This window comes from Motacilla alba, chromosome 2 (assembly GCF_015832195.1).
Source record: "Motacilla alba alba isolate MOTALB_02 chromosome 2, Motacilla_alba_V1.0_pri, whole genome shotgun sequence".
Classification (NCBI taxonomy): domain Eukaryota; kingdom Metazoa; phylum Chordata; class Aves; order Passeriformes; family Motacillidae; genus Motacilla; species Motacilla alba.
The window spans coordinates 150,278,561-150,347,433 of NC_052017.1; the positions used below are offsets into that span (position 1 = coordinate 150,278,561).

Consider the following 68,873-nt stretch of genomic DNA (forward strand, 5'->3'; position numbering starts at 1 on the left):
ATGGAATGAAATTATGGCAGTAGCCATCCAGTGGAGGGTCCCAAAGGCAAAGGAAGAGAAACCAAATTTAAAAAAAAAGGGATCGTGCCAAATTCCTGGGCTTGGAAGAGCAGCCAGACCTTCTGGGTCCAGTTTATCTCCCCTCACCACCTCCAACTCCCAGCCCCAGCAGCAGCAGAATTTGCTTTGAGGATATTTGAGTTTATTCCATGCCTGTTTTTGCCAGAAATCCAGTGTTGAATCCAGGGATGCATGGGAGAGGGGTGGAGGTGGAGATTGAAGCCCTCCAGGTGTTCCCTCCAACTGAAGTGCTGCTCCCTGCACCAGGAATGAACTGTGGGAAAGTCAGAATCTGTTTCTGCCTGGGGGACAGCCCAGACTGGAACAGGAGCCCCAATTAAGGCTGCTTGAGTTAATTGCCACCCCATTCTCCTCCACTTCGGCAAATCCAGTAGAAAATCCCAACAAAACCTTGAGAAAGAGATGGAAGAGATTCCACAGAATGAGCTCACTCAACTCCCAGTGACCCTGGGAAGGGATTGGAGACTTCCTTGTTGCCCCATCCCGCCAGGAAAATCGTCTGCCACGTTTCCAAGAGGAAGGGAAGCCTGGATGCCACCCACCCACCTGGAAACTCTGCATTTTTTGGGAACGGATCACTTGTCTGCCTCCTGCAACACAGGGCAATCCCAGGGAACCTCTGGATGTTCCTACAGTCTGGAGAGACATCACGTCACTTGGAAGAGGCACTTTTTACACTAGGACAGGGGGAGTGACTTCCCACTCCCACAGGGCAGGGTCAGATGGGATATTGGAAAAGAATTCTTCCCTGTGAAGGTGGTGAGGCCCTGGAATGGAATTCCCAGATAAGCTGTGGCTGCACCCACCCCTGGAAGTGTTGGATGGGGCTTGGAGCAAGCCCCTTCATGGCAGGGGGGTGGAATTCCATGATCTTGAAGGTCCTTTCCAACACAAACCAATCCATGATTCCATGATCCCTCTTCCTTCCAGGCTCGCAGCAGCAGAAGGAATTTAGGAGCCTCCCTGAAGCTGGGAGAGCCTTTATCCCAAAGCTTATTCCTGAGCCAAGCCAATCAAATCATAATTGCAGCTTAATCCCAACTTGGATTAAAAATATTAACAAAGTAATTTATTTGGATTTCTCCTGCCCCAGCCTGCAATGGCTCAGGAATAAAGTCTGGAGAAGCCAAGCTCAGGGCTTGGGACAACTCAGCTGAGCTTTTCCTGATTCTCTATTTTGTTTTGAGTAACAGAGGTGTCCACTGGCCAAAAATAGGGATAGGAAGAACCAGGCTGGATATTATCCACTCATTCCTAGAGGGAAACCCAGGATGTACAGCCATCCTCACCCCAGAGCCAGGGTCAGCTCTTTAAACGGGTAAAAACCTCCTGAGGTCCTGGAGTTTCACCCTTCCTTGGAAGACTTTCCTCTGCTCTTTATTACCCAGTCCTTCAGCTTATCCCACGGATCCGATTTCTCCCAGGCTGCTTTCCTTGCAGCCACTTTCCTTGGTATCAGCGCTTCCAAACACGTGGCCCGGGATAATGGCTCTGCAATTCGGGCTGATTTTCCATCCATCTGAGCCTGGCTGAGTGTGAAGGGACAGAAATCCAGGGAGCTCTTTCAGCACATGTTTTATTTATGCCAAACCACAGCCACACTCTCTTGTCTCCCACTGAAAAAGGTTGGAAAAGGAAATGTCTCCATTCACTGAGCTCAGAGACAGCGTCTGAATCACAGCAGCCACAGCCTCAAATGTCCCTCCCTTTCCTCTTAAACTGACAAAACATTCCCTTCAAAGTTTCTGTTCTGTATTTCCCTTTTTTTTTTTTTATCCTCCTCATTTTTGCAACATCAGACCTTATGGGGAGAAGGGCAGGGAGGAAAAACCCTCTGGAAATCCTTCACCTTTCTCTTCCTAAAAATCCCAGCGGGGTTTCCCACCTTTCACGAGTCTGCCAGGCTGCAGGTGGGTGGTTTTCCCCTCATCCCATCACTTCCAGGGACTGGATGCAAGGGAGAAGCAGCAGCAGAGCAGCAACTGCTCCCTCGCCTCCCCTTCCCTCTCAGCACTAATTAAGATAAATCAGCCGAAATTCCACCTCTCCTCAAGTCTGAAGGCCCCATCATTAAGCAGATGAGAGAGCAGCCAAGCAGAGCTGATGAGTTCCCTTCCCCAAAGTGCCTGAGTCACCATTCCTGGAGGGATGTAAAAGACGTGGAAATGTGGCACTTGGGCACGTTGTCTTGTGGTGAAGGCAGCAATTAACAGCTGCACTTGATGAACTTAAAGGGCTTTTCCAGCCTAAACGATTCCATGATTTAGATCATCTGATGGGCCAAGGGAGGGGGGGAGCCCTGCCAACCTGAAAGTATGGAATGTCACTCTGGGGAAAAAAAACAGGAGGCTGATGAGGTTTTTTCATCTGTGAGGACCAATAATCAGTTGGACACGGAGCAAGATTCTGACTCATCCCTCTGAGAGAGACGTGGGAAGGTTTGTGATGTGCACAGCTCTGGCCAAGGGATTTATGTTTCCAAACCTCCAGGATGCTGATGCAGAAGCAACGGGCAGGGATGGACCCCACTGGAGCTTCCAGCTGCTCAAACAGCTTCTGTGGGAAGAGGAATGGCTTGTAGAGCCATCCACAGATTGGGGGCACCAGAGCTGAAGCACTGAATCGAATTCTGGGATCATCAGCACAAGGATGTGGAGCTGCTGGAGCAAGTCCACAGGAGGCCATGGAGATGCTCTGAGGGATGGAGCCCCTCTGCTCTGGAGCCAGGCTGGGAGAGCTGGGAATGTCCAGCCTGGAGAAGGCTCCATGGAGACCTCAGAGCCCCTTCCAGTGCCTGAAGGGGCTCCAGGAGAGCTGGAGAGGGACTAAGGAAAAAGGATGGAGGAGCAGGACACAGGGAATGGCTTCCCACTGCCAGAGGGCAGGGATAGATGGGATATTGGGAAGGAATTATTCCCTGTGAGCATGGTGAGGCCCTGGCAGAGGTTTCCCAGAGAAGCTGTGGCTGCTTCATCCCTGGATGTCTCCAAGGCCAGGCTGCACAGGGCTTGGAGCAGCCTGGGATAGTGGAAGGTGTCCCTGCCCATGGTAGAGGGTGGAATTCCGTGATCTTTAGGGTCTCTTCCAACCCAAACCCTTCCATGATTCTTTAAGTTCCAAGTCCCACAGTCTGGGGCTAAGTGATCCCATGGAACAGGACAGGCTGAGGAGGGATGGAGTTGCTGCCTTTAACAGAGACAATTATGGAGCTGATGTCCAAGGATAATCGGCTCTGGCTCTGCACAAAGGACAAGCAGCTGCTTCCAAGACTCACCAAGGGAAACTCCAACCAGACCTAGGGAAGGAGAAGCTTTGCCAGGGCAGTGATTCATTTCCAAAACAGCAAGAGATGGTGGAATCTCCCTCCACAGAAATACTGAAATTAAGTTTGAGAAAACACAGAACAACCCAGCCAGAGCTGACTCTCCTTTGAGGAGAAGGTTGAACTCGAGCCCTCCGGAGATCCTCCCAACCCTGGATTTCTGGGAAGAGTTTGGACAGGGGCAGCAGATACCAAAGCAACACAAGAGGAACTACTCATCACCTCCTCCCACCCCTAAATTTATCTTCTCCAACAGCTCCTCTATCCACACTGCCCCAGGCCTTCAGTGTCGGACATCCCCAGGCTGCAGGAAGGGTACAAACTTCCCAACCCTCACATGGTTTTTGGGGATTTTTTCATTTGTTTGGGGTTTTTTTTGGCTTTTTTTTTTGTTTGTTTGTTTTTCTTTTTGTTTATTAAAGCTCCATTATGTACCTAGAACAGCCCTAAGCTCCAGTACCAGCCTGAGCAGTCAACCTCATCTCTCTGGTAGATTTTGGGTGAGGTCTCCTCCCACCCAAAGTGAAAAAGAAAGCTTCTATGAAAACAAGATTAGGCAACCAGAAATCACAGGGGAGGGTGTCATTTCTGGTTTTGTCACAAGCCATAACTTCCCTTTTTTAAATAAAAAGAGGAAGTATCCCAACAGAAAAATGCTCAAATTTTGACTTTGAATTTTACCAAATGCTGTCACGACCTTAGATCACAAAAAAAAAAAAAAAAAAACAACACAGGTTTTCCTCTGCCTACAACATCACAGAAAGTGGGAAAATACTTTTAGGATCATCAAGTCCAACCACCATGTTCACCACAAAATCATATCCTCAAGTGCCATTTCCAGAGGTTTTTTTGAGCACTTCCAGGGATGGAGACTTCAGGAAAACATTGGAAAAACAGAGCTGAAACCATGCCTGGAAGAGCCAAAGTGAGGAGGGGTCATCTGAGCACATCAGCATTGCTTGAAGCCACCAAATAACCCCAAATTATTGGGGTGGGAGGGGGATCCTCCAGTCTGGGATAGGAACATGATCCTGCTCCACAGGGTTCTCAGCAGTAGGAAAAGCTCCTGGGCATTAGGCCATGGGAAAGGTCTATGGAATATTGCCAGAATCACATGGAGGACTCCAGGAAAAACAGGGTGAGGATGGACAGGACCATTTGGGACAGCAACAACTCAGCCTTTCTGGAATTACTCCTTTCATAGAATCCCAGAATGGTTTGGATTGAAAGGAACCTTGAAGCTCATCCACTGGCAGGGACACCTTCCACTATCCCAGGTTGCTCCAAGCCTCATCCAGCATGGCTTTGGACACTTCCAGGGATGGAACACCCATGGAATGAGTTGCAAAAAGCCTCCAGTCACAGATACTCGGAAAACAAAAAAATCACTCCTGATTTTAATGAAATGCATTCCAAGACCTCCATTTCCAACCAAAACAGCAACAATTTCAAATGGGAATGAGTGGAAATAAACACATGGGAAGCACCAGGAGCTTTGGAATACAGAGCCCTGGATGTGCCAGAAGGTTTTGCAAGACTTTGTTCACACCTGGGATTCACTGGGATGGGAATTCTGCCAGGAATGCACTGATACTTCCTTCCTTTTTTGAGGGTGTGGAAAGCAGCCCATTAAGCAGCAAACACAACCAGTTTATGCTGTTGATCCCTGCCTGCTCCATGCCCAGCTGGAGTGGGAATTTGGCATGATCCCAACACAGGAACAGCTCCAGGAATATTGGTCCCACTCCCCACCACGCATCCCACAGAGCCTGGCCCAGCATTATCCTAGTTCCTAGGAAATTCCCCATTTCCTGAGCCTCTGTCTGGACAGAGCAATCCTGCTCTGGATACATGAGCTGAGCCAGAGACAAGTGAATAATAAACATGGCCTCAAGTGAGATGTGTTCTCCCAGACAAAACTTTACCCACATGGGGGTGCTTAAAATGCACTCTGTTCGTGGCCAAGGTGAATTTTTACCCCCTGCAATGTGAAACTGCTTTTAAATCCAACATCTTCCCTTCCACCTTCTCCTGACATGACACAAATTCCCTCCCGTGGTTTTTCCATCTAATATCCCTGCAATTGCACAACTTTCTCCTCTCCTGGAGGTGAAAGAGCACAAACTCCCTGGAAATGTAAAACCTTGAGATTTTTCCTTTGCCCCCAGTGCATCCATAACCCAGTCCTGGGTTATATACTGCAGTTCCTGTTTTCCTGCTGTCATCACCTCGTGTTTCCCCATCCATCCCACTCAGTCTGGAAAGGGCAGCACAGCTCCACCACACCAAGGAGACAGCATTAGACCTGATTTTGTTGATCAGCACAATTAAGGCTCTTATTTAATCTCCTTCCAGGACTCCAGAGGAAGAAAGAAAAGATCCCAGGTACTTGGCAACTCTGAAGAGGAATTAAGAGTTCCCAAAGTCCAAAATCCCAATCAGCAATACCTGCTTCAACTGGAAATCCAGGTGCTTGCTTTTCCATACAAAAAAAAAAAAGGCACCAAACTCAGACAACCCTCAGCTGCCAGGAACAGCAAATTAAAAAAATTTAAGAAAAAGCTTTCTAACAGCACCAAAAGAGCAGGATTTGGGATTTAACATGGAAGGCACCGGCTCAGAATTCAAAGTCCTCGCCAGCCAAGTCGATGGCCCAGGCAAACTTCTCCCTCTGGGTCTTGTTGTAGATCCTCTCGATGGGAATCCCAAACTTCTTGCACCTGTGCAGACCACAAGACACCAGTGGGGACCAGTTACCCAGCAGTGTCCCCTCCACTGCATCCCTGGAAGTCTCCAAGGCCAGGTAGGATGGGGCTTGGAGCAACCTGGAACAGTGGAAGGTGTCTCTGCCCATTGAACACCACAAATTTTAAGGTGTTTCCAACCCAAACCATTCCATGATTTTACACCCAAGACTTACCAAGCCACGGTAATCCTGGGATCCAGGTAATTCAGCTTGGACGTGCCCAGAGCTATTTGCTTGTTCTCCTCCTTGTCCGTGGCCTGGATGTTCATCCTGGCCAACTGCTCCTCCAGCCTCTTCAACAGCTTCTTCTTCTTCTCCACATTGCTGAGGGCAGAGAAGGAACAACACAGAATGTCCCAAAGCCCAGAAATTCTCTGGAATGGCAGGGTCAAAGGTGCTATTCAGCACTAACCTATTTCTCAAGGGTTTGGATCTGGCAAGATGCTTTTTTAATATTAAAAATTAACAATTAAAAAAAAAAAGGTAATTTCCACCACCAAAGGTGGGCAAACAAAATCCAGCATCCTGGAATGGGTTGCCTAGAGAAGCTGAGACTGCTCCATCCTTGGAAGTGTCCAAGGCTAGGTCGGACAGAGCTTGGAGCAACCTGGGAGAGTGGAAGGTGTTCTTGAAGGGAACCCATCCACAAGATCTTAACCATCTTCCAAATTTCCATGAGACAAGAAGGACCCAATCCCAAACATGGGCATTTTTGTTCTGATGGGGTGTTGGGACACATCAGCCCCATCCACAGGCCCTTTAGATCCCTCTGCAAGAGAGGATTCCAAGCAAAAGCCACTCACGCTTCTGCTTTGGCATCTTTTGTGTCCTTAAACTCATCTTCAGCTTTTTTCACTTCTTCCTGGGCTTCCTCCACTTGTTTCTTCTTGGCGTCGATCTGTGAAGGTGAAAATGTCAGACAATACTTCCAACCTCCCTGAAGGTTTCAGCTTCCTCCCTCTTTCCCTTCCTTCCTTTACACCATTCCTCAATTTCTTACCGACCCTACTTCCCAATTTGTCCCTGCAGCATTTTCTGGGCTCAAGCATTTTTTAGCATCTTCTAAAATATCATCCCAGCCCAGATGCCACAAACACTTGGAGCTCCTAAATCTGTCCAACTTCTGCACCTGCCTGAGACTGAGGGACTTGTGACAGCACCAGAGCCCTCAGAGAAGTCCCAGCCCTTCAGTGGGGTGTGAGCAAAAACTGAGGACAATTAAAAGTGGTAATTAAAGTTATTTTCAAGCTGCTCCTCCTGCAAAAAGACCGGAAAACCAATTTCCCTCATCTTGATCCAACTGGGCCAGAGCTGCCATCACAAAAGGCCCCCAGCTTGGTTTGAAGACAGAGTGATGAAAAATGCCACAAACTCATAAAAACTCACCCAAATTCTGTGCCTAGTCGCTTCCCCCAGTATCCCCCACCACATCCCTCTCCACCCCTGGATTGCAATCCACTACTCCCTGGACATTCCTTAATTTTCTTGACCAAGGTGATTCCTCCAGACATCACCCCAACCCAAAAATAAAATTAAGAGGCCGGGTTAGGTCTGGGATCTCTCAGCTGGGTCTGTCTCACCTTTTCCTGGAGGACTTGCATGGACCTGGCAAAGGTTTTTGGTATAGACCTCTGATGGTTGCACAGGATGGCCACAGCCCTGTTGGCTCGGTTGTAGGACAGGAGCTTTCCTGCAACGTTGTCTTCAGCTGGAAAGAAATGAAAACATCGCTCTTGACTGTGTTCCAGGAGTTGGGAAAAGCAGGGAATACAGCAGAAGGAAAGGCAATCAAGTTGCTGTCGCATTCTCCCTCCAGGGAGAGCAAGAATGGTTGTGGGAATTGGGGAAGGACAATTGAGCATCACAATCTGGTGCTGTGACTCAGCCTTCATGTACCCAAGGAGGCAGAAATAGTGCAACCAACCAGCAACACAAGAAAAAGAGGGAAAAATATTCCCATCCTGGCCATCAGTTAGTCAGAGTTAGTCAGAGTATCCCCAAGTGCACCACTTCTCACTTACCGACATCCCTGGCTTGCTGCTCACCCCCATATGTCACTCCCACCCCACTATGTGGAGCATCACCTGCCCAGGTGGGACATGGGCAGTTTTAGGGATCCCAAGGCAATGGATGGAAATTCCTGAGCCCTTTGGTCCCACCACAGCCACTGGAACTCACGGTTGGTGAGGGCCTTGAGCTGCTCCTGCAGGGTGATGGAAGCGTTGTAAGTCCTGAAGACTTTGGCTGTCAAACCGTCCATGAGGTCCTGGAGGTGTTTGTTCAGGAAGGTTGTCTGGAGGAGGGAAAAACAGGGAAAAGTACAGGGAAACTCACATTAGGAACTCTAGCAGTAGGAAAAGGAGGAATGGCTTCAAAATGACAAAGGGTTTGACGGGATATTGGAAAGGAATCCTTCCCTCTGAGGCTGGTGAGGCCCTGAAATGGAATTCCCACAGAAGCTGTGGCTGCTCCATCCTTGGAATTGTTCAAGGCCAGGTTGGATGGAGCTTGGAGCAACCTGGGATAGTGGAAGGTGTCCCCGCCCATGGCAGGGATTTGGAACGTGGCAGTCTTTAGGGTCCCTTTCAACCCAAACCATTCCATGATTCCGTGAAGGAATAGGACAAGCAGAAGCTGGGACAAATCTCTTTCTAGACCATCTTCTGCCTAAGCAACCAAAATTAGGCATTAACAAAAAATTAAATCCTGCAGCTTGTACAGCTACTTGTGGGGGTCAGGTCATCAGCTACCCAAAACTGGCCTAAAATTCCACCTAAATCCACAAAAAAAAAAAAAAATCTCTCAGGAAGTCAACAGTTTCTGCCCACCTATGTCCAAGGGGACACACTTTGGCACTTGGGGACGTGGTTTAGTGGTGGACCTGGCAGTGCTGGGTTAATGCCTGGATTTGATGATCTTAGAGGTCTTTTCCAAACAATCATTCCTGACTTCACATCCAATATCACATCCCTGTTCTAGAGAAAAGATGGAGCTGCTCATTGATCCCATATCCCATCCCGAGGAAGATGAGGGAGGAGGTTTTTTCCAGGAGGGAAGGCAGCAACCTCTCCCACTTCTGTGGAGCCCTAATGAGGTGCAAAAGCATCAAAAAGCTGAGGTCTGGTACCTCCAGTAATTCCTCAAAATGTGGGCAGACCTTCCAGGCTAAAAAAAATCCCAAATGGGTGAGTTGGAGAAGGGAAGGAGCAGGAATCCAGCTCCTCAACAGGGACACAGGGAAGCAGAGTGCAAAAAGAGGCTGGAAAACCTCACAGGGTGTTCAAACAGTGACAGTGGTGTCCCTATAGAGCAGAGAGGTAAAAAAAGGTGAAGGGATGACCACCAAAGGTGGCCAAGGGTATCATGGTTTGGCTTCTCCTCCTTCAGGGCCACCAGCACTGTTTGAAAAGCTTCGAGGTGACAACTCACATTGAGGTGGTCAAAGAGGTCATCGCTGGGGTCCTTGTTCTTCATGAACAGCTGCAGGTTCTTGAACACCTGAAGAGGGGGAAAGGACAGCCCTGGTCACGGCCAAGGAATGAACTGCTGCCAGACATCTCCCTCATCTCTCTCCTCCTCCAGAAGGACTCTGATTCACCCTCGTGTTGGCACATCCCACCAACCCTCTCAACTTCAAGGAGCCACTGGGTGTTCCCCCCCCCATCTTTCCCATCTCCGACATTCCAGTTTCTCCACAAACACCATCAAAAACTTTTTTTCCCATGGACAAAGGAAAATTATTTAACATAAATGGAGACGTTTCAAGTCCTGATGTGCACGAACCGAGGGTGCTCCAGCAAGAGGTGGGACTTCTCCCTCATGAAGAACAACCTTGGAAGTTCTATCCCAAAATTTCTCCAGGGTTAAAGCACATCTTGGTAACAGGTTTTTGGATGGAAATTTGGAACTGATAAACATTGAGGGAACCCAGACAACCAAGCACTTCCTCTGTTCCTGCCCCACTCACCGGCTTCTCCACGGACACTTTGTTGTAGTAACGGATTGAGTCTTTCCCGAGGAAGTCAAACTCCACCACGTGCTCCTGCCCGTCCAGCTGGGGGTGCAGCTGGATGTGCTCCACACGCAGGGAGCAGCAGCCCACCGTGTCCGCAGTCTCCCCTTCCTCCTTCTCATTCCCAGCTCGCAGGGCCAGCTGGAAAGAAAATAAGGAGTCATCCATCCCGTGCCATTCCACCTCAATTCCCCTTTGCCAGGTTGTTAAAGTGGATCGGGACTAGAGGAGATGGATCATCTCCATCTATACATTCATAGAATGATTTGGAAGGGACCTTCAGGATCATCAAATTCCAACCTCCTGCCATGGGCAGGGACACCTTCCACTAGGGACAATTTTCATTTTCCACACCACTGGAAAATTTGAATCCAGGCTGGATGGGGCTTGGAGCCACCTGGTCAAGTGGAAGGTGTCCCTTTCCATGACATGGGGGTGGAATGAGATGATCTTCAAAGTCCCAGCCCACCAAACCATTCCAGGATTCCATAATCATCCCCAGATTCCTCATGGGGAGCCACCCTGGGTGGCAGAACCTGCAAACACCAAAAAACTTCACGGTGGGGTGGATCAGGGAAGTGAATTCCCAACTTCCACGTGGATGGAGGACCTGTGGCTACCTTATCAATGAAGTAGAGGGCCACTGCTCTTTGCCGCTTCTTTATCTCCTTGGATTTCCAGTCTTTCCTGTACTGAGCCCGGATTGTGTGGACAACATCCTTCAGGCGCCGAGCTACCTCGTATTTCTCCCAGTCCTTCTCCCCCTGGAATGGGAAACCAGGATATTTTCCATTCCGTGCCCCATCTTTATTTCACCCCTACCAGTCAAGTCCTGCTCTAGAAACACCTCCAGCATCTAAATCCTGCTTAAATCCCACTGTTTTATTGGGAAAAAAAAATCATGAAGGGAATAAACTGGAAAAGAAACAGCTCATCCAGGGTTTCTGTGCCCTCTGCTGGCCGTGCTGGGTCTGGATCCTGGCCAAGTCAGGGTGTTCTCCCTGAGTATGGGAAAGACCAAGCAGTCAAACCATGGCCAAAGGTGGCTCCTTAGACACTGATGTGGACTGACACAGCACTTGCTCAGTTGTGTCCACCTGGGAAGCATTCCCACTTTCCTTGAACCCTCGGAAACAGCCTTAAATCCCTTTCTCTTCCCACAGAGTTCAATCCCATCTCTTCCTACCCTCCACTTCCTGGTATAAATTAACCCAGCTCTGGTCCCTGTGGATCTTCTTAGCCCCTGTGGATCCTTTCAGTCTCCATCTGGCTTCCGACAGCCCTCCCCGGACACACATGAGCAACGTGGCACCAGGATCACTCTGCCAGGAGCAACCCATTCCTTGGAATAAGTTTGATGCTTCACAATCATCTGTCCTATCCCTCATTTTGTTTATCCACTTTTAAGAGAAGGGCAAGAAAGAAAAAAAAATTATTTTTTTTTTTGATACTCCACATTCTGGCTTTCCAAGATTTTTTTCACTTGACCAAGGGCATTATTCCAACCTTCAGCTTGGAGCTGGGATTCAGCATGATGTACTTCAAGGTGTTCTGGATGTTCTCTGTCCACGAGGCCAGCCAGGTGACCGTGTTGTCAAAGCGCACCTCCTTCCACTTGTGACCCTCTGGGGGCTCGGGAATCTTGGAATCCCTGTGGGAAGAGCAGGATTAGAGCCCTTGGACCATGAAGAATGAAGTTTCCAGTGAGCCAAAGATTGACAAAACATGGAATCCACCTACAGTTACTCCACAACATGGAATCATTAAAGTTAGAAAAGTTCTCCAAGACAGAGTCCCATCATGAACCGGCACTGCCAGGAGCAGCAAACCATGTCCCCAAGTGCCACATCTACACAGCTTTCACACCCCTGCAGGGCTGATGACTCCACCACTGCCCTGGGCAGCCCCTTCCAGTCCTTGACAACCCTTTCTGTGGAGAAGTTTTACTTAATATCCAACCTAAACCTCCTTCCCACAACTTGAGGACATTTCCTCTTCTCCTGTCATTTTTTTTTCTGGAAGAAGAAACCAAGCCCTATGTGGCTCCACCTTCCTGTCAGGGAATTTTAGAAGGTCCCCCCTGAGCCTCCTTTTTCTCCAGGCTGAGCCCCTCCAGCTCCCTCAGCTGCTCCTGGTGCTCCAGACCCTTCCCACAATCAGGTGTTTATCATTTGGATGCTGGGAAAGGAAAACTTGCTGGACTGATGGGGAATGTTTTGAATCAAGGTCTTCAAATGGGTGGCTAAGACCACTCCAGCTCACAAAACTCAGAGGGAAAAACACTCTCAGGATGTGGAAAACATGGATTTTAGAAGATTGAAAAACCCCAACTTGGGGCAGAGGAAGTTCCCAGTCCCCCCCAGTCCCAAGAGAAGCCCCAGGAGCTCAGCACTTCCAAGGACAACCCACTTGCTGCAGTTGATGATGACATCTTCTGGCATGATCCTCTTCTTCAGCATCCCCATTTTGGGGTGCTCCCCACGGCCACGGAAGAGTCCTGGAGGTTCAGTTTTGAAGTTGCCAATCTTCTCCCGGTGCCCATCCAGGATGCAGTATCCATATTCCTCCTGGATCTTATCTGCCTCCTCCTTCAGCTTCTGAAACCAGGACACCACCCAAAAAAAAAAAATCAGAATGATTTGGACTGGAAAGGATCTTCAACATTCCAACCAAGAGTCTAAGTGCCGTGATTCCCTTGGCAAAGTCCACAATCCTCTGGAGAGGGAAGGACTCCAAAGCATGACCCAAGGATGACTGGCAACCTGCAAAGCCATGGAATGTGCAGATCTGCTGACAAAATTCAGGAAGAGGAGGGCAATGGCCATGGAGACAGAGCTGGATTAAAGAAGTCCAAGCTCAGGGCACAGCACCAGGAAAGACACCAATGAAGAGCCAAAATTCCCAAAACGTGTCATAGGAACCAGTCCTCACCTGCTTCTCCTCCTTGGGAAGCGCTTTCCGGGCCTCATTTTTGTCCACAAAATATTTGTGGATCTCCCCGAAGTCACATTTGTCCAGGTCCTTGATTATCTCTTGCTCCTCTGAGGTCATTTCCTGAGAAAGAGATGAGAGGGGCTGGGAAAAGCCAGGAGGCAAAACTAATTCCACGGGAAGCTGGTGCTTGTGCCTGTCCTTGGAAAAAGGAATAGAGTCCCATTCTTTGAAAAAAGACAGCCAGTTCTGGGGTGGAAGAACCTAATGTGGAAAAAAGTCCCCAAACACAACTGCAGGGACAGCATCAAATATATTTGGGAGGAGTAAACATTCCCTAGAAAGAGTTTGGGGTTGTTTTGGGATTAGATTAGGGATTACATCCCTTCATTCTTTGGTGTCCCAAACTGGTTTTGGAGCTCTTTGCAAGATCTACCACCTGTACCCATCACTAAAACTCAGAGGGAGCACAGAAAGCAGATCCCAGCCCAAACCCACAAAAAACCATGGAAATAAATCAGGATTTAGAACCTCAATGATAAGTAAGGAACAAATACCCCCCAATTCCCTCCATCCCACACCACAGGCTGGGGCTGATGGGTTTGATGGATATCAAGGAGCCCTCCCAGGGAAGGTACCTTCCTCCAGTCATGGAAAAAGTTGTTCTGGAAGATCTCCTTGGTGGTGTACTCGTGATCCAACATTTTGGCATAAAACGTGGCAATCTCCTCTGTGGCCAGGCTCAGCTTCAAGGGTTTTCCTGGGAAAAGAGGGGCAGGGACACCTTCCACTAGACCAGGTTGCTCCAAGCCCTGTCCAGCCTGGAACACTTCCAGGGATGGGGCAGCCCCATCTTCTCTGGGCAGAATCTTGGATTATTTCTTAGATTTTCTAAGGATCTTGAATCATTTCTTGGAGGCAAACCCACCATCCCCTCCTGAGCTCTTTGGCTGCAGAAATACAACAAAACCAAGGAATATCTTGGTTCATCCTAGGAATTACTTGGAAATAACTTTTTTTTTTTTTTTTAGGAAAAAGTCCTCTGGAGACATTCAGGGAATGGTTGATTCCTACTCGAACCACTGATTTTTGGACTGAAGGGAATGGAGCCCTGGAGCAGCCCCTTGACAACCCCAAACACCAGCTCATCCATGGGTCCCTCCCTGCTTGGGGTTGTTGTCTGTCCACACTTTTCCATCCAGGAACGGTGACATTTTTTAGGGAAAAAAGTCAACATCAAAGATCCCAAAGTTCAAAGCCACCAGCCCAGATCCACAACACCTCAAGGATCACAGGGAAGGTCCAACCCTGTCAAGGCTCCTCCTCATGGAGCCAAAATCCCTGAGAGCCCCATGGATGTCCCAGCAGTGCCCACTGGTGCTGCCAGGCACCTCCTTTTCCCAAGTGGCCTTTTTCCTACTGCAAAAAAAAAAAAGTATGGGAAGCCCCAGGGAACTGAGGAATGCCAGGGGAATGTGATCCTTTTCCATCTCCAGCATCCCTTGCCTGACCCCCTATGTCCTTATTTCCCCCTCCCTTTGGTCCATCAGAAATGAGTTCAGGGATGAACAGAGAGCAGGGAATAGCAGGAAACCCAGTGGGAATGTCAGGAAAACACGGAGGCAGGAAAGGTCTGGGTCTGGCCTGTCAGTGACACCCTGAGTTGCTCTAAGGTGATGTGAGGTGACTCTGGGGACATCAGGAGCTTGGAGCAGCCCAGCCAAATCCTTGGATGTGTCAGTCACTGAGGCCACAGGTCAGTAAAATCCCATTTTTCCAGCTCGTGGGAAAACGTGGATGAGCTGACAAAGCTCAAACCCAAAATGCAGCTTAATGACAAAAAAACAGCAATCAGGATCAGCTCCCCAAAAACCCCATAATTCCAACCACGTGCAAGATCCTCCAGCTTGAACCCGTGGCTTTTCCAATGGGATATTCATCTTCCCTAAGGAGAGGACACCACCCCAAGCCCCAGGTCCCATCACGGCTGTACCATCGTAATAGAACTGCACATCCTTGGGCAGGGGCTCATAGGGGGGCACAAAGTAGGGCCCTCGGTGCTCCAGCTGCATCCACTTGACTCCATCTTCCTTCTTCTCCTCTTCCCACCTGGAACAGACACACGGGAGTCCATGAGAATAGCCCAAATCTGGCAGCTGGCACCTCCTCCCAAGGTGACACTGGCAAAATGCTCGGAGCAGTGACAGCTGGCACAAACTCCAGGTGAAATCCCATCCTCTCTGCTGCTGCCTCAGTTTCCCTGTCCTTTAAAACAAGGAAAACTGGACTGGAATCTATGAAACTGAGTTGTGGTGACATGGAGGAACTCGGGGGAGAGTGAAGAGATCTTAAAAACCACCTCATTCCAACCCCTTTCCATGGGCAGGGACACCTTCCACTAATCCAGGTTGCTCCAAACCCCATCCAATCCAAGGAATACTTCCAGGGATGGGGCAACCACGGCTTCTCTGGGAAACCTATGCCTCATAAATATTTATAACTTTGATTTTAATGCAAACAAGATCATAAGGAATCTTTCCCCCTGCCAGAGCAAATGGGATTTTAAAGCCACTACAAGTTTTAACTGTGAGGATTTAAAAAAACAGCAACAAAAATTACAGTAAAATTAAAATTTAAAAATAATAATGTCAAAAAGTCCAACCAGAAAAGTAGGAGCAGGACTCTAAAAACAGGGGTAAAACCACAGGTTAGGGTCAGAGGAAGAGCGCTGGTGACAGCAGGGAACAGACAGGGATCTGTGTCCCACAGCCAGGACTCTTAATCCCAACAAGGAAAAAAAAAAAAACCAACAAGGATTTCTGAGAAAATAGCAAGATTCCACACAGAGAAAGCAAAATTCCTGTTTCTCACTCAGCCGTGCCCCAGAAATCATTCGTGATTTTCTTTTTCCTCCCCATAGTAAGCAGACTGGAACAAACAGCGTGTTTTGCCATAAAAACAGAGGAAATTAAATAGCCAAGGAAAACCAACAAACTCCAGGAATTTGGGCTGAAAGCATCAGAGAAAGGCAGCATCTGGATCATTTTGTGGTCATTTCTCTTCCCAAAATTCTGGGATCCCAAATCCCTGCAGAGCATCCCCCACACTCACCTGGCACAGCCCCCCAAGCCCATCCAGAGGCCCAGGAGGGTGACACGTGGGAATTTCCTCATGGGAAATGTAGTTGTGGACAATTTTTTGGGATTGAATTCCTATGTACCAGCCGGGATCCAGCCATTCCAAACAAGGCATTAATTAGGAAAAAAAATATTTTAAATCCCACTTTTCATGTCACCCTGGATCCTTCAAGGGCCACCTCAAAGCTCCAGGTATCCATGGACATCCCTGTCTGGGATAACGGCTCCTCCCAGATCAGGGTTTGCCACAGGCTACCAAAAAGCATCCCAAAAATTCTCCTGCTCTGTCTCAGGTCCTGGGGAGATCTGGGAGAGAGTGACACCAAGTGGTTGAAGTCGCACTTCCAAAAAATGATCCAGCAGCCACATTCCACATCCTTTCCTATAAAATACCTGCCTGGATCATCCCAAATCTGCTGGAGAAGGAAGTGGGAAAGGAATTCAGACCCTCTACAGCTCCCTGATGGGGTGCTGCTTTCTTGAACTTATTATTATTATTATTCCCTTCCAATAATTATGAGCTTCTCCCTTCCTAGGATGGGCACCAGAAAAATCAATGGAGGAGAAATAAGTATTACAAATAATTTTTTAAATAAAAATAATTATGATACAAATCCTGCTGTGCATTCCAGACCTTCCCTGATCTCTCACCCGTTTCCAAGAGGGGCGAGTTCAAGGCTCAAGGGAAAATAAGAATTTTCACCATTTTGCCCCACAAAATAAAATTAAAATCACAGTCCCAGGGTTAGACCTGCCAAAGGCACGCTGGAATTTACCATTTCCATTTGTTTTCTGCCTCTTTTTCTTCTTCCTTCTGTTTTTTAGTCTTTTTATTGTTCTTTTCTTCCTTTTTCTTTTCTTCTCCTTCCTTAGATTTCCTTTTCCCAGTTTTCCCTGGGGTTTCTTCCTCTTCACTCTTTTTCTCCGTCTCTTTTGTTTCCCCCTCTGGCTTTTTCTTCTTTTTTTTCTTCTTTTTCTCTTTCATTGGAATATCTCCTTTCCCTTCATCCTTGCCCTCCTCCTCCTCCTGCCCCATCCCTGCACTCCTAGTCTCCCCCAATCCTTCCTCCCCTTTCTCATCCACCTCTTCCTCCTTCTCTATTCCTTTTTTATCTCCACTTCCTTTTCCCACCCTCTCCTCCTCTTCACCTTGCACTCCTTTCTCTCCCTCCTCATCTTTCTCCATCTCTTGCTCCTCTTCCAGCAATTTTTCCTTCTTCATTCTCCTCTTCCCCACCTTTTCCACCCCCTTCACTTCCCCCCTGCTGTGCTTCTTTGCTTTCCCCTTCTCCCGCTTTTTTTCCCCATCATCCCATCCCTGGCTGCTGTTGCTTCTCTGTCTTTTGGCTCTTCCCTGTCCCCCTTCCCAGTTCCTGCCTTCATCCCCCTCTTCCTCCTCAATGCCATCCATCAAATCCTCAAATTTATCCTTCCTCCCTCTTTTTCTCTTCAATCCTATTTCCTGCTTATTTTCCTCCTGTTTCTTCTCCCCTTTTCTCTTCAATCCCTTTTCCTGCTTGTTTTCCTCATGTTTCTTCCCTCCTTTGTTCTTCAATCCCTTTTCCTGCTTGTTTTCCTTTTGTTTCTTCCCTCTTTTTCTTTTTGGGGCTTGGGAATCCTCTTCCTGCTGTGGGATAGGGGGATCCAGCTCCTTCTCCTCACCCTCCCTCACAGCTGTGAGCCCCACATCCCTCTCCAAAGGATCTCCAGAGGGGGATGCAACCCCACCAGCAACACCTTCACCTGGGACCTGTGGGAAGCAGGAATAAAGGGAAGAGATGTTGGGAAAGGAGAGAGGTTATCCCAAATCCCAAGTGAATGATGGAGATGCAGGATTAGGTCCAGGGGGTGACATTCCCCCCGAGTTTTCCTACCCTAATTCCATTCTGGGTCTCCAAGTGCTGCTCTCCCACTGCAGGTCCTGTTCTCTGGGATTTGTCCTGGAACCTACAACGACATCACAGCCAACTCTCACCACCAGCATTCCCCTCTTCCATCCCAAATTAGGGAATTGCTCCCTCATTTCCCTCCAACCACGGCAGCACCACAGATGGAGATATCCCAAGGCAGCGGGGAATGACCCCAAGCTGGATTTTATGGGAAGCTCAAAGGAGCAGAACCACAAGGTCTCCAGACAAAACAGGGGAGGTCCTAAGGAAATATTCCCAGAGAAACCTCAGGAGAAAAGGTTTGGCAGCACCAATAGCACAAAGGAAGGGATCAGGACAATCATGGACACACTGGAAAAGGAGACAGATGGGACACAATTCCTGGGATTGTGGGAATGGTTCCAGTGGGGAATGGGCAGGGAAGGAGCCTCATCAATACAACAGGACAAGAAGTGTCCAGATCCATGATCTCCACCATCCATCCTGGGTGAGGAATCCAGGAGTGTTTCCCTGCTCAGCAGAGAGCTCAGGTGAATCTTGGGGAATTCTGTGTGATTTGCAACCCTTACAAAGAACCAACCTGCCCCTATAATTTCTCCCAAGGCCCCTTCGAGCCAGGCAGGGAGTTGTGAGTCTTCAAGGTGCTCATATTCCAGAAAAATCAAGCAAAATAAGAATGAGGAAACAGCAGCACAGCCTAAACCAAGCTTGTCTCCTTGGCTGAGCCCAAAACTCCAAAGGGTGGATTTAGGCGGGGTATTGGTAAAAAATTCTTCACTGAAAGGGTGGTCAAGCACTGGAAGAGGCTGTCCAGGTGGGATCACCATCCCTGGAAGTGTTCCAAAACCCTGTGGGGATGGGGTGCTTTGGGACATGGTTTAGTGGTGATCTTGGATATTTTTTCCAACCCTAAAAATTCCATGAGTTTAATGCTGAGGAGATGGTGTCCCTTTCCCATAGGGAAACCTGGGGCTTTCCTTTCTGGGTCATTGTCACCTGCCAAACAAATCCTCTGGTCCATCCTAGCTAAGCCTGAAGATAAGCTCAAGCCTTAGATCAGATCCATTCCCTGCCTTCCCCAGATCCTGGATCCAGCAGGAGGAGCCCTTTGGAAGCACAGCCATCTGCCCTGATCCTTCCAAAAAAAAAAAGAGTTGGAAATCCAGTTTCCTCCTCCCAAGCAGGATAATGATCACTCTTCCTGGACTTCAAAACTTTAGCCAAAATACACCAAAATTTCTGCGACAGAATGCATGAATTCTGACCCCTTTCCATAAATTAATCAAGGCAGATAATTAATTACCAGGCTGCGGGACATCAAAGCAAGGAAAACCTTCGAGCTGGCTTGGGATGGAAACAAGTTCCCCAAAAAAACCCAAAAAACCAGGAGCCAGATGCTTTTTTTCCTCACTGTTACACAACCCCACTAAACTCCTTAGGGAAAAGCATCCTGCAAAACACGCTCAGCCCCTCCAATCCCATTGGCAGGGAGCAGATCCGTGACTCGGAAGGCAAAATTCCAGCACCTTTTGGGATCAGCTCCTTCATTCCAAGGTTTTGTTAGAGGCCTCTCAATGGGATTTTTTTAAGAGGCAGAGAGGATTAACCAGCTTTAGGAATTCTGCTTCCTATCTCTGCCAGGATCTAGAGGGAAAGAACAGCCTTCTCCCAGGATTTGGGAGGGTGGTTGTTCCCACCAGGACTTGCCCAAATTTATGTAGGAATGTGCACCTGAGCAATCACACCCTGCTGACTGGGGAGGGTGGATGGGGCTGGAACTTCCCTCTCCACCCTCAAATCCCAGGACGGAGCTTCAAATTCCACTTGGGATTGGTTTTGGAAAGCTTTAAAATCGTTGAAAACACCAGGATGTGAGGAAGATGCTCCAGGAAGTCACCAGCAATCCAGGAGGGAAAACCAGGATTGTGCAGCTCCGTAGGGAAGAAAAGAAAAAGGACAAAATTCCAGTTCCCTGGAAGAAAAATAATCCAAAACCAAAATGACTCAACTCACCTGGAAGAGCCTTCCAGCCCCACTGCTGGCCCTTGAGGAGAGGTTGCTTTGGTCTCCTCCTAGAAAATATCAAGGATTTGGGAAAGGTTCCCTGGCACAGGTACCCCAATCACCCCCAAACCAGCACTTTTCCTTCCCTCAGCCCCCTTGGCCGAAATCCAGGAACCCAAAATACCAGGTTTTCCCAAGTTTTGAGATTTTATGTGGTTAGGAAATCCCTGGTTTCCTTCCAACAGCACAATAATATAATTATGGATAAATATAGGAAAACTCCCAGCCCTCCTCAACCACCTGCTCATTGGAAGCACTGCTGGGAGAGCAATCCAGGGAACAGAAGGGATGGGAGGGCTCCAAAATAAAGATGGATCAAATTCCAGGTGCTTGGAAGATGAAATCACCCTTGCAGCAGATGGCAAGAGGGAAAGAGAGGTGGGGAGCAAAGCCACGGGGTGGGAAATACAATAAGGATGAGCAGAAAGCAAGGAAAAAGAAAAAAAAAAATCTAGAAAATGGGGATAGGAGCTAAAAGAAAATGAGCTCAGAGGGGACACAAACAGATCCTTAAAATCTGACTCCTGGAGGCCACTAAAAATCCTACAGAAAGGAAAAAAATCACGAAAATATATGGAAAATGGGGATAGGAGCTAAAAGAAAATGAGCTCAGAGGAGACACCAAGAGATCCCTAAAATCTGACCCATGGATGCCACCAGAAATCCTGGGGAAAAGAAAAAAAGGCTTCAGAATATAGGGAAAACAGGGACCTACAAGAAAATTTTAAAAAGCTAAAAAAGGCTCAGAGGGGACACAGAGCCCTAAAATGTGACCCATGGAGGGCACCAGAAATCTTGGAGAACAGAAAAAAAAAACCCATCAAAATACAGAGAAAATAGGGACCTAAAAGAAAACGAGCTCAGGGGGGACATGGAGGCCTAAAATGTGACCCACGGAGGCCACCAGAAATCCTGGAGAAAGGAAAAACACATCAAAATATAAACGAGAACCTGAAAGAACCTGAGTTTGTAGAGGACACAGAGACTTAAATTCTGTTCCTTGGAGGCCACCAGATATCCCATCCCACTGGTTTTACACTTGTTTTCCAAGCTGGGACTATATTCTCCTGCTCCTGACCGCACAAGGCATCCCAAAACTCATCCCAGCCTCATCCAGGGCTTGCCAAGCACCAAGGTTCTCACTCTAAACCCCGACTTCCCCAAGTTTCTCTTCCCAAGGCTTTCAAGGGAAGCCAAAACCACACAGGGATCTCTCCTGAAAGCTGCTGGGTGAACTCATTAAGGGGAAAATAAAACCCTGAGTTAATTACAGGTTGGTTAGGTCCACATAAACTTTCATTCCCTGGGAACACGCCTGCCCATGGATTCACAATCCTTCAGAAACCCTGTTGGGAAATTCAGGAAGAGCCATGACCTTCCAAAGTCATTCCTGCCTGCAAATGCCTGATGGTTCTACTGGGAATGCCAGGACCACAGGCACCCTTGGGGGGTTCCAAGGCTGCTCCTTGAATTTGATCCATCCAGGAGAGCCTGGGGACATTTGGGAACCTGTTTGTGAGAGGGATGGAAAGAGGGAAAAAGGAAAAGCATCACTGCTGGATTTACACACCAAGAGGACAAATTAACACAGGAAAAGCAAAATATAGCGGGGATTTCCTGGGATTTGTGTTCTCCAGCACCAGCAAAGGATCATGGAATGGTTTGGGTTGGAAAGGATCTTAAAGATCATCTCATTTCACCACCACCTTCCACTATCCTAGGTTGCTCCAAGCCCATCCAACCTGGCCTTGGACACTTCCAGGGGGCGTGAACAAGGAAAGCAGTGAAAACCAAATTCCTCAGGAAGGGATTCCCAATCCCAACCTCCTGCTTAGGAAGTGAGAGTCACCCATATCCTGGATCTCCCCACTGGTGCCACCAAAATGTGACATATTTAACCCCCAAACCAGGAAATTTATTACTTAATTTAATTCCAGATGCTCAAAAGCTCCTTCCAGAGGCTTGCACCAAACCACAAGACAGAACCCTCTCAATTCCTTTGGGAACAAACCAGGGGAATGCTCCCCAATCCTTCAGCACGGCGACCACCACGTACCAACCCGGGCGCAGCTCCCTCCTTGGCTTGGATCCCATTCCAGAGGCTCGAGCCAAGGCCTTTCCCATCTACAGCCTCCTGCTTCAGGGAGCTTCTTGGCCAGGGAGGGGACAGAGAAGGGACACACACACATTTTAGAATCATGGTTTGGGTTGGAAGGGATCACGTTGTTCCAAGCTGCTTCCACAGGCAGAGACCCCTTCCGCTATTCCAGGTTTTTCCACGCTCCATCCAACCTGGCCTTGGACACTTCCAGGGATGGGGCAGGCACAGCTGCTTTGGGAAACACCAAAGGGGCTCACCACCCTCCCAGGGAAGAATTCCTTCCCGATATCCAATCTAAACCTTCCATCCTTCAGCTTAAGGTGATTCCCCTTTTCCCATCCCTCCGTGCCATTTATTTTTCCCTATCAAAAGCTCCTTTCGATAATCAAAGCAACACAAGGAAAGCAGAGCTGGACATGGCATTCCCATGCACAGCTCTGGGATAACCCAGATGGAAAAGCCCAGCCCTGCAGATCCCATCTCCATCCCAATCCAAGGACTGACCTGCTGATGACGTTCTCCTGCAGTGGCTTCTCCCTGGCTTTTGATGGTTTCTTCTTCTTCCCTTTCACGGTGGAAGGCTTCGCACCAGGACAGAGCAGGATCAAGGAAAAGGAAGTTCATGCCATGGCTTTGAATCCCACAGACTTTTTGGGATAATTACAAGGGTCACCCCAAAGCACAGAGCGGTGTGTGGTACCTTCACTGTGCATTCCAGCTCCTTCGGCTTGTCCTGCCCCTTTTCCAACTCATTCTTTCGCTTCCTGGGATAAGGAAGAATCGATCCCGCTGAAACCAGCCCCTTGGTGGTAATCACAAAGGCATGATGCCATTCCTCCTAATCCTTATGCCCAGCAGCACCAAAAACTGCTTTTCAAAAGGAATTCTGGAGGAATTTCTCTTCTCAAGCATGAAATTCCCAGGAAAATCAGCAGGATAACAAAGCTGGAGCCCCCCAAAACTCCCTGCCATGCTTCATGGTACCCACCTGCTGCTGCTCTTCACCTCACTGGCTTTTGACACCCCCATGGCTCCGTCATCCACAACTTCTTGGGAGTGCTAAGGCAGAGAATCCAAGGATGGTCACTGGAATGAGATGGAAACAGCACAGGGTTGCTGCAACCCCAGTTTTGCTCTCCAAGGAAACCCCCACAGCTCAGTCCCAAAGTTTGGAGCCCACGGGGCCAAGCTCAGCTTTAATGAGGACCCATGTTGAGAAAATTTAAGCTCAGTCCCTGAACTTCTGTTGGAGGTGGCAAAATAAAAGGCAATAAAAGGAAAAAAAGAGGAAATTCAGTAAAATAGTTTGAGAATTCACAGCTTCCACTATCACAATTAATAATAATTAAGCACAGCAGAGAAACAGGGTGAATTGAGATCTTGAGTCCCCACCACCACCTCTCCCCTTCTCATGGAGCAACCGGACTCTCCCAACTCCCTATTTTCCCTAGAAACTCAAGAGGATGCAAGGAATACAGGTCATATTCCTGGTCCCCATCCTCAAAAAAACTCCACATTGAGGGGAAAAAACCCAGGACTTCTCAAAGAGGCAAGTAAAAACTTAAGTAAAAAGTCTGAAACGTCCTGAAAATTTTTCTGGGAGTAGAAAACACTTGGAAAAACTCCATATTTTACCAGGCTTTGCTGTGCCAAGAACACTTGCAGCTGCAGTTGGGATGAAGCTCAGTTGGTACAGGAGAACATTCCCAACCCCAGCCAGCCTGGAGAAGACCTCACTCCTCACCCAGCTGCTTCCCTAAGGGAAGTCCCCCCCTCTCCCAGGAAACTCCTTTAAAGTCTCCCTCAGCCTGATTGGAGGCTCCCAGCCCAAGATGCACCCTGGGAAATGAAGTTTTAACCCAAAAGCTGAATTTTGGGAATGTCCCTCAACTAGCAGGTCCTCAGCAAGGAGACTTGGGAAGCAAGGAAATACTTTGGACCGCTCAGGTGGAGAATGGGGGCAAAAATATGGATTTAAAAATAACCAGGAAAAACCTACTTGACAGGAGAGGCTTCCTCTTCAATTACATAATTAAATTAATCCCCAAATCCAACTTTTCTCAGCTGCCTCTGATTCATCAGAGCTCCATGGCTGGATGTAGAGGAGTCTGGGCACAAAGCCCAGATCCCACTGGGTCCTACTGCCCGGAACCCTCATCCTAAAACCCATCCCGCTCCTCTCCAGCCCTTTTCATGGGATGAGTCCATGGATTCCAACCTGCCCCTGATTGTCATCAGGAACCTCATCCCAGCTGAGCCTCCCAACGTCCTCATCCATCCCAAACCAGGTGTGAGCAGCACACCTGGGAATGGGATGGGGAATTGGGATAATAGGCAAAAGCTTTCCCCAAATTAGGGGAGAAAATAAGGATCCAGGGAGAGCATAGAGCCCCTTCCAGTGCCTGAAGGGGCTCCAGGAGAGCTGGAGAGGGACTTGGGACAGAGGGACAGGACAAGGGGAAGAGCTTTAAACTGGAAGAGGATCAGATTAGATGGGATATTGGGAAGGAATTCTCAGCTGTGAAGGTGGTAAGGGGCTGGAATGGAATTCCCAGAGAAGCTGTGGCTTCTCCCATCCGTGGAATTGCTCTAAGGCCTTGGATCAACCTGTTTTAGTAGAAGATCTCCCTCCACTCTGTACTGGATGACCTTTCAATCCCATTCCAACCCAAACCATCCCACAATTCCAGGAAAACTCAGGGATTTGGGTCAATAAAGGGCACTGTTCCATGTGGAATCCCCAGCCAGGACAGGGGGACCCCACGTTCCTCTGGGAAGGTCCCGCCCAGTTCGCTGCTGGGAGCGGAAACCCCCGGAGGAAGGGCTGGATCTGGGAAAGCCTCTTTGATCCCTGTTGCGCCATCCCTGGAAAAACACATCCAAGCCACCTTTCTGGCTGGATGAGTAGAGGTTGTCCAGGGATGGGAGCCAGCCCCGGGGAAGGGAGCAGGGAAGGACAACTTCAAGCCGGGGCTTGTTTGCCCTTGTCCGCCTCCTTCCAAGGACAGCTTGGGTTTGAATTTCTCCCGTTTTCCCTGGATTCCATAAGATTTACTCAGCTTTCTCCTCAGTTTTCCATGTCCACGATGGGAAAAGATGGGTTTTGCAGGGATGTTTTGCAGGGAAAAACCTGTCCTAGCCTGGAGCAGCTCCAGTTTGCTCCTCAATCCCACCCAAGCACAACTTGGGCTAAATCCATTAAAAATTAAGCTGAGTTGTTGTGTATTTTTATGGATTTTCCCCTTCGGAGATGCTCTTTGCAATGGGAAATTGAGTTGGAATTGGAATGGGAGCTCCATCCGGAGCTCTGCTTGGGAAGATTGGAGCACAAAGGGGGTTGGCTCATCCTTAGGGAAAACCAGACAGGAATGGGATCCCTGCACTGTTTGGTGACTCCACAGCAGCTGTTGGGGATGTATCCATGAAATATTCCAGATTAATCACTAATTGCACTTTTCTACTACAGCTGTTCCTTTTGGATTGGAAAATCCTGGAGGGAGAGAAGTCCTTCCCTGGGATCACACAGCCCTTGAAGCCCTGATGAGAAAAAATAACTGGGAAAGGTGGATCGGGCTTAATAAATGCAGTTATAAAATAAATCCACACCCTGTAAAATATTTAGTGTATCTGGGGCTAACATTTTCCACCCAATAACAGCTGGATCCACACAGAATTCCCTGCATCCCATTGACATGAATGGGATTTATCACTCACTAATTTCATTGTGGACCACGTAAAGACTCAGGGACCTTCTTGTGGTCGGCGACAAAGGTTCAGAGCAGGAATACGGGGCAGGATTTGCCTGCAAAAAGGAATTAAGTGGATTTGATTTGATTTCTTCATTAATTTTTTCGTTATATTTTATATTAAACTACGGTTTATACAGGACCAGCTACCAACAGGGCAAGGGCACAGCAGCCCAGATGTTGAGGGGAGGAGGGGGGGAGCCAGGGGGAGGGGGGTGCAGGGGCAGAATGAGGGAGGGACCGCCCAGATGTGGCCAAGGGGGGTGGCGGAGGACTGGAGCAGCCCAGATGTGGCTGGGATGGGCGCGGGGGGGCTCCTTGTGGCAGGGGGGCTCATCCAGATGTGGTTGGGGTAGGAACATACAAGCACCCAGATGTGAGGCGGCGAGTGGCGACAGGCCCAGACAGTGGCTGGAACGGGGGCGATGGCCTGGCTGGAGTCGGGGGCCGTCCGGATGTGGCCGGGATGCGGAACGTGCCCCTTGTTTTAGCCGGGATCCTCCAGATGTGGCCGCGCCGGGATCGGAGCCCACCCGGCACCGGAGCCGTGAGGGTCGGCCCGGCTCCGGCCGCGCGTGTGGGCGGGGCCTATAACCCCGCCTCCCCGTGACGTCACCCGCGTTCTAATTCCCACCGTTGCCACGGGCAACGGCCCCATCGCTCCTCCCCCCCGCCGCCTCTCCCAACCCCGCGCATCTATTGGGCAACGCCTCTGTCCATCAACGCTATGCGGCGCTCTCATTGGTTGTGTGGCGGTGAAGCCCCGCCCCTCCGCCCTGCTTATGCCCCGCGCTCGGCGGAGCCGCCGTGATCGCTGCGGGGCTGGCGGGGCCTGAGGGGGCGCCGGGGGTGAGCGGGGGCACGGCCGGAGGGTCCCGGGGCACCCCGGGGTGGGGGTCTGGGCGAGGAAGGGCTGTGGAGTTGTAGCTCGGCGGGGTTTGGCTGTGGAAGGAGGTTTGGGGGGGGTTCCCCTTGGCTGGAGCATCTTTGGGGGGGGGATTTTGGGGGCGCTTACGCTGTGAGGGGAAGGGGGTTTAACCCCTCGCCCCATCTGGGGTCGCTGTACAAGGTGGGTTTGAATTCCATGTGTTTAGGGTAGTTCTGAAAAGGGGTTTAGGGAGGATTTAAACTTTCCCCCCCCCATTTAGGATAGCTCTAAAAGTGAATTTGGGGGGGTTCGCCCCCTTTTGGGGTGGCCCTGTAAAGGGGTTTTAAGAAGGTTTGGTTCCCTCCCTACTCCGGGTCTCTCTGTTTGAACCCCCCACCCATCCCATTTAGAGTAACTCTTATAGGTGGACTTTGTAGGGGTTTAAACACCCCCCCTATTTAGGGGAATTTGAGGGGTTAAACTCCCTCTTTCCCTTATCCAGAGCAGCTCTTCCAAGCGGATTTTGGGGAGGTTTAAACATCCCCCATTTAGGGTCTGGTGGGATTTAACATCCCCCTTCCTGGGGTAGCTTTATGAAGGGGGTTTGTGTCCCCTCTTTTCCCTAAATTATTTCTGCTCGGAGGGAAGCTGTGGGCTCACATCTGGCCAGATGTTGAGTGCAGGGGGCTTTGCAACAGAGCAGAGCAGGGCTTAAACCCCCCAGTTAGGACAGGCCTGGGATCTGGACCCCGGTGGGACTAAAGGAGGGGTCACCGAGCCCCCAAACCCCCCCCTGTGAGCTCAAGCAGGAGCCCCCCAGCTCCAGCCCCCCCCCCCCCCCCATTCCCAGCCTGTGGATGTTGCATCCCTGGAGATGATGCCCCCCGAGGAGGAGAGCCCGGATGGGGACAGGGACGGTGGCCTTGTCCTCCTGCACGGCCCGAAGAGCGGCAGCACACGGAAGGTGAGGATGGCACGGGCTGGAACCATATCCCTGTCCCATCCGTAGGGATGGCTGTCCCCGTGGATGGGGGCACAGGGACATCCAGCCCTGCCAGGGGTGGAAATGCTGTTGCTGCCCCATAAACAGCCCTAAACAACTCCCTCCCAGCTCCTCATCCCTAAAACTCTGCTCCTGAATCCCATCTTTTCTGCTGGCTCCATCCCCAAGCTTCCCAGCACCTGCTTTTCACCTCGTTCCCTGAGATTTTGGGGTTTTTTTCCTCCTTCTTGCATGTGGGAAGCTGATCCAGCCAGGTGCTCCCAGGGAAAGTCAGGATATGCAAGAGAGAAGGGGCTGATTGCTCTTCTGGTATCGTTTTATTACCAGCTTTTGGGATGGAATCAGTGGGAATTGTCCTCAGGCTGCCACCAGCCCCTGGTTTCTTGGGGTCAGAGAGGTTTTAGGGAGCAAGAAAACATGGAAAACATTCATTTTTGGGTCTATTTAAGCATTTTTTCCCATTAGTTTTGCCCCCTGAGATCCAACAGGATAAGCCAGCATTGAGTTCACTCCATAATCTGAGCTCTTCTTGCAAAAAGTCCCAAACCTAAAACACCCCTAAAAAAAAATCCCAAATAACCAAGAAAGCCAAACTCAGCCAAGCTCTTAAAGGGATTTTTTGTAAATTTTTTTTCCCCCTGGATCAATCTGATCTGGAGTCACTTGAGCCTGGGCTGCAGCTCAAGAGGTTGCAACCTTAAACCAGGTCGGGGTTTAACTCGGGGCCTTGTCTAAAGAGCAGGTGCTGCTCGTGAGGGAAGATTAACAGGAGGGATTTGGGACTTTTTTCCCCAATTTGTTCTCTTTGGGTCTGGAGCGCAACGAAAAACATGGAAAATGTTGCCAAGCTTTGGAGGGAAGAGCTGGGCAGGGCATCAGCAGCCTCTGTGATAATATGATTATTTTTTAATTAAAGCAGCAGAACACCTGATCAGCGCTATTGTTTTATTTTTGTTATTGCTATTTAAAAGAAATTATCGATACAACCTTTTCCTGCTGTTTTAATCACTCTGACAATATCAGGAGTGTGGATCCGTATTTGCTGCCTTGCAGGGGATCCTGAATGCTGCTGAAAAAGTGATTTTTCATTATTTTTTTTTTTTTGGCCAAGTTTTCTGTCCCAGGAGTGAAGACTTAATCCACCTGTTTCCTGCTGGCACCTTGCCCTGACTCTGTGCCTCCCCCTCCTCCTCAGAGCACTTTCACCCTCCTAAAATTCAGTTTTTAACTGCAGTTCGTGCTGTTTAAAAACCCCCAATCCCCCAGATTTTTATTCCCACCCCCGGGTTTATTTTTTCCTTCCTCTTGCTGACTGCATGAACCACCAGTGAGGCCACTTGGGAAATTTAAAACCTTAATCCTCCCCTCATTTGTTCAAAGGCTCTGTGATGTAACCATATTCTCAATAAAAGGTTTTAGAGGTTTTAGCTGCTCCTGTCTCCCACAGAAACCCAGCTCGGAGCCAGGGTGCTCCATGAGATTAATTCCATGACAGGGAATTTCCTATCTAAATAGATTTTCAGGGAGTAAAAACCCACTTGTTGTCACTTCCTGCTTGTCTTATAACAGCTCATATTAATTTCTTAAATGCTTCTGGCTGGGAAAAATAAAAGGAAGGAAATTCTGGATAACCCTGGAAAAAAAAAGAGAATTTCCAAGCCTGTTTTTGTGTGTGGAGTGCTTCCCTGGCTTTTGTTTTCCTCTCTATCCCACGGGATAATGTGGCTAAAGCAGGGTCACTTGGCCACTTCTCCTGTTCTGGCCTGACTGAAAAACTTGTGGATTCCAAAGAGGAATCAAAATTCCAGCTGACAGCTGTGGCTCTGTGAAAATGCTTTCAAGACCAGTGTGGTTCTGGAACTAAAACAGGTGCTTGGACTTATCCTATTCCAGCCTGGAATCATCTGTGCACTTGGGAACTTCCTGTTTGGAGGAAAAACTCTGTGTAAGGAAGCACCAGTGCTGCTGAGAGGGTGTGGAAATAAATCCCTGATTTATTTATTTTTTTGGAGTGGGATGTAGGTGTTTAGTGGGAGAAATTCACGGGGTTGAGGTTGGAGCCACAGACCATGGGCCCAATGGATGGGGTTGGGATCATGGATCGGGGCCCAGCTTTGGGCACCAACAGCAGAAGGACCTGGAGCTGCTGGAGCAGGTCCTGAGAAAGCCATGGAGATGTTCCAAAGGCTGGAGCCAGGCTGGGAGAGCTGGGAATGTCCAGCCTGGAGAAAAGAAGGCTCCAGGGAGACCTCAGAACTCTCCAGTGCCTAAAGGGGTCCAGGAGAGCTGGAGAGGGACTTGGGACATGGGATGGAGAGACAGGACACAGGGAATGGCTTTAAACTGGAAGCAGGTGAGATTAAATGGGATGCTGGGAAGGAATTCTTGGCTGTGAGGGTGGTGAGGCCCTAGAATGGAATTCCCAGAGAAGCTGTGGCTGCCCCATCCCTGGAATGTCCAAGGCTAGTTTGGAAGGGGCTTGGAGAAGCCTGAGATAGTGGAAGGTGTCCCTGCCCATGGCAGGGGGTGGAATTCCATGATTTTGAAGGTCTCCTCCAACACAAACCATTCCTTGGTTCCATCATCCCTTCAATATCCCTTTTCCTGGCACAAAAGGGTCTCGGTGTGTTTGCCCACACCCACGGCAGCGATCTGGACTGGCTGGAGTCCTGCTCTCCTTCATTCCCTGTCCTTGGGAACGGGAAGGTGTCTCCCTGGAGGTGGGGCTGGCTGTGGAGCTGAGCTCAGCACCAGCTGATGACTCCTCTTCCCACATTATGGATGTCTCGAGTCTCCGCTCAAATGAAACTTCCTCAGTTTCTCTCTGGGCATTCCCCAGCTTCCCTAATTGGGAGGAATCCTGGTGGTGACTCCTTTGTGGCCAAAACTGGTCTTGGACATGGCCCAGCTTGGTCCAGTCTTGGGTAGCAGAGCTGTGGAGCAGCTTCTGGGATCCAGCCAGGTTCTCCCAGTATCTCCAGGAGCTTTTCCTGCAATTCCTGCTGGGGCTATAACTCCCAGCTAGCAACCCCTTCCTCATTTCTCTGGAGAGATCCATGCCTGGAATTTACCAACACATTCCTGATCTGTGCCAGTTCTTCAGGAACTGGGTCTGCCTCTCCATTTCTGTCTTCTCTGAAACCTTAACACCACTTGCAAGGATCCCGTTTTCCCTTCCCACATTTCACTAAATATCCTTCAGTTTTGTTTCTTCTCTGTTGCTTCCAGCTACAAAGGAGCAGAAGCAATCCCTTTGTCATGGAATTACCCTTTGGAATTACTGGCTTCCACATCTTCCTCCAGGTGATTCATTTTGTCCCTGGTGCTGGAAACAGGGAGGCTGTGGCCTTGTCATGGTCACTGAGGTCACAAATCACTCTCAAGGTGTGGCTGTCACCCAAGGCTTCATCTCCTGCGGGTGGGAAGTTCAAAGTCCACCCTGAGTAAACATTCCCTAAGGACTCCTAATTGCCACCCTGGATGGGCCCTCTGGAACTGGGGGAGGTGGCTGGAAGTGACAAAAGCCCTTGAGTCATTCCAAACATTCCCTGCAAAGATAAGGCTGGAGAATCTCTGCTCTCCCTCAAAGGGGAGCTTGATTCCCTCTGGAAAGAGTTTTATGGAATCTTTTTTCCCTCATGTGGAAGGCCTGGAGGAGGATTTTTGGTTCCATTGTCACTTCCATGTGAGGGTGGAACGCAGAGGGATTTCCCCTGGTTTTTTTTCTGGGCCTAAAGAGCTTTTTCCAATAAAATCATTAGATATGGGTTGAAATGGACTCATTGGGATCACAGAGTCCAGTTCCTGACCCTAATCCTGCTTTGTCACAGGTGATAAGCATCCGGACTGGCCACACCTCATTTTCATGAATTTCTGTCCCATCCTTCCCTGTGTACAAACAAAAGCTGCTGTTCCATGGCTCCTCCACAACTTATGGGAGAGTTCTGTGCTCAGTCTTCCTTTAAAACCTTTAAACCAGGAAGGAAAATTCTGATTATCTCCAGAGCCACTTCTTAAACCCCCAAATTCCCTTTTCCAGGTGTCCCCAGGTGCACCCCAAAGCCTGGATGAAAAAGCCTCTCTTTCTTCTGACCTTACAGGGGTGACCTCGACAGCTTAAGCAAAGAATTCAGTGAGGAAAATCCCTTTTGGAACCTAACAGTGGGATTTTGGTGGGATTTTCTTCCCCTTTATGTAAGTCATGTTTAAATCCCTGGAAACTCATTCTGTGGTTTTTGGTTTTCAGTTGGAGCTCTGACAGGAAAAGCTTTGGGATCCTTTGAACTGTTGGAAGGTGGAATGCTCTTTGCTTGACTCCTTATTTTTCCCGGAGCCAAATTTCCCCCTTACTCCAATATTTTTGGAATTACAACATTCCTGTGACACTCCAGGAGCTCCTGCAGATGGGGTGGGTTTTTCCTCATGGAATGATGTTTCTATTGATCCATGCAAGCCAGAGATGATTTTTTGGGATCGAGGCAGAGCCTCCTGAGGGAAGATGTGCAGCAGTCTCATATTCCTGCACTTTGCCAGCCTCATAAATGTTGAGGAAAACAAAATATGTGGAAATCACGAGAAATCCTTGAATTCCTGACTTAACTCACAAGGCTTTGGGTTTATATCAGGGCCTTCTGGTTTTCCAGCACCTTTTTGCTGCTGGCTTAGGAGCCTGGATAGGGATTGAGAACTCATCCCATTAAATCTGATGGAGAAGCCAGGGAAAAACCCCCTCAGCTCTGCAAACAGCTTTAGTGCTTCCCAGCAGGAGAAGTCAAATCAATTTGCTAAATCCTTTCATGGCTCCTGCAGGGAAGAGGTTTTAACCCTCTTGGAATATCTTGTGGAGCCATCCCAGTGTCTTCTGCATCCCACTCCTTTCTTTCCTTCATTACCAGTGCTTTCCCTCCAGACAATGATTTTTATTTTGGCTTTGGATAATGCTTCTACTTGTGCCTTTTCCATCATCCCACCTGCACTTCCCAGGCCTCTTCCCAGTGTCTCCAGGTGGTTTTCTTTCCTTTTCCTCACAAAAATTCCCTTAAAATCCTCTGGCTGCTTCCAAACAAGTTTTTGCCCGAGGCGGAAGGGACTCCAGGGTGATGGAATTTGCAGGAAGAGATGGAGTTGGAGGAAAGGAACTTCCCATTTGTTGAGTTTGCATGGATTAATGTGGCTTCAGAGGCACAGAGAGGGAACCTGGAACTGTCTCATTTGCATATATTTGGGTATATTTGCATATATTTGTCTCTAGATCTATCAAGCTCTCAGAGATCTCATCTTGAAATTTGAAATTAAACCCTGAAATATTGATGAGCACCTTCTCTTTACATCTTGGCTTGATTTCCTGATCCTTTCCCCTTTTTCCTCTGATTCCTAGATTTTTTTCTCCCTAAGGAGCCAACAGGATGGGTGGATTCCCCCCAGGACAAATCCAGAAGTGACAATTCCGGATCAGAATTTCCTCTATTTGCTCCTGAGTGTTTCAGACCCAATATTTATGCAGCTATTGGGGTGTTTTCCTCAAATCCCACTGATTTTCCAGAATAATTGGGATCTTATGCTTCCAGCTTGTTCCTTTCATCAAATTCATGGATCACTGTAAAGCATTAATCCCACAGATTTATGAACCAGCTGGAGTCACTCTGATTCCTCAGTCTCAAAGGGACCAAGGAGGAGCTCCAATCTTTCCCTTAAATTAAAATCCCACTGTTAATCCCAGACCCTTTTCCAAAGGAAGCAGCACTCGGTGGACTTCAAATATGAGGAATTAATTTTAAGGAAGCTGAAGTCCATGGAAATTTTTCATTTCCTCCTTGCCAGGTCCCATTGGAGAGGTGATCAAGCATTCCGTGGAATTATGGAATAGTTTATGTTGGAAGGGGCATTAAAGATCATCTCATTCCATGGGCAGGGACACCTCTCACTATCCCAGGTTGCTCCAAGCCCCATCCAGCCTGGCTTGGAACACTTCCAGGGTCATCCACAACTTCTCTGGGAAACCTGCGCCAGGGCAGGGGTTGGAATGAGATGATCCTTAAAGGTCTTTTCCAACCCAGACCATTCCATGATTTTGGGATCTTCCCATGATTTGCAGGCTCAGACCTTTCCATGCTCTTAAACTTCCCAGGTTTGTGCCTTCCCAACTAGGGATTTTTTATCCAGGGATCTTCCAGAGCCTAATTCCATGCCTGTGAATCCTCCATTGCACAATGGGAATCATCCCCACTTGGACAAATCTTTTATGGCCTGGATTTTGGGGACGCTCCTCGTGGCTGCCCCATTCCCTGAGGCATCCCATAATAACCCTGTGAGCCAGAGGGAAATTAGGTGGCTGCTATTTCCTGAAGTCGGGAATTCAGCGTGTTTTCCCTGTCTGCAGAAATTCCGAGCTGCGGAAAGGATGGAATCAATTTAGTGCCGTGCGCCCCTCATTCCTGCATCTCCGTGAACTCCTGACTCCCTGTGCTCCATATCCTGGAGATGGCCTTGGGATCATATTTCTTCCTCAGCTTTGGGGTTGTATTGAGCTCATCTCCAGCCCCCCTGGATCTTGGCTCATGTCCAGACCCTGGGAAGGGGATGTGGAATTCCAGTTCAGGGCTGAGTTTGGAAAGAGCTCAGGGAAAGAAATCCCTGTTGGCAACACGTGGGATTGGGGAATAGAATGGTTATTCCAGGGACAGGGGAAGGTGAGAAACTCAATGTGACCCAGCCATGTGTGCTCACATCCCAGAAATTCCCCCTGTCCCAGGCTCATCCCACAGCGTGGGCAGCAGGAAAATGGGGATTCTGCCCCTCTGCCCTGCTCAGGTGAGACGCCACCTGGAATTCTGCATCCATCTCTGGGCTCCAGCAGCAGGAGGATGTGGAGCTGCTGGAGCAGATCCAGAGGAGGCCATGGAGATGCTCCAAGGGATGGAGCCCCTCTGCTCTGGAGCCAGGCTGGGAGAGCTGGGAATGTCCATTCTGGAGAAGGAAAGAATCCAGGGAGACCTCAGAGCCCCTTCCAGTGCATGAAGGGGCACCAGGAGAGCTGGAGAGGGATTTGGGACAAGGGATGGAGGGACAGGACACGGGGAATGGCTTTAAACTGAAGAGGGTGAGATTATATGGGATGTTGGGAAGGAATTCTTGGCTGTGAGGCTGGTGAGGCCATGGAATGGAATTCCCAGAGAAGCTGTGGCTGCCCCATTCCTGGAAGTGTCCAAGGCCAGGTTGGAGCAGCCTGGGATAGAGGAAGGTGTTCCTGCCCATGATAAGGGATGGAATTCCATGATCTTTAAACTCCCTTCCACCCCAAAGCATTCTGTGACTCTGGGCTCTGTAAGTGCACAGTTTATGGAATTGACGGATCTTTTGAATCCCAAAACGTGGATGTGGGATGAGAACCTGCCCTTGTCTCTCAGCAGGGCTGTGACCCCTTCGCCCAGACCCAGCGCAGCAAACTCCAGCACCGCCGGGCCCGGATCAACCAACAGATCAACAAGGAAATGAGGATGAGAGCGGGAGCAGAAAACCTCTTCCGGTGAGTCCTGATCCCCTGGGCATCGCCCCGGCTCTGGAATCTGGCTGGAGGCAGGAACAGTGTCTTGATATCCAAGATTCACCTGCTGAAAGATTGTTAAAAAGCAGGATAGGAGCAGGTGGGATAACGGGAATAAATTTGTGGCTGAGGCTTGGTTTGGAATGCAGAGCTCTGGTATGGAGCTCTGCTCCACCCAGCACGTGGATCCAATGGATATGGAGCTGTTGGAGTGAGTCCAGATGTTCCAAGGGTTGGAGCCCCTCTGCTCTGGAACCAGGCTGTGAGAGCTGGGAATGTCCAGCCTGGAGAAGGGAAGGATCCAGGGAGACCTCAGAGCCCCTTCCAGTGCCTGAAGGGGCTCCAGGAGAGCTGGAGAGGGACTTGGGACAAGGGATGGAGTGACAGGACGCAGGGCATGGCTTCCCACTGCCAGAGGGCAGGAATGCATGGGATATTGGGAAGAAATTCTTCCCTGTGAAGGTGGTGAGGGGCTGGAATGGAATTCCCAGAGATGCTGTGGCTGCCCCATCCCTGGAAGTGTCCAAGGCCAGGTTGGCTGGGGCTTGGAGCAACCTGGGATAGGGAAAAGTCCCTGCCCACGGCAGAGGGTGGAACTGGAGGTTTCTGAAGATCCATCCCAAACCATTCCATGAAATCCAACTTTAGGGTCATAAATAGGTCAGAAAATCACATCAGAATAGAGTCCAACCATTCCCCCACCATTGCCAAGGCCACCACTTGTCCCCAGGTGCCACATCCACAGGGATTTTATCCCAAGGACAACTTTTTTTAGCATCTTCTGTGTTTATTTCATTTTTCTTTAACATTTGGAGCACATTCCAGGCTGGGCAAGTCATTAATATTAAAAATTCCATAAATCTGCCTTAAAGTACCTTTTTTTGGGAATATTTTACTAACTTGTTGATTGCTTTTATCCCAAATAAAATAAAACAAAATTAACTTTCCACTTTGGAACTGGAATGATTTAACATCAATGGAGTGCTCATGTTGCACCTGGAAGAAGGGGATAATGGTTGATCCATTAAAAAAAAGGTGTTTTCCTGGGGGATGAGATCCCACTGCTCCATCCACGCTGCTGTGCCTCATTTAATTAAGGGGAAAAAAAAGCTGCAGAATCCCAACTTCTGCCTCTCCTGTGTTATATTAAAAAAAAAAAAAACCCAAACAAACAAGAGAGGGAAATGTGCTGGCTCAGCAGAAATCAGCCTGGTTTAGGTTGGAATTGGAGCTGTGGGAAGTGGGAGTGAGGAAAAACGGGATGCAAAACACATCTTAATTATCAGGGAAATGCACTGAGGGGGCTCTTTTTTTGCTGGCTCAGCACTCTGGGTGTCCTTTGGAGCAGCCACTTCCCCTCCCTCCCTCCCTCCCACAAATCCAGCTGAGTAATAAAGTTGATTTCTCGGCATTCCGGTGCTCCAAGCTTATGAAACTTCGGAAATCTAGCAGGGGGAGAGAAAAAGGAATAATCAAGCTTGAAATTAAAGGATGAGGAGGAGGGGGGGGATTATGTTGCAATTTAAAGGTTATTGCTTCAAAATTAAAGATTTGTGGTGCATGGATAAAATTCCTTTGGATCTTCATCCTGGTGCTGGTGGAAAAAATTGTGGATTGTCCAGCCTGGAGCAGTTTGGAGCTGAATTTGCTGGGTTTTTTCCTTGAAATTTAAAAACAAACTACCCCAGTGCTTGGTAAAAATATTCCTGTTCAGCCTTTCCATGTTTTTTCCTGGAAAAGTTGGAAGGAATGGGGTGTTGCCAAAAAAAAATCCACGTGATATTTGCTCAATGGATTTGTTTGCTGGGTAAATAAATGGGAAGAGCCAGAGGAAACCTTTTCCTTCCTGTTCAAACACTGGGATGGAGTGGAGGAATGGGGGAGATAAAAATGTCCAGCTTTTTGGAATCAAAGAAAAATAAATCACAAAGTAAATCCCAGAAATTCCCAGTGTCCTGGGCTCATCCCACAGCGTGGGCAGCAGGAAAATGGGGATTCTGCCCCTCTGCCCTACTCAGGTGAGACCCCACCTGGAATTCTGCATCCAGCTGTGGGGACCAACTGCAGAAGGACCCGGAGCTGCTGGAGCAGATCCAGAGGAAGCCATGGAGATGTTCCAAGGGCTGGAGCCAGGTTGGGAGAGCTGGGAATGTCCAGCCTGGAGAAGAGAAGGATCCAGGGAAACCTCAAAGGCCCTTCCAGTGCCTAAAGGGGCTCCAGGAGAGCTGGAGAGGGACTTGGGACATGGGATGGAGGGACAGGATGCAGGGAATGGCTTTAAACTGGAATAGGGTGAGATTAAATGGGATATTGGGAAGGAATTCTTGGCTGTGAGGGTGATGATGGGCTGGAACAGAATTTCCAGAGAAGCTGTGGCTGCCCCATTCCTGGAAGTGTCCAAGGCCAGGGCTTGGAGCAACCTGGGATAATGGGAGGTGTCCCTGCCAATGGCAGGGGGTAGAATTCCAAGATTTTGAAGGTCTCTTCCAACCCAAACCATTCCAGGATTTTTTTGCTGTGTGTGGCACTTTCAAGTGCCTCAGGAGAACCTTTCTCCTGGTAACAGATTCCTGACAAAATCATGGGCAGATCCTCCTGGAAAATAATCAGGAGCCTGCTAAAAGCCAAAAAAATATTGTTGGCAGCTGGGAACAAGGAGGGAAAACTCTCCTTTATCCATATGGGATGACAATTGGACTGACAGTGTCCTGGAGGTATTGGGATATGAGGGGGATAAATAGGAATGAAGTCTTGGTTTATAGGGATTAAATACTGGTTTATATGGAAACATAGGGTGACGGTGCCTGGGGAATTGAAGGAAAGCTGAAGGATTTTCCATTGGAAGCACCCACGGGGATCTTTGGATGTGATGTGGTTTGGTTTGTTTAGAATCAAAAAATTCCAGCACAGGAGAGGCAGGAGGAGACTCTGAAACCCCAGATTTTCAAAGAAAACCCTGGAGCTCCTTTTGCTGCCCTGAACCAGGGCAGGGCAGGACCCAGAAGGATTCAATCCCTACAAAATCCATGTCAAAGGCAATACTCTGGAAAAGCTGGAGGGAAGCAGTTTCCTGGTGGAGCAGAGCTTGTCCATGTGTTGTTTTCCCTGGATCCCAGCGTGGTTCAGCAGCCAGAGCCCCTTTCAGCTCTGGGTTATCTCTCCTTTCTTTCCTTTGGAGGAGATAAGCAGGGAATAATCAGCCTGGGAGCTTGTCCTGCTGGGAACAGCTGGAATCAATCCCTGGTGTTTACAGCTCCTGACGGGAGCAGGGAAGGGAGGGCAGGAGCTCACAAATCCTTTCTTTTCCACAAGGATTCTTTGCACCCAAAAATGAGTTTTTCCTCCTCAAATCCCACCATTTATTTGGGATAGGGGAGCACCTGGACTGATCATAGCCCAAGCTGAAGCTGCACTGAAGGTGAAGTGGGAATGGGCAAGAGGAAGGTAGCTCTGGAGCAGGAATTCCTGGATGCAGCACTGCAATGAGTTTTGCCTGGGCTCAGCCTCTACCTGGATGTTTGGACTTCCCTAATCCTGAAATGCTGGGAGAGCTGGGAATGTCCAGCCTGGAGAAGAGAAGAGAAGACTCCAGGAATACCTCAAAGCTCCTTCCAGTGCCTAAAGGGACCCCAGGAGAGCTGGAGAGGGACTTAGGAAAAGGGATGGAGTGACAGGACACAGGGAATGGCTTCCCACTGCCAGAGGGCAGGGACAGATGGGATATTGGTAAGAATTCCTTCACTGTGAGGGTGGTGAAGCCCTAGAACAGAATTCCCAGAGAAGCTGGGGCTGCCCCATCCCTGGAAATGTCCAGTGCCAGGATGGATGAGGCTTGGAGCAACCTGGGACAGTGGAAGGTGTCTCATGGCAGGAGTTGGAATGGGATGACCCTCAGAGGTCCCATCCCACCCAAACCTTTCCAGCATCCCCTGGAGACCCAGAGGCACAATCCTGTGGGAAGGTTGGGCTTGATGCACATGGATTGCACCACTGGGTAACTGAGTCTGGAATGGAAAAAATGAATTCATGGATAAAAAGAGGGAAATTTGATTCACTGGTTTCTTGCAGGGCCACCAGCAACCACAAGGTGAAGGAAACGGTGGCTCTGGAGCTGAGCTACGTCAACTCCAACCTTCAGCTCCTGAAGGAAGAGCTGGAAGAGCTCAACAGCAGCATGGACGTGTATCAGAACGACAGGTGGGTCTGGGAAGAGCAGCCTGATCCCTTGGGATTTCATTTTTCCCACTGTTATGGATTTTTTCTGGGAGCAAGGCTGCTCTCGCCTTGTCCATCCTGCTCTGTCCCATGGATGAGGGTTGGGATGACCTTCAGAGGTTCCCTTCCAACCCAAACCTTTCCATGGTCAGGGACACTGAGGTGGCGGCTGGAGGATAGGGGAGGATTTGGGCATGGGCCAGAATCCATCCTGGGAATGTCAGTGCTTCTCTTCCAGAACTGCAGGGAGAGAAAAATCAGCTTTTCCTAGGGAATACTGGGATGTTTTGGGATAGATGCAGCATCCTTTGGACACTGATGTCCCAAAGCAGGAGGAATAGGGAAGAAAGAACCATCTTCCCTGTATTGACCCCCTTTCCTGACAATCCCCCAGAGTTCTTCCCAAGAGGATATTTTGGTGATGGGAATCACCATGCCTGGAAATGTCCAAGGAATGACTGCATGTGGCACTGAGTGCTCTGGGCTGAGTGGGATCAGTCACAGGTTGGACTCGATGATCTTGGAGGTCTTTTCCAGCCCAAACAATTCTGGGATGCTGGGATTTTTTTCCTCATTTTCCCTTCCTGAGGTGGACGGTGTTGGATGGCAGCATGAGGTGTTGTGTGGCTGACATGGCTGTCGGGGATGGGATGGGATGGGATCCAGAGGGACCTGGATAAGCTCCAGATGAACCTCATTAGGTTCGACAGAACCAAGTGCAACATCTTGCACCTGGAACAGGGCAATTCCAAGCACAAATCCAGGATAGAGGGTGAAGGGATTGGAGAGCAGCCCCAAGAAAATGATTTGGGAGTGTTGGTGGATGAAAAGCTGGAAATTCCTCACATCCCAGAAATTCCCCCTGTCCCAGGCTCATCCCACAGCATGGGCAGCAGGAAAATGGGAATTTTGCCCCTCTGCCCTACTCAGGTGAGACCCCCCCCCGCCCTGGAATTCTGCATCCGGCTCTGGGGTCCAACTGCAGAGGATGCCATGGAGATGCTCCAAGGGCTGGAGCCCCTCTGCTCTGGAACCAGGCTGGGAGAGCTGGGAATGTCCATCCTGGAGAAGGGAAGAATCCAGGGAGACCTTAGTGCTCCTTCCAGTGCCTAAAGGGGCTCCAGGAGAGTTGGAGAAGGACTTGGGACAAGGGATGGAGGGACACGACAGTGGGAATGGCTTCCCACTGCCAGAGGGCAGGGATAGATGGGATTTTGGGAAGAAATCCTTTCCTGTGAGGGTGAAGCCCTGGAATGGAATTCCCAGGAAAGCTGTGGCTGCCCCATCCCTGGAAGTGTCCAAGGCCAGGTTGGATGGGGTTTGGAGCAACCTGGTCCGGTGGAAGGTGACCCTGTCCATGGCAGTGGGTGAGAATGGATGATCTTGAAAGCCCCTTCCAACCCAAACCATTCCACAATTCCACATTTCTGTGTCCATCCACCTGCTTTTCCAGGCACATTCCGTATCAGTGATGCTCAGTTTTCCCAATTTGCCACTTGTTTGTCCTGGTTTGAAAAGAAATCAGGAGCCGCAACAACAACCCCAAACCCTGCCCAGGCCAAACAAAACCCCCTTTGTTTATTCCAGACATTGGATTCCAGTGGAATTCTCGTTAGGGAATGAGCAGTAATGGCTTTCTGCACTAATTATAGCTCCTGGAGCTGTTTGTTCCAAGGAAAATGTGGGCACAAATTCCTTGCCTTGCTCTCCTGGTTTTCATAACTTCCTTTGCCTGTTTTCCTCCCCAGTTAATGATTGATTAATGAGTCATCAGCAGTTTGGGGGGATAATGAGAGGAGGCTGTTGTGTTGGTGATGGCTTGATCCTGCCTTGCCCACCCAACATCCCGGATTCCTCTGAAAATCAGGAGCTGGAAAAATAAGATGATTTGGGTTTTTTTTTTTGCATCTCTCTTCTTATGCTGCCATTCCCAAATCTTTTTGGGAAGAGCATTTTTCCATGTGGAGTCTCTTAACAGGAGCAGCACCAGCCCAGAGCCAGAAGCTGCTTCTTTTTAATCTCCAACCCACAGGATCCATCCAAGATTTTTAATCCAACTACCAAACAGGTTCTTGTCTTCTTCCAGTGAATCCATCAGCGTTCCCATGATCCCTCTGGGACTCAAGGAGACCAAGGAGCTGGATTTGCTGGTACCACTCAAGGTGAGCTTTGGGGTTTCATTGATCGATGCTGAAGCAGCTGAAATTCATTTTCCCATTTGGAAAAGCTGCCAAAAAATAAATTAATGGAGAGGAATTGGACTTCAAACATGGGAAAGTGGGAGATGAAGGTCTGGAGATGTTGCAGAGCAGGAAAGGGAGGAGATTTTTACTTAGTTGAGGTTTTCTTGTAGGCAGAAGTGGAAAATTCTTACATAAAATTGCCGGAAATCTCCCTTTAAATAATTAAAATCAGGATTTTCTTCTATTTCCCAATCCAGGATTTCATCAGTGAACACTATGGTGAGGAGGGTGTCCTGTTTGAAAAGGAAATCAAGGAGTTCATGGATCTGCGACAGGTTGGCGTCCCTTGGCTTCCAAAGTTTGGTTGGTCCAGGATCACTCCTTGGAGATGCCACATTTCCTTTGGGGGGTCCCTTCATCCTTTCTCCAAATTCTATATCTATCCATGTATTTCAGGGTGCAGCATTCCCATGCTGGAGCACCTTGGACTTGGTTTATATTGGTTCCAAAATATTACAGATTTTTCAGGAATTGTTCATTTTTCCCTATTCTCAACGCCCTGCTGACCTACAAATGAGCAGCAATAAAATTTATAGTACAATCATTATTTATGAATATTAATTCACCCCGGCAAGGATGAACAACTTCTCTCTCTCCAGGTAGGCCTTGAAGAAGAGGGAATTTAAAGCAGTCTGGGAAAGGAGGGGGAAAAATCCTGTTTATTCCCTAGGATTTATAAAATCAGAGTTTCCATGAGTTTTTCCAGCACAACTCCCAGGCTGCTGCTTTCACATTTGGGTGTCCCAGCACCCAAACTTTTTCTGTGATTGAAACTCAGAATCTTGGAATGATTTGGGTTGGAAAGGCTCTTAAAGATCATCCAATTCCATCTCCTGCCATGGGCAGGGATATCTTCCACTGTCCCAGGTTGCTCCAAGCCCTACCCAACCCAGCCTTGGACACCTCCAGGGATCCAGGGTCAGCCACAGCTTCTCTGGGAATTCCATTCCAGGGCCTCACCACCTTCACAGGGCAGAATTCTTTCCCAATATCCCATCTATCCCTGCCCTCTGGCAGTGGGAAGCCTTTCCCTGTGTCCTGTCCTTCTGTCCCTCTTTTCCCATCCCTGTCTCCTCTCCCATTCCCACAGGCCATGCGCACCCCGAGCCGCAACGAGGCCGGATTGGAGCTCCTGATGGAATATTACAACCAGCTCTACTTCCTTGACAGCCGGTTCTTCCCTCCCACCAAAACCCTGGGCGTCTTCTTCCACTGGTGGGTGCAGCTTTCCCTATCCCACCTGCGTGGGGAGGGAGTCAGGATCCAAATTTCCATGATGGAATCTCTGCCGGGGCTGGTGGACACCAGGATCTGGATTTGCTGTTGCTCTTGGTGGGTTAATTTGGGGAGGGAGAGTGAAACACAAATCCCATGGGATGTACCATGATGGGAATGGTGCCTGCAAACCCACCTGAGCGCTGAAAACCCTTCAGGCTCCCCCTGCATCCATGGGAATCATGGAGCGGTTTAGGTTGGAAAGGGCCTTTAAGATCATCCAGTTCCAACCCTTTCCATGAGTGAGGACACTTTGTGTGGACCATGACGGGGACACTTTAGGGACCATGAGCAGGGGATGGGCAGCTGTTGGCTCTTCCCTTCTCCAGGTACGACTCCCTGACGGGGGTCCCATCCCACCAGAGGGCTCTGGCCTTCGAGAAGGGAAGTGTCCTCTTCAACCTCGGAGCGCTGCACACCCAGATCGGAGCGCGGCAGGACCGCGCCTCCCTGCCCGGCCTCAACCAGGCCATCGATGCCTTCCAGAAGGCAGCTGGTAAGTGGCTTCCCCTCTTCCTCCTCTTCCCGGGAAGCTTTTCCCAAAGGTGGGAATGATCCACAGAAGTGCAGGAAGGGGTGGGAGCAGTCGTAGGAAGAGGTGTTCCCAAGGGATCGCAAATGGAGCACGAGGTGGCTCCACGTTGGTTGTGTGGGTTGGGAAGAGGACTTGGGATGGTCCAACAGCCAAAAAGGATGTCCCAGCTGTGGAGAGGAGAGATGCTGATCCATCTCCCCATAGAAAAAAACAGCCTGGAACTGGGATCACCCAGGGCTTTGGAGAAGGAATTGGGCACAAGGATGGTTTAGATGGCAAGGGTTGGACCTTACATCTTCTTATCCACCACTGATGGTGAGATGTTTGAGGATCAGAGGGAAACCTGCCTGATCCCAAAGTTTGATTCTCTTCCTCACAAGCCTGGTAACTTCCAGGAGCTTCTCTCTCCTCCAGGTGCCTTTAACTACTTGAAGGAAAACTTCTCCAACGCTCCCAGCCTGGACATGAGCGCGGCCTCCCTGACCATGCTGGTGAGGCTGATGGTGGCCCAGGTCCAGGAGTGTGTCTTTGAGAAGATGACCTTGCTGCGTGCCCAGAACGACTTCCTGGCCCGCCTGCAGCTGGCTCAGGAGGCAGCACGGGTGAGGATTTTGGGAAGGAGAGGATTTGGTGGGATTTGTGGTCGGCAGAACCTTCTTAGAGAGCACAACCTGAAGGACATCCTGCATCCCATCTCTTCTCCCTTCCCTCTTCCCAGGTGGAAGATGTTTATTCCCTGGTGCACCAGACCATGAGCCAGCCCCACGTCAAGGACTACGTTCCCTTCTCCTGGACCACCATGGTCCAAGTCAAGTCGGAGCATTTCAAAGCCCTCTCCCATTATTTCGCTGCCATCGCCCTCTGCGACTGCCCCGGTGAGTGTCTGGCCTGGAGGGAGCTTCCTGCTCATCCAAGTACTAATTCCACATGATTCCTGGGTTTTGGGGAGGGATTCCCAAAAAAGAAGAGGTTATGGATACAACACCTGAAGTTTTTGGAATGCTCTGAGCTGTGGATCTTCTTTATGGACTCAGCAATTCATCCCCAAGGCAGATGGGGATATCCATCCATTCCATACCTCTGGTTTCCACAGGGAAAAATCCTAAGAAGGGGAGGAAAAAGCTGCTGGAGGGATGTCACCTGCTGTCCCCTTTGGGGCCGGGTGGGGAAAGAAGGGTCACCTGCCTGCTTTGGGTCACCTTGTGTTGGGCCAGCTGAGAGCTTCAAAAATCAAAAATAAATCTAAAAATACCTTAGATTTGACTTCCAGCCTCATGGATGGATGTCCTGGGAATGTCAGGGTGATGGCAGCAAGGTACACATGGTTCCATGGAGTCACTTGGAGCGTGACTTCAAGATGTGACCCTTGATCTCCATCTATGCCACCACCAACACCCTGGGAGCAATTTTGGGATGGAGCAGAGGATCCGGGGGTGGGCAGCAGATGCTCCTGGTGACCTTTGGTGTACCTGGTGGGTGGCTGAGAAGCTTTTTGAGGGCTGGCTGCCAAAAAAAACCAGTGCCGTGACCAGTGGCTGCCAGACTGTCCTCACACCCTCCCCCGCTCCAGACCCTGCCCAAAATCTTCCTTGTGCCGTGTGGGCGTTGCAGAAGCTGGATTGAGCCAGGAGACAGGAGAGAGGGGGATAATGTGGAGCTGGAAGGGCTTAAAGATCCAAAGAGGAGAGGATGGTGATGGAGATGGGATTCCATGGGGTACCAAGGAGCAGGGCAAGCCTTCCCCATAAAATGTTTTGTGTCCCCACTCACTGTGGGAGGCAGAAATCTGCAGGCGAGGCCTAATTTAGGAATTTTTTTGCCTGCTGTTGGGATCTCGTGTTCCTGCTCCCACCTCTCCCTTGTCAGAATAACAAATCTTTTGCTTCCACAACCAGCTGGGAATAAATTCCTTACGCTGCAGTTTAATCCCTCAGGGATGCTGACATGGCAGGAGCTGGCACAGGGAGAGCCAGCCCTGGAGCTGCCAGTTCCCAACCCTCTGGATCCCTATGCCCACCAGGCTTTGAGATCCTCTGTTTGGAGCAGCAAAACTCCCAGGAATATTCTGGGTTGTTTCTTATCCCACTCTGTCGAGGGAAAGAGGCTGCTGTGCAGCCCTGAGTGAGCCAAAGAGGATTAGGAACAATTTGGGCTAGAGAAAAGGGTTTGAAAAGCCTAGTGTGGGGTTTGGAGAGCCTGGGAGAGCTGCATCCATCTCTTTCTCCATGGAATGACCCCTTGGTTGCGCTGTGGGCTAGAGAAAAGGCTCCAGGGAGACCTTAAAGCCCCTTCCAGTGCTTCAAGGAGCTCCTGGAGAACTGGAGAGGGATTTTGGACAAGGGATGGAGTGCCAGGGCACAGGGAATGGCTTCTCACTGCCAGAGGGCAGGGATAGATGGCATATTGGGAAGGAATTCTTCCCTGGAAGTGTGGTGAGGCCCTGGAACAGAATTCCCAGAGAAGCTGTGGCTGCCCCATCCCTGGAATTATCCTGGGCCAGGATGGCTGGGGCTTGCAGCCAAGTGGAAATGTCCCTCCTCGTGGAAAGGGGTTGGAATTGGATGGTCTTGGAGGTCCCATCCAACCCAAACCATTCCATGATTCCCTGATTTTGTTGTCTCATTTGTCTCCCTGTCAGTGACCTCCAGGTGGGGAAATCCCAGGGCTCTGCATTCCTAGTTCTGCTTCCACACTGGAGCAAAGGGAGGCAGGAAAGAAGAAAAAAAGCAGTGTTCAGGGAAAATCCTGCCCTTAACTTCAGATCCTGGTGCATCCCTGACTGGGATCATCCCTGGGCCCATCCATGATTCCTTGCAGGCTGTGGTTGGATGACAGGAAGGTGCTGCCAGGGCCACCTGAATCTGGATGTGACCTCCTTGTCCCCCTTGCCACAGGGGGCTGGGTGGCCCTGACCTCTCCCTAATCCCATCCCCATCCATTTCCTTCCCACAGCTCCCTCGGATGCCGAGCTGCTGGAGCAGGAGAAGGCCTTCCTGCAATTCCATGTCACCATGCCGGAGGGGCCGTCACTTCGTGTCCTGCTGCAGGATCCCGAGGAGAGGAGGAAGCTGGGTAAGCACAGATTTCTGGATCCCATCACGATTCCCACAGCTGAGGAGGTTTTAGGGGGATGTCTCCATGCAAAGAGGAATTTCTCAGGAAATTTCTTCTCCTGGGAAGCAGGAAAGCACCACAGTCCCCTTGAGGGTGTGAGGACCAACTCGTGGTGCTTGTCCCAACCTGTCCAGCCTGTCCAGAGCTTGTCCAACCTGTCCAGCTCTGACAGGAGAAAATACAGGTGTTCCAAGCCAGGTAACATCACCCAACACTACAGAGAAATCCATAGGGACACAGAGATCCTGGAAGCTCCTTGGTTTGGGCTGACTTGGCTGGAAAACAAGACACAGCAGATGCTCAGGGGGTGGCTTTTTCAGCTGCTGCGAATTCTTGGGAGACAAGAACTTTTTCCCATGTGGGATTTCAGCTCCAGGGAAAGAACAGACGCTGCTTATTCAGCTGAAGTCATGTTTTGGCAGCCCCTCCTCAACAGGGCTGCACCAAGAGCAAACTCAGCACTTGGAATTTGAGGTGTTGCCTCCCCCAGGAGCTCTTTTCCCTCCTTGCACACGTGTGGAAGGAGGCAGATCCCACCAGGAATGAGTATGGCCTCAGCAAAATCCTTCAGGATGCTCAGCCAGGTTTCACTGGAAACCTCCAAATAAACCCCAAAATCCAAGTGTTTTATGGTGACACCACCCCAACACCCTCAGATGTGGTTTGCATCAGCTTTTCCAGCTCTGCCTGATTTTCCTTGGGAAAACGGGCTCTGTTCAACATTCCTGATATAAAATAGATGTGCAGACACCAAGCTCAGCTGGATTTGGTTTACAGGAAGGGAAAAACTCGGAGAGGTTGTGGATCTCTGTCCCTGGAGGTGTCCAAGATCAGGTCACACAGAGCTTGGAGCAACCTGAGATAGTGGAAGGTATCCCTCCCTATGGAAGGGGGTTGGAATGAGATGAGCTTTAAGGTCTTTTCCAACTCAAACCATTCCATGATTCAAATATTATTATTATTCCCCATAATTTAACAATTTATAGATTTTTATAAAAAATTCTCTGTGAGGGGAATCTTCTCTCTGTTTTCCATCCAGCCCCAAAACATAAGTTCCTCTGGCTGTGGATTCTCAGAGTCTGGAGCAGACCTCATCATCTCCCTGGATTCTGTTGCCACCGTGTGTCCTGAACGTGAAATGCCACAGGCACACGTGTTTCCATGAGACACACGGAGAGAGCTTTTCTGGGAGTTTAGCCTTGGATACGGCTGCCTTGGTTGCAGTTTCCCACGGAGGAGATGCTTTGCGTTGATATCCGTGGGTCACTGGAATTTCAGCTCCTCTTTCCCGACCACTTCCATTTCCCGAGGGTGGGAGCGAGTTGAAGGCAAGTGGAGAGGAGCAAAGAGCAGAGGATGGGGAGAGCAGGACCTGCAGGACAAGGAAAAGGCTTAGCCTAGAAAACAGGGATGTGTTGCACCTTCCCAAGGAGGACAGGGCTGCGTTGTTCTCCGTGTTCCCATTCCCAAGGGATCCGAGGCGATGGAGAGAAGTTAATTTGCTCAGGAGATTGAGGTTAAGCGTGAGGAGGGACGTCGGGGGTGGTTTTTCAGGAACATCTGCCAGCTCTGCTGTCAGGGGAGCGAAGTAGGTCACCCTTCAAGGTCCCTTCCCAGCCCTCCATCGGCTGGGACCGACCCCATTTAGGGCTGGGAACGTGACTGGGCTGTCCCTGAGTCACAGCGGGGTGGTGGCACCGCTCCTGAAATCCGTGGGCAGCCAAGCGGGAACGGCGCCGGAGCTGCCGCTCCGTCGGGCTCAGCTCCCTCTGCTCCCTCGCAGGCAAAGCTCACCTCAAAAAAGCCATCATGAAGCACGAGGAGGCCATGAGGATCCATGGATTGTGCAAGATCCTAAGGAAGATGGATATCCTGCAGGAGGTCCTGTCCTTCGCCCACAAACGCTCCCTGAGCAAATATTCCGAGATCGACCACGAGGAGGATTTCTTTGAGACAGGAGAGGCTCCGGACATCCATCGTGAGTGGGGGTTTTTTAGGATTGTGGGTGGGGAGGGGGTTTGTGGGTGGGAAGACTCCACAGGGAGTTCTGCTGTGGAGGGGTGTTGGACTGGGTGATTTCTGAGTTCCAATCCAAACTATTCCAGGATTTTAGGTCCTGGTTCTTACGGGGTCACACTGTCTCTCTTTGGGACAGCAGCAGCTGCCCCAACTGCCTGAGGTCACCCCCTGTCTGTGCTTTTCTCTCCCTCCCATCAGCCAAAACACACCAGAAACCTGAAATCAAATCCCCCAACTTCTCCCAGGTGAAGGTGACCGACCTCTTCCACAGGCTGGTACGTACAGCTCCGGGAACGGGAATATCCTGAGGGAGCAGCCGTCTCCTCCTCCTCCCCTGCATGCTCTGCTTGCCTGGATTCCTACCTCCTGCAGCCTCTTCTCCCTCTCTCCAAGGAGGGAGCAGCAGGAGGAGCAGGATCTGTCTGTGACACCTAAATGGGTCACAAAGCTCCTCTGGTGACAGGGGAGCAGGCACAGGAATTTTGGGTGGGCTTTTCCCAAGAGACCCTTGGGAAGAAGAGTTTTGTTGGCAGGAGGCACCAGGAAAATCCCACTGGAGCTTTATCCAGTGGGAGAGGGTTTAGCCCTCTTTAGGTTTTTAGGGTCCTGAGAAGCAGGACTGGGATTCAGGACAGTGGTGGGATCTATGGTGGGATCATCCCGAGTACCCCAGGGAGAGCTTGTGCATCTCAGCCCAGGGCAGGCATGAATATCCTGCTCCTGTGGGAATGGAAAAGCAGGGAAAGGAGGGGAAAATGGGAAAGAATTGGGGAAAAGTGACCCTGAACTGGTGACCTGTCCCACCACCCTGCTCCTGGACCAACCCCTGCTGGCATCCCCCAGATCCAGACAGCCTCAACCCCCATCATTTCTTCTTGGATGATGGGACTGTTTTCCCTGCAAAAGACAGGATTTCTTCCTCTGCCCTCTCCCTCTCCCTCTAATTGGGTTTTTTTACAAGGCTGCACAGTTCCAGGGTGCTGAAAAGATGCTTTCCATGTTTCTGCCTCATCCCAGGGCCCCCTCTCCGTGTTCTCAGCCAAGAACAAGTGGTATCCAGCTCGGAGAGTCCACCTGATGAGAGGAGAGAACGGCTTTGGATTCACCCTGCGAGGAGACTCCCCCGTCCTCATTGCCGGGGTCATCCCGGGGGGCTGCGCTGCTGTGAGTATCCCAGTTTCTTGCTATTCCCATGGGAATGTCAGAAGGGAGCTGCCTGGAGGGATTCCAGGTGTTTTTAGGTCTTAAAACTGTTCAGGAGGAGACTCATCCCTGCTGGAGCTCAGGCTGGGGTTTGCAGGTGGGCGTTGTGAAGTGATTAATTTTCAAGAGATAGCTAAGGAGAAAACATGGAATTTTGCTCAGTTTTTAACTGCTGGAAGCCCATCCAGCTCCCTTGCCCCTCATGTTGGGATGTGACAGTGGCTGGAACAAGATGGCACATTCAAAAGGCAGGGGCAACTTTGTTTACTATCAGAAGATGCTGGAGAATCCTGGTGGGATGCCCTAAGGGTCTCCCCACTCCCTCAGTACTAACCCATCCATCCAAATCCCAGAATCTCTGGAGCAACACTCTCCTTAGCAGCAGGATCACATCCCTCTTCGGAAAACTCAAATCTCCCCAAAGACTGGGATGGGGACTGGATATAGTCCGTATCTGGAGCAGAGTTGTGTCTTCTTCTCAGCCTGGAGAAGGGAAGGCTCCAGGGAGAGCCTGGTGCTCCTTCCAGTGCCTAAAGGGGCTCCAGGAGAGCTGGAGAGGGACTTGGGACAAGGGATGGAGTGCCAGGATGAGGAGGAATGGCTTCCCAAAGCCAGAGGGCAGGGTTAAATGGGTATTGGGAAGAAATTCTTGGCTGTGAGGATGGTGAGGCCCTGGCACAGGTTGCCAGAGAAGCTGCAGCTGCCCCATCCCTGGAAGTGTCCAAGGAGCAACCTGGGATAGTGGAAAGTGTCCCTGGTAGGACTGGATGATCTTGAAGGTTCCTTCCAAACCATTCCAAGGTTCTCTTGGACGTTTTCCCTCATTCCCTGCAGGAAGCTGGGCTGAAGGAGGGAGACTACATCATCTCTGTGAATGGCAAGGACTGCAAGTGGTCCAAGCACGCCGAGGTTGTCCAGCTGCTGAAGAGCACCGGGAAGGAGGGGGTGGACATCGGAGTCATCACCCTGCAGGGCTCGGAATGTCCCAAAGCTGTAAGTCACATCCCACAGGAAACCACGGAATTCCTTGGAGCTCTCTGGGTGCTACCCTGACTTCACTCCCCTCTCCACCTTTCCCAACCAGGTGGACAGGAAGGCAGCAGTGATGTCCTCGGGATCTGGGATGCTGAAGAGCAACAAGGAGAACAGCAGGAAGAGCCTGATGAACAGCAAGAGCGCCAGCACGCTGCTGGTGTGGAGCAAGAAGAGCAAGAGGAGCAAGAAGAGCACTTACAGTGGTGTCCCCTTCACCGCCGTGGGGGACAACGAGGCCATGTACTGACCGTGCTCCACGGTGTCCCCTGAGCTCCAGGACTGGCTGCCTGGGAAGCTTCCCAAGCCTGGCTGGGCTGCGAGGACTCCCAGACCCGGGAATGCGCCGCTGGTCGGATCCGCGCCGAGAGGTGAGCGAGGCACCTCAACCTCCCAGCTCCTGCGTCCAACGATCCCCTCAGTCTGGGAGAAACTCGGGTTTATTGTTAATTTTGGGATTTTTTTTTTATTTTTTTTGCTCTCAAGGGGGTCGGGGGGAGCTGTGCTAAAGCAGGGCCCGGTTTGTGTCTTCTGCTTGGCCAAAGCCAGCCCCAGCCATTAAAGCAAAAGTGTCACCTTCTGTAGCATCTCCTGGGCTTTCTCTGCGAGGTACAAGATGGAGCTGCTCTCCAAGAGCTGCTGCAGGAGCTGAATCCTTCAGCTGAATCCTTCCAGACTTCCATTTTTTGGGAGAGGGGACAGCACGGGCATCGATGGCTTGCAGTGATCCCATCACAGGGTCCAGTCCAGGCAGCATCTCCCAGGTGGGGCTATCCCGACAAAGTAGGATGGTTTGACCATTTTTAGTGCTTTTGGGGTGTTTTTTTTTGGGGAATGAACCCCCAGCTTGACTCAGAAAATCCAGCCTAGCTGCCCAGCTGGATTCTTTGGAAGAAAAGGGAAGGACTTAACGTGCAGTTGTTGTCTGGCTTTTTTAATCAGGAGACGTGGATTGCCCTAAATATTCTGTGAGGAGATTAATAGCTAAGAGCCTTGGGGGGGTTTATTTTTCCTGGGAGGAGATTAAAATTCCAGGAAGATATCTCCTCCAGATTATTAAACTCCTAAATTTTTTGCTACTGTTGGATCTTGCACATGTTGCTAATTCCCTAACACTGCTGTCAGCATTCCTGGGCTGGCCTGATGGATCCAGGCATCTTGGTAATTGTCCTAGAAACACTGGGAGACTCTGAATCCACAAAACAGATTGGCAAAATTTCCTCCATCCTGTTTCTGCCTGGTGTGGGTTTTTTTTTTTCTGAAGGCTGAGGAGCTGTCTGGTCTTCAGTGCTTGGATGATCTTGGGAGGTAGAAAATTCCCTCAGGAGAGATGGGATTGTATTTTTGTACTTTTTAAGGAATTTTTAGGTGTGGTTTAAAGGAGCAATGGGATCTTGTGGCCACAGTGTCCCCTGGGATGGTGACTTCTTCTTATAGCTCCTTGTCCATTTTCCAAGCTCTTAACCATGATTTTATTTAAGGAAAGCTTCCAGGAAAAAAAAAACAGGTTGGACAGGGTTGGAGCAACCTGGGATGGTGGAAGTTGTCCCATGGCAGGGGCTGGAACAGGATGGGCTTTAAGATCCCATCCAAGCCAACCCATCCTGGGATTTTATGAGCTCAAAGAGGGGTTCTTAGCTCTGCTGTTGGCCAAGAGGCCTCTCCATAGCCTGAGGCATCACCACGCCGGATTCCGGATCCGCCTTCCAGCATGGGGCCATCTGTAGCAGCCAGGCTTCCCACGTCATCTTCCCGGCTGCTTGGCGTGGGAGCGGGAAGGAAAGGAGGGGGTGGGGTCACAGAAAAGGCCACCTTGCCCTTAAAACATCCTGGCAGCATCTTCCCACCATCCTAAAAACGTGGGATGCCACCATGGACGTCTCTGAGCTGCAGAGGGATTTATTTAGGAGAAGCCGTCGCCTTCCGCCCGCATCACCCAACCCCAGCATTATGGGTTGTGTTTTGTGGGATTGGGACCATTTCCCTAATTCCAGGGTTTTATGTCGGGCTTGTTTTGGGTTTTGTGTTGGTTTTTTTTTTGTTTTTTTTTTTTTTAATTTGTACATGGATTCTCACCTTTTATGGATTAAAAAGCACTGATTCAAATCCAGTTTGTAGCACTTTTGTTGGGAATCACAGGTGCACCACCCATGACGGGAAACAAGCCCCGGCTGATCCTCCTGAAGAGACAATTTTGGGTCATTTTTACACAAATCTGGAGCTGTTGAGACTGGGAGAAATCCTTTGGATCCAGGATGGGCTGCTCCAAGGAAAACCCAAGGTCCCCAAGCATCCAAATGAAATTTGGTGAGCGGTGGTCTCCATCTCCAGGGGGATGCAATGGGAGATGGTGGCTTCGTCACATGAATTCATGGAAATTTTGTGGGAAGAGGAGGGTGGGGCTTAGGTTGGACCCCCTGGAGGCTTTTCCCCTGCAAAAAAAAAGTGGATTGGTCAAGAAAGTAATTTTTGCTTCACACAGCAGGTTTTAAACTGCATTTTTGGTTCCATAAAGGGTTTGTGATCCCTTTTTTTTTTTTTTAAAGTTCATCAATTGGAATTTAGGCTGGAAAGCAGTAAATCCTTGGCATGGGAACCTCTGTTTATCCTTGGGACCTGGACACCACCTCTCCACCATCCTGGGAGGATTACCAAACCCATGGATTTGGGGCTGGATTATGGGAACATGCATCCCACAGGAGAAAGGAGGGTTTAAACCCCCTCAAACAGGATAAAAAAAAGGCCAGGACTTCCAAAATTCGATTTATTTATGGAATGTGGTGGGAGCTTTTTTTGTCCTGTCTACCAAGCCAGGGTTAAAACAGCATCCAGCTTTTTTGAGGGGGACATAATTTTGGAATTTAAGGAGTTTCCCTTTCCATCAGCCCTCCTGTGCCATGTTTTGGAAGCCACCCACAGTGAAGTCGTTCTGCAGCAGAAGATCCTTTTCCCACCCACGTTCAGTGGATGCGGGAAACTCGTGACTCCGGAGCTGGGATCACCTCCCCCTCTGGTGACGTGTGCTCAGATGGGATCTGTGCTCCATCAGCAAGAGCCTGCTGCTCCTTCCCTCTTTCCTGAAATCCACGGAGCTGGATCTTTCCAAGCTTGTCTTTTCCAGCTTGACGAGGAAGCAGAGAGGTCCTGTAGGGTAAAATGTGGTCAAAACCACAAAAAAAAAAAAATAGGGCAAAAATAACTTTACACTTACCAAGAAATTGAGGTCTCTCTGTCCATGCAGAGAGGAGCTCCAGGGGAATCAGCAAACAAGGAATATTTGGATATCCTGGGCTGAGACCAGTTCATGCAGCTCTTATGACCAGAGAGGAGATGGAAAGAGGATTTTGGGTTTTTTTTTAATCACTGTTGATTTCCAGGGCCTTTGAGTCAAAAAAACAGCTTGGAAATCCCATCCTGGAGAGCCCAGCAAAACCACAGGGACTCTCCCAAATTTCCTGATTTTCCTCCTCTTGGAGCTTCACCCTCCGTAATAAAAATCTCCCAGCCCATGGATCTGCCCTTCCAGCCTCCTGGGAAGGGGATTTGGTTCCCTCCTCCATTACTGACACAACACAAGAGGAGAAGGTCCCTGTGCTGTCCTTGTCCCTTCCCATCCCACTGGCACCGTGACCCACAGCAGCTCCTCTGGAGCTGTCACTGGCTCCAAATCCATACTCCTGCTTTTCCCGGGGCATTACAGAGGGAGAAGAGCAAAGGAGGGTTGATGTCAGTTGGTGGTGGGACACTGAAGCCAGGCCAGGTGTTCTCACTGCTAATAAAGCTAATAAATTTGGAATTTTTTAGAGGGATCAGGGGCTGGAGCTGCCTCCAACTACTCCTGGTCCAGGAGCAGTGGGATGGGGCAGACCAGGATTTCTCCTGCTCCAGGATTTCTCTGTGGGATCCCTTGTGCGGCGCCTGCTCCACCCCATGGGAAGGGACATCCACAGCCCCACCCCTGCTTTCCCAAGCATCCGTATGGAATTCCAGCCTCCTCTCCAGCCCACTGGAGGGCAGCAGCGCCCTGTGCAATGCACCCACTGCCCACAGCCCCCCCCAAATCTGCCCAGCCGGGCACCCCCCACCCACGCTGGCACCCAAGGCTGGGCACGGGTGTCCCTGGGGTGCTTTGGAGTCCCGTGCATCCCAAAAAAAAAAAGGGCATAAATAGCGGGTTTAGTCCCAATATCCTGAAAAATCCTGCTGGGAAAAGCGTGCAAGGAGTGAGGCGAAACATTTGCAGTGCAGCTACACCCTGAGCTCATAGCAAATCCCATCCCATGAAGGGCTGGAATTTTCCTGGAAGCAGTGGGAGCAACCACCCTGGTCCTAAAAGCTGGAGCATTCATCCCTCACCCCCCTGCGGGGCTGCAGAGAGGGAATTGCTCCCCTGGGCTGATCCTGAAAGCTTTGCCAAGGTGCTCTCTGAGATTTCCAAGGTCAGCTCTTGGCCCAAGCTGCCCTCCTGGCCTTGTCCCCCCCAGCACCTCGGAGGTACAAAATCCCTTCTGTGTCACCTCAGGTGGCAGCAAACGCCGAGAAGTTCATCGGGCCACCAAGAGGGGCTTCACCAGGGGCGTGTGAAGCCACCAGAGCCACCAGGGCTGGGGCACTGGGACCTGCAGGGGTGACACCGGTAGGTTCCGGAGTGGCGATGGCACCTGGTGGAGCTGCACTAGAGGGCAGAGCTGGGACACGCTGGATCCTGTTCTCCACATCCCTTCCTCACTCTGAGCCACCCCGGTCCCAAATTGTCACATGTGGGACGCGGGTGTAGCTCCACATCCTCTGGCCACCCTTGGGTGTCACATGGGTGGGGGTTCGGGTGCACCCGAGGGTGCTCAGCTCCAGAAATTGCCCAATTGGGATGAGGAGAGGGGTAGAAGGGACCTGCCTGTCCCCAAGGCCCCTCATCCTCAGCTGCTTCCTGCAGGGGATAAAAAGCTGGGATGGGGATAACCCCTTATCCCATCCCATGTGTGATCCGTGGGGGGTGCTTAACCAGCTTCCCATGCATGGGAACTTGGGGATAACCTGGGAATAATGTCCCGTCCCATTCCGTCCCATCCCATTCCATCCCATCCCAATCATATTCCCGTGGATGGGAACAAGTGTCTCCCATATGGAAGCAGGTTAGACCTGGCCCAGATGGAGCTGGCCTGGTGGCAAGACAGGGATGGAGAAGGGAATCTCCTTGTATCCCTGTTTTCTGTAGGATATTGGCGGTCTCAAAGGGTCTGTGCCCTCCTCTCCAAAAGAGGAGGGAGGACGGTCATGGAATAGAGAAATGGGGGATTTTGGTGGGAAGAAGGGAATTGTAGGGACCTGGAAGTCAGTGGAGACCCCATCATGGATCAGAAAAAGCCCAGATGGTGTCATCTCGCTCTGCAGGGATGGATCACAGAATCATGGAATGGTTTGGGGTGGGATCCATCCCATTCCAACCCCTTCCAGGGACAGGCAGACCTTGCCCTCTTCCAGAGCTTCATCCAACCCGGCCTTGAACACTTCCAGGGATGGGGATTCCACAATTTCTCTGGGCAACCTGTGTGGCTGGGCCAGGCTGGGATTTGCCTTTGGATCCTGCTCAACTCCTGGCAACCAGGGAAAACCAATCCCGGCAGCAGCTGGAAAAGCTTCATTGCAACACCCAGCAGCACATTAGGATGAAACTCCCACCTCTCCTCTGCCCTTTTTCTCCAGCTGCTGCCATGCCCTTAGACTCTCCCAGCAGCCCCATCCTATTTTTTTTCCCATCTCAGGAGCAATCCTCTTTTTCCCTGCAGTCACCCTTTCGCCATGGTCCGGCCTATAATGGGAAGGACAGAACGGAGGCGTTCGGAAATGGCTCCTGAATCTTTAATAAAGCAAACATTGCCTGGGCCATAAACATGGGATGACAGCTCCAGAGGCTCCCAGGATTCCTTACTTAACTCTGCCATAATGGCTTTAATGGCCCGGCAGGGAGCTGGGGTGAAAGTCCTATTAAAAAATGGATTCCTGAATTTAATTGAGGCTCCATCTGTGGGGGAAGACGGAGGAGAGGTCGCTCCGCAAGAGAGCTTGGGGAAAAAAAAAACACTCCTGCAGCAATTCCCAGCCCAGGTGGTGGCCCTGGGATTGTGGAACATTCAGTGGTACCTCCGTGGGATTGTGCCTTGCCTGAGAGGGGACATCGCAGTTTGGATGCTCCCTTTGCAGGGAATGAGGATCCACAAAGCCCAGTGGGAAGTGCTGGAAGCGCCTCCATTCATACTGGGAAGCACTGGCCTCACAGGAGGAATGAGGGACTGTCATCCCACCTGTCCTAGCTGCACGTGGCCTTCCAGCGACCCTTCAATGTCCAGCTATTCCCATTGGATTCCTGGTTCCATCCTCATCAACATCATCAATCCATCTGCTCCAATTCTGTCGATATCCATTTGTCCATCAATTCATTAATTCACCTATATCCGTTATCTATACACCAATCCAGCTTCTTATTTATCCATATATCCATTCATTTGCCTATCCATCCATCCGTCCATCCATCCATCCATCCATCCATCCATCCATCCATCCATCCGTCCGTCCATCCATCAATCCATCCGTCCATAGATCCACCCACCTCCATCCTTCCACTGCTCCATCCATTTCTCCATCTATCCCGAGCTTTTCCCCACTCAGGGAAGATTTGCACACTGAGACCTTTGCGGGTCACCAGGGATGAGCACAATATTCCAGCTGGGAGACATCCCAGTGTCCCAGATCATCATGATCCCTGGTTTAACACTCAGAGATGGGGTTATTTTTCCCCAAAAAAAAACTGTTGGAAGAAGGATGGATAAAGGGACAAACAGACAAGAAGCAGATGGGTGGACAGGAGGAATGAAAGAGGAAATATTTGGGATCAGGCTGGGAGATCAGTGGGAATCAGCCACTAATTGGCGAAGAAGAAGAGTTGGGAAAGGAGGAATTCACTCCTTCCTCCCCCCATCCTGCTCCTGGCGAGCCCCACCCTGAGTCAGCAGCTCTGCCGAGGTCACGCCACCCGCGCTATTAATTGGATTAATAAAGATGTTCGTCATAGAGGTAATTAGCTGCTAATTGGGGATGACAAGGTTGTCAGGCTTTGTCCCTCCAAGGGACAATTTCCCGTCCCAGGCCCTCCCCTTTCCCAACACGCTCGGAGTCAATGGCATTAATTAAAAATCACAGAGTCCATAACCTTGTGCTGCCGAGCCCTGGGGAAATTCCCACCTCCGGAGCCCGGGGGACAGGTCAGGGTGGTGGCATTGCCACCTCCGGCCACCGGCTCAGCTGGGTATCCCAAATTCTTGAAGGAAAACCAAACTGCAACCCCCATAACACGCGGGCATCCTTTTCTTCCAGACAAGGAAAAGCTCTTTGGAAAATGTTTTGTTGAAAGAAAATTCCCTGAGGAAAGATCTCAGCCTGATGATATCTCAGGGATGACACATTCCCATTCTCCCCCAGCTTTCCCTGCCCTTTCCCTGGAGTGAATCCCTGTCAGTCACCAGCTGTGGATCGTCTCTGCCTCTCCCAGGAGTCCTTTTTTAGTGGGAATGTCCGACACACGCATCCAAAACAATTCCAAACCTGTTGCCTCATACGGCCAGAATGCCTCGGGACAATCCTGCGCAGCTGGATGCGGCACAGCTGGATGCTGAGCTGGGCATGGATCCTGCACAGGGATGAGGAGGCTGGCACAGCTGGGTATGGCTCTGGCACAGCTGGATATGGCTCTGGCACAGCCGGATGCTGAGCTCTGCGCATCTGGATGATGGGGGGAGCTGATCTGGAGCTGCGCATGGGCTGGTGCCGAGTCTCGCGTGGGATTGAGGAGCCTGGCACAGCTGGAAAGTGAATCCAGAACACCTGGATGCTGAGCTCCACATGGGAATCCAGAGCCTGCCACAGCTGGATACCGAATCCCGTCCTGCCCTGCAGGAAATCAGGTGCAGCCTCAACACCTCCACAGCCTGGAAGTGCTGAATTTTCGGGATCCAATAACAAATCCAGGCTTAACCGGGAGAATGGAGCTGTTCCCACAGTGTGGGATGTGAGGAAAACCAGGGAGTCACCCCCTGGCAAAGCTCAAAAATTACCAGCATGTGGGATTGGGAGAGTTGGGAATTCAGTGCCTCTTCCCACAGTGGGAACTGGTTGGGGTGGGAGGTGAGTCAAAGCTTGCAGAAAACAGGGAGGGTTTTGTGGCATGCAAGGATTTGGGTGGGTTTTCCTTGGATTCAGATCAGCCCTGCCAGAAAATTTGGCTTTTCCCATGCCTGGTTGGCTTGGATCCCATAAATCCCTTGGATTTGCTCCATAGGGATGGGAAACTGAGGCACATGGGGGCAGCTGCCCCTTATCTTTCATCTTCCCTAATCACCAGGCTGAGGGATGGGAGTTGTTCCCTCAGCTTTTTATGGGATACAATCCCATCATTTAATCCTTGCTGAGCCCAAAGCTGCCTCCCTGCCCTGGCTCTGTGTGCTGGAAAACACGGATATATTAAAGTGGATATTAAATTGCTGGAACAGCCATTAAAAATTGCCATCCACGTGGAATGCTGCTCAGATAATGATCCTACAGAGACTTGGATTTCTTAATTACCCATTTTGGGATGTGTTGACTTTATCCTGATTTTTTTTAATATAATTTTTTTAATCTTTCCTTTAAATCAGACTGAGGCAAACACGAATATTCCTGTGATTTTGATATCCCAAAATAGTCTTTTCCCTTCCCTATCCAGAGGGAAACGCTGCAGGTGTTGTGTCATCCTGATGCTTTTTCCCAGCAAAACTCAGCAGAAAATAATGGGAAAAGAAATTGGGAAAGTGGGAAACTCATCCAGCTGGATTTCTATGCCAATAACAGGACAGGTAGAACAGATGATGGAAAGAAGGGTTTTGATCCCTGAACCTGTCCATTCCAAGAGGTTTGGGCTCTGTTTTCCACGTTTTTCTTCACAGAAAGGAAGGAAAAGGATGAAAACATGGTTGGAGAAAAGAGGTCAGGCTCAGGAAAGCTTCCAGGCTCATTCCCGAAGGACGAAAGGTGAAAAGGAAAATAGGGAAGAACCAGCAGCATTGATTCCCAGATTCCTCTGGGAACACCTGCATTGGGCGGGGAGGCCAGAGGGATGTCACAAGGTCTGGAATGCCCCTGTTCCCTGTTTTTCTAAGCCAAGAGCAGCTTTGGGAAAGCTCTGGAATGAGAAGAGCAGGAAGCTCCAAGGCAAATCACGGCCAGAGTGATAAATCCTTGGAGTGGGGCTGATGACATAATAATGGTGCTATGATGTCATCCCAATCTTCCCATTGATTTTTCCTTCCTTTTTTCCCACTTTCCCTCTTGCTGAACGGGCTTTTTCCATCCATTACCCTGCCCAAGCCCACACGGACTCTGCTCCTGTGGCTCGTTAGATCCGGAGGTATCGATCGATCCAAATGCTGGGAGAGGGTGGAAAAGAGGGATCTCTATGTGGATGCAGGATCCTGGGAGTCCCCTCTCCAGGGAGACCCTTCCTGAGGCACCAGGGAGCTGGGAAGACCAGTTGGGATCTTTGACCTCATCCAGAGGAACAGGAGGGTCCTGGCTCAGAGCTGGGCTGGAATTTTGTGCAATTCCTGTTCCATGAGTTCAGGATGGTTTTGGGGAGGGCCTTTAAAGGTCATCCAGTCCAATTCCCTGCAATAATCAGGGATACCTTCACTAGATCTGGCTGTTCAGAGCCTCATCCCACCCTTTCCACATTTTCCCCTGTAATGAAAGACTTTTCCCTTTTCCCCCTCCAAATCCAGGTCAGCATCCACATTGCACTGACCTCCAGAGCTGCTCTCCCATGCCATGACGAATCCAAGCTGGAGCCCCAGCACCTTCCCCCTCACCTTGCAAGGATTTTCCCTGTCCCAGCATTCCGGCTCCAGCAGGAAAAGTACCAGGCAAGCCGGCTCCTCCGGAGCAGACAGAATTCCGTCGGAAATGCAAGGACAAGCATTAATCCTGAGGTTTCAGCTCTGCCAAGGAGCAGGGAGCAGCTTCCCAGCAGGATCCCTTCTCCAGCCCCTCTGTCCTTCTCCACCACCTCTTTTCCAGCCTCAGGGATGGAGGGAAAAGCAGGAACCCCCCTCTTACCTGATTTTCCAAGGAAGCAAAACCCATCAACACAACAGGGGTGTTGCCCTGAAGAGTTTCACATCCAAAATCTGGGAATAAATACATGGATGTGAAGATGATTCCTGGCAGGTTTGGAAGCACTGAAACCATGTCAAGCCCTGGGGAGCTTGAATCCCACCAGGATGTCCCAATTTCCTGGGAACAGCTCCTCCTTTCCTTGCACCATTCCCATCCCCATTCCCAGGCTTTTCTGAGCCTTGGGGAAAGGCCAGGGATGCCAAGCTCAGCTGGGAAAAGGGAAAAATGGGGAGCAAGGAGCAGCTGATGGATCGGCTGAGCTGCTGCCAGCAATTTCCTGCTGGGAAAATCCATCCATCAGCCTGGCACAGGGAGAGGAGCCACCGGCAGCTGGAGCCACCGGCTGTGGAGCACATCTGGCAGCAGGGCAGGGGGGACATCCCTGTCCAAGAAAACCCCCACCATTATCCTGATTTCCAGGAAAAAGCACCTGTTTGGGGAATGGAGCTGCAGTGAAGGATTGCAGCTAGAGCAAGGATCCCACCTCGGGATGGGAATTAGGGTGACAGTGGGACAAGATGGGATTTTTCACCCCAGATGCAATCCAGGGATGAGGAGGGACAGGGATGTCCCACTCTGGGATCCACTGGTGGCTCAAGGAAACCTGGATTGCCTGCAGGGTTTGGGAATGGTGTTCCCAAGGCAGCGCCCAGGGCTGAGTGAGGCCTTTTGAGCCTTGTCTCTCCCTATGGATCATGGACATATTGCTGGGAACATGGGAACTCCACCCTGGGGCATCTCCTCGTCCTGGCAGTGGTTTCCCAACCCCTTTTTTCCCTGAAAGTCACCAGATCCTACTGAAGAATCCCAGAGAGCTCTGGGATTCCTCTTCTCACCCCTTCTTGGTTGTTCTTTGCTTTTCCCTCACTTCCTGGCCCTGCAGTGGGATCCCATTTCCACATCTCCCTGGATAACCTCCAAGGGATGCATTCAGAGCCGGATGGGCTTGGAATGAGCACTTTGGAATTCCCACCCAGACAGAATTTGAGGAAAACCCTTCCAATTCCCTGAGTGTGCTCAGTCTTTGCTTCCACGGATGAACTTTTCCTGCAGGAGTGGGGCTGGATCTGACTCCGAGCACACAAATTCCCTGGAAAAGGGCTGTGTATGCAAATCCATGTGCAGATGGTCCCTGCAGCTGGCTGGTGCCTCACGGAGCGTTTTTAGGGATGCATGGATGCCCCACGGAGGGATGCAGGGGGTTGTGGGATGTGCTCCTTTAAGAGGGAGCAGGGATTTTGTGGAGTTCGCACTTTGGAGCGTGGAATGTTACGGCTGCAGTGGGAATTATTCCTTGATATTGAACAGGTAAATAAAGCTTGGAAAAAGCCTCTGGAAATGGGCTGTGGATGAGGCAGAATTCCCGGGAGCGTCCTCAACCCCCACCCTAGCCCCTCAGCGGGAGCCCTGAGCAGCTCCCCGTCCTCTTAACCCTTTCCTCATCCTTTGGAATCCTGGAAACATAAAATTCCTGTGTAAGACTCAGATCAGGGGCAGCACCAGTGAGGTCCAGCTCAGAAAAGTGGGGATGGTCAGGAATAATCCTGGGGATCTGCACACTCCCAAAGCTCCCTGTTTGCCCGTGGAGCTGCTTTGTTTTGGGAGCAGCTTTGGAGAGAGAAAATCCAGGATTGTGGAGACTGGGGGGCAGGGGGAAGTGTCTGTGTCACGCAGCAAATCCCAGAAGTCTGAAATCCTTCCTACGACTGGGGCACAAGGTAGGGATGAATTCCATATTTTCAGAGCCTCCAGCAGCAGGAGAAGGTCTCCTTTGAGTCTAGGAAATGAATCCCACAATCCTGCCCTCTTCCCAAATCATTCCCACTCATCTCATCCCTCATCGGACCCCTCGCCATGGAGTATTTTCCTTGTGCTCATCCCTGAAGGTCTCACTGGTGATAACCAGGAAGGATTTTTGTGGCCCGAGCAGATTTTCCAGGATTTCACCCGGAAAAGTCTGGATGATGCTCCCCAACATCTCCACACGAGCGCCACTGCTCCTGTTCCTACAATCCCAAAAATCCACTGCTGGAAAAGTCCCAACCACATTCCCCAGTCCTGTATTTCTGGAGTGGCAATGAGCTCATGATCCCACACTTTCCCCACGATCCTACCTGGATGTTAAACATTCCAACTCCACTGAAAGGGAATCACAGCCAATATTTTATCAGGATTTTCACCTCCCTTTGGGAATCCATTTGTGGAATTCTTGCTGGATTGTCTCCACACACCTTGTGGCCCTCAGCTGTGGAATTTGGGTGAATTTGTGGTGGATTTCCTTCAGGAATATCCAATTAAAAGATGCATTTTTTTTTAATGGGAAAAAAAGGAAAAGGCAAATGAAAATAAAAGCGAAAGCCCTCCAGAACTTGAATAAGAAGGAGCTGGGAATTGTAATTTACTATTTAAACAAAATTCCCAGAAAAAGTGGTGTTTGGATGGACTTTAAAAGCCCAAATTCCACAGATATTCCAATGATCCCATAATATTGTTTCTGTGGTTTTTTTTTAAAGCATCTGGTTTCCTCTGGTGACTTGATAGGAAGTGTTTTCATTTAGGAAAAACTTGGGATTGAGGCCTTTTCATTTTCTCATGGAAAACACAGAGAATTTCAGGAAAAATAAAGATGAATGAGAGAAAATCCCAACTGAGGTAAATCCACAGATTTCTGTGCTCTTATTAATGGATTTTTAACAAATTCACGAGTGAAAATGAGGCTGGCCTGATCCAGCCTGGAATTTGGTGGGATTAAAATCCACAGCAACGTTTCCTCAGGCCAGGAGGAATTTTTTTTGTGGATCCACTCTGGGTTTTTCCATCCCAAACCCAGGGGAAGCAATGTCCAGAGGAAAGTTCTCCCTTTGCTCATGTGATCCTGCTGCCAGCTCACACCTGGAATTCCAACCAGCTCAGCTGAATGGACACAAAATCCCTGGAGTCAATGACAGTGGATTGGGATTGGAGACATTTTTGGGGGATGATGCCTCCACTTGTTCCCAAAAATGCAAGAGATCCATCCCAGGAAGATCCTCATGAGTGATGGAAAAGCAAGCCATGGAAAACCTCAGGAAAGGTGGGGATCCTTGGGAATGGAGCAATAGGCATCTTCTCCTGGGATGGAAAGGCCAGGCTCCCAGGGGATTCTCCATTTGGGGAATTTGCTGCTGTTTTCCATCTCTCCATCACCCCAGTTCCCGACCTGATTCCTGCTGATCTTCAGGAGAATCAAAATATCCAGATTTAGAAGGGATCCATAAGGATCACTGAGTCAACTCCTGGCCCTCTACAGGATGACTCCAATAATTCCACCATGAGGACATTTTCCAGACTTTTCCTGAGCTCTGGAAGCCTTGGAGCTGTGACCATTCCCTGGGGATCCTGTTCCAAGGAGGGTGTGCCTATGCAGATTTTTCCTCCGGGATTGCAGCATCATTCCAAAGTGCCTGGCCTGGCTCTAACCTGGCAGGACATGCTGCATTTCCACCGTTTCCCAGCTTTTCCAAGGCCTCTGGAAGCAGAGCTGTGTCTATTTTTGATCATTCCACGATAGCTGGAGACTTCCCACACTGATCCCCTCAGCTGTGACATGGACACATCCCAAAAAACCTGATGGTGACAAAACTCCTCCAACTCCACCATATCCCATGGAAAGCTCGTGGTCTCAATCCTTCCCTGAATCCTCTTCCAGCTGCTCCAGCCCCTCATTTTCAGGCTGGGATTACACAGGAATTTTCATCCCAATATTTCTCAGCAGCTCTGCTGGGAATTCTCCTCCCCAGCCACCGCTTCTCCCTTTTCCTGCCCTCCATTCCAGGAGTTTTGGCACAGCAAAGCCGAAGAAACCTGAGCAGCTCCTGAGGACACCACAAAACCTGGATCTGTTTTGTCCAGGAGATGAATCCCAAAATATTTCCTGTTTGGATGTTTCAACCCTTTTCTGAAACCACCAGACTCTGGAATGTGAAGTGCCAACGATAAAGAACCACAGGAGAGGGACCTGGATTTTCCAGCTCCAAGCAAGGAGCACGATTTAGGGAATGGCTGATTCCAAGGTTTCCCTTCTGTCTTCCTCCTGAAGGTCCCATCTGGGACACCACTTGGATCAGGGATTCTGCCCAGAATTCCTGCTTTAGGGATGTGGGAAAGGGTGTCCTGAACGCCTCAATCCCAAGGTGCTTCTCAGCAGGACAAATGTCCCCAAGACACTTCCAGAGGGGACACTCTCCCAGTGCCATCTATCCCAAATTCACTTCCATACAAATTTAGGGATGAATCCAACCAAAATTCTTGGCAATTCTCTCTTTCCCTCCTCCCTTCACTCCACCCATCCCACCCTGGTCTCACCGCTCTGTGTGTGACATCCTGGTGTCCCCAGCCCCGTGTGGCCTCTGCAGGAGTGCCGTCCTTGAGGTGTCCCCAGATCCTGCTGAGGAGCCAATTCCAGAGCTGCTGACTTGGCTGCGTGGAGGAATTTTGGGAGCAGCTTCCCCACCTGGGCCCTGGAGCTGAAATCCAACACCAGGCTGACCCTTGGGATGATGCTGAATGTCCTGTCCCTGCCAGGATGCTGCTCCCAAATCCCGTGGTGGGATCAGGCCAAGCTTTCAAACATTCCCACACCTTTTTCAGACCCGCCTGGACCCAGGAAAAGCAGGAAGACCCTTCCCTGGGAAAAAAAAATTCCTTGGATTTTGATGCAGTTTAACACTGCCCTCAGTGCCTCTGCCAAGAGCATCGCTGGCTCTTTGTCCAAGCCCTGGAATGAGATGATCCATAGGGTCCTATTTTTCCTGGATTTTGGCCACGATGAATCGACTGCTTCATGCCAGGGCTGAGAACGCTGCTCTCATTCCATGGAACACATTCCCAAACACCCTGCCTCACATCCAGGAGCAGCCTGGGAATGTTGTGCAGGGAGGGAGGAGGCCCTGCCATGCCAAGTGGGATGCTGGAATGTTTTATCCAGGATTTAAGCTGCCAGGTGCTCCCCCATGAGAGGTGTTCCTGCGGTGTGTCCAGACTTCTGAGTGGGAAGAGAAAGAGAGACCCCACAAAGATGGGGAATTCCTGGGAATCCAGGCATGCTCCCTCTCCCAATGCCTATCCCAGGCAGGTAAATCTGGTCCAAGCACCCAGATTCATCTCTCCATCCCTCTACAACTTCCCGGGAGGAAAAATTCCCTGGAAAAGTGCTGCAAAATTCTCAACCCCACGTTGGAGACCGCGGGATCGGAGTCATTCCTTGATTTTGTTTGTTCCTCCTGCTCTCTACATCCACCTCTTTTCCCTTGGCAGTCCCTGTGTTCCCAATGGGAGCTGGTGCTGTAGGGACATCCTGGGAATTCTCTGGCACACCATGAACCTCCTTTTTCCTTAATTCATCCCTAATTTATGGAACAGGGATAATAATTATATTTCCTTCTCCTTCATGGAGACATTTCCTGCCTATCCTGCCTATCCTGAAAATCCTGCTGGATTTTCTTCTCTGAAGAGGAAAAATCAGAAGTGGAAATGGATCAGGTCCCATCCCACCATCCTGATCCACATCTGCAGGAAGATTTCTTACTTTATGGAAAATTTTAATTCCTTTGTCGCAGACACGGAAACGTTTGGAGGGAAACATGCAGGAAGAATTTCCAGTTCTTTCCAGAGGTTTGGAAAACCTCCTCAAAGGCAGAGATTTGCCAGAAGAGCTTCATTTTGGTCAGCAAGAGGATTTGAATGGTGAAGTCATGGAATCAGGGAATGGTTTGGCGTGGAAGAGACCTTCAAGATGATGGAATTCCACCCCTTTCTAGGGGCAGGGACACTCCCATTATCCCAGGCTGCTCCAACCCCCATCCAGCCAGGCCTTGAACACTTCCAGGGATGGGGCAGCCACAGCTTCTCTGGGCAACCTGGTCCAGTGTTTCACCACCCTCTGAATAAGGAATTTCTTCCTAATTTGAAGGTTTTCCAAAAAAAAATGGGAAAACCAGGCCCACCAGAACACCTCCGAGCCACAGGACAGGATGGTTTTCCACTGATTTGTTTGGAAACAGGAGAAATCAGTTGCCTTAACTTGCGGCTGGATCAGGACAAGCAGGGAAAAACCAGGAAAAATGAATCCCCAGGAGCTGCCTCGATAATTTCACCCCTTAAGCAGCCATAAAAAAAAGGGCCCCCACCTTCCAGGCTCATTCCCCACTTCCCCACATGGAAATAATTCCTTTTCACTTCTAAAGGGTCAAAGTTTAGTCCCTCCAAAACTAAAAAAATCAAAATAATTCCAGGTGGAAAAAAAGAAAAAAATCCTCGCTGTGCTTTGCTGGCAGAAAACAGCGAGGGTGAGGGGTGAGGGAAAAAAATCAATTTGAGCTTGGGTCAGCGGCGTGTGCCAGAGAGACCTTTGGAGCAATGGAGATTAATTTAGTGGGAGAGGGAAGGCAGAGTGGAAAAACAAGGAAGGGGGAGAAGAGAGAGCCCAGCCCCGCTCCGGGGGAGCCAGGGGCAGGTTTGGGATGCTCTGGCTGTTTTAGAAGGATCCCAGTGATAATTAATCACTGCTTCGTTAGGACACAGATGCAGAAGTGCCACGTCAGGTGCTGCACTAAAGGAAAAATCCTTGGAGCTGCTGTGTCCCAAAGCCACCTTCCCCATGAAAAAGGGCCTGGATTTGATCCCTCCTGTTTGTCCCTGCCAGGAACCCTGTTCCAAACTCTTTTGGGGGATTTTTTATGCTCAGCTGAAGGTGAGGGTCCATCAGCAGCAAGGACCTCACCTGGAGCAGAGCTGGGATCCCTGTGGATAACAGGAAGTGTGGACAGCACCGGAGCCGCTGGAAGCTCCTTAATGTCAGGAGGGATGGATCCATCCCTCATCTCCACCTGTCAAAAGCATCATCCCTGGATTAGGCGTTGCTATAATTGGAGAGGGATAATAACCCCTAATCCAACGTCTGTCCCAGCCTTGGAGCATCCCGGTGGGAGATGAGCTCCCGAAAATCTGTCCTGCTCACCTCGGCCATCCCAGCCGTGGCTTCGGTGACGTGGGCATGGCCCCGAGCTGCTTAAGGGCTTATGGAGCCCAGCTGGCTCCTTAGAGGCACCTTCCAGGGCTTGGGATGGGAAATTGGAATGTTTGAAGGGAAAGGGGGGCAGGGTGGGGCGGGGGACTGAGGTGGAGCAAGGAAAAGGCAAAATCCATTTATCCCAAAAAGTCACCCCACAATGGGATGGAGGAGGCCTGGCCTGTGCCAGCTGGGAATGAATCACCCACGGACTGATTGATTTTATCCCTCATAACCCCTGGAAATTATTCCGGGGTGGATTCTGACCCGATTGACCCGGCCATCCAAGGCAGTATTGGCCAGGATGAGAATTGCTCTGGACAGCTTCCTGGAAGGACTGGGATGACAGGGGGAAAAGAGAAGGTTCAAGCTTTGCTTTTCCTAAAGGTGACCCAAAACTGCCAGGAATGCAAGGAACAATTCCAGGTGGGAAAGAGGACACAAAGGGGGACTCACAGCATCTTCCCACCACTTGGAAAGTGCTCCAAGACTGATCCGAGGAGGGGTGTGAAGGAGCAGCCTGGTCACCAGGATTGGCAGAGATTT

The 68,873-nt window shown here is 50.1% G+C and overlaps 3 protein-coding genes across 8 annotated transcripts; 1 reads left to right on the top strand and 2 right to left on the bottom strand.

Annotated features, from left to right (window-relative positions):
• Positions 1–5,963: 5,963 nt before the first annotated feature.
• On the bottom strand, positions 5,964–13,858 carry TOP1MT (DNA topoisomerase I mitochondrial). The gene is made up of 12 exons (XM_038128040.1): positions 13,731–13,858; positions 13,093–13,215; positions 12,571–12,758; positions 11,668–11,812; positions 10,782–10,925; positions 10,117–10,302; positions 9,579–9,647; positions 8,328–8,442; positions 7,730–7,857; positions 6,953–7,047; positions 6,324–6,473; positions 5,964–6,123 (listed from the first exon to the last, which is right to left on the bottom strand). Exons 1-12 carry the CDS (start codon positions 13,794–13,796, stop codon positions 6,021–6,023), a joined length of 1,512 nt encoding a protein of 503 aa, XP_037983968.1. The 5' UTR covers positions 13,797–13,858; the 3' UTR covers positions 5,964–6,020.
• Positions 13,859–14,904: 1,046 nt separating this feature from the next.
• On the bottom strand, positions 14,905–33,839 carry LOC119696980 (DNA topoisomerase 1-like). Its single transcript, XM_038126942.1, has 10 exons — positions 28,080–33,839; positions 23,272–23,369; positions 22,984–23,047; positions 22,788–22,864; positions 22,239–22,329; positions 20,132–20,190; positions 18,104–18,176; positions 16,623–16,642; positions 15,086–15,201; positions 14,905–14,921 (listed from the first exon to the last, which is right to left on the bottom strand). The coding sequence occupies exons 2-10, from the start codon at positions 23,310–23,312 to the stop codon at positions 14,905–14,907; spliced, it is 558 nt and encodes a 185-aa protein (XP_037982870.1). The 5' UTR covers positions 23,313–23,369; positions 28,080–33,839.
• RHPN1 (rhophilin Rho GTPase binding protein 1) lies at positions 26,822–54,588 on the top strand. Of its 6 annotated transcripts, none has more exons than XM_038129236.1 (16): positions 26,822–26,878; positions 27,748–27,861; positions 35,307–35,425; positions 39,512–39,640; positions 41,727–41,820; positions 42,099–42,176; positions 42,992–43,116; positions 43,506–43,672; positions 44,126–44,313; positions 44,430–44,586; positions 46,664–46,783; positions 48,609–48,803; positions 49,043–49,119; positions 49,862–50,008; positions 50,882–51,040; positions 51,132–54,588. In XM_038129236.1, the coding sequence occupies exons 2-16, from the start codon at positions 27,772–27,774 to the stop codon at positions 51,327–51,329; spliced, it is 2,043 nt and encodes a 680-aa protein (XP_037985164.1). In that variant the 5' UTR covers positions 26,822–26,878; positions 27,748–27,771; the 3' UTR covers positions 51,330–54,588. The 6 variants fall into 6 exon arrangements, 4 of the variants coding, with proteins under 4 accessions (XP_037985164.1, XP_037985165.1, XP_037985166.1 ...); XR_005255971.1 differs by lacking the exon at positions 26,822–26,878 and having other exon boundaries at positions 26,973–27,861; positions 51,132–53,386; positions 53,626–54,588; XR_005255972.1 differs by lacking the exon at positions 26,822–26,878 and having other exon boundaries at positions 26,973–27,861; positions 51,132–53,386; positions 53,965–54,588.
• Positions 54,589–68,873: the final 14,285 nt, after the last annotated feature.

Excerpts from the sequence above, each read along its gene's own strand:
- TOP1MT (XM_038128040.1), bottom strand. The coding sequence starts at position 13,796 with ATGTTGGATCACGAGTACACCACCAAGGAGATCTTCCAGAACAACTTT. Across the intron at positions 13,216-13,730 it reads TTTTCCATGACTGGAGGAAG|GAAATGACCTCAGAGGAGCA; the intron begins GTACCTTCCCTG and ends TCTCTTTCTCAG. Across the intron at positions 6,124-6,323 it reads CCCAGGATTACCGTGGCTTG|GTGCAAGAAGTTTGGGATTC; the intron begins GTAAGTCTTGGG and ends TGGTCTGCACAG.
- LOC119696980 (XM_038126942.1), bottom strand. The coding sequence starts at position 23,312 with ATGGGGGTGTCAAAAGCCAGTGAGGTGAAGAGCAGCAGCAG. Across the intron at positions 23,048-23,271 it reads GAGGTGAAGAGCAGCAGCAG|GAAGCGAAAGAATGAGTTGG; the intron begins GTGGGTACCATG and ends TCCTTATCCCAG. Across the intron at positions 22,330-22,787 it reads CAGGAGAACGTCATCAGCAG|CTCCCTGAAGCAGGAGGCTG; the intron begins GTCAGTCCTTGG and ends CTGGCCAAGAAG.
- RHPN1 (XM_038129236.1), top strand. The coding sequence starts at position 27,772 with ATGATGCCCCCCGAGGAGGAGAGCCCGGATGGGGACAGGGACGGTGGC. Across the intron at positions 27,862-35,306 it reads AGAGCGGCAGCACACGGAAG|CAGGGCTGTGACCCCTTCGC; the intron begins GTGAGGATGGCA and ends CTTGTCTCTCAG. Across the intron at positions 43,117-43,505 it reads CTGGGCGTCTTCTTCCACTG|GTACGACTCCCTGACGGGGG; the intron begins GTGGGTGCAGCT and ends TCCCTTCTCCAG.